Source organism: Apodemus sylvaticus, chromosome 2, assembly GCF_947179515.1.
Source record: "Apodemus sylvaticus chromosome 2, mApoSyl1.1, whole genome shotgun sequence".
NCBI lineage: Eukaryota > Metazoa > Chordata > Mammalia > Rodentia > Muridae > Apodemus > Apodemus sylvaticus.
The window spans coordinates 31,674,005-31,746,093 of record NC_067473.1 but is presented as its reverse complement, the minus strand read 5'-3'; the positions used below and the strand labels follow the sequence as shown (position 1 = coordinate 31,746,093).

Here is a 72,089-nt window from a genome sequence, read left to right as displayed (position 1 = left end):
TGGGTCGAACTACTCTTGAGAATCTAAAGAGACAGTAACACGAATACCCTGTGATGTCAACATGCCAGACCATGTGTGAAGTTAATCTTTAGTTCTTTAAAAAGAAAATGATTTAGCATCCTGTCACATAATACAGAGTCTGGGGAAAAGCTGTGTCAGTTCAAAAGAAGCTCCTACTTCAAAAAAAAAAAAAAATCTTATTAAAAATTGATGATCTCACTGGCACTAACAGTGGTGCTTGGGTAAAAGTCACTTCTAACGTTGTCTGCAGACTCCTCTTGACCTCTTTGGTATTAGTAGAAGCAGGAAGTTTAAGTAATTCAGCACCAAAATCTTAAATGCAGGGAAAAAAAGGGGGAGGGGTAAACTGATGAGTGATATTTTTCTTTTAAAAAATTTCTAAACAGCGATCTGGAAGAACCAGAGAACAAATTTAGAAGACTCTTTGAAAGCCTGGTGTTTACAGACTGTGAAGTTGGTAAGAATCCAAGGAAATCAATTTCTGTTGCTTACCATAGAGTGGAATTTATATATTAGAGCACTAATTTGCATTACCGCAAGGGAATTGGCTATGGAAGAAGTCATTTGTGATTGCACGTTGAAATATAAGATCACAAAGCAGGTTTTGATAGTGTCCTGCTCCCAACTTTATACAGTTTGCTTTGTTTTGAACCCTCAGACTCAGGTGAAACTCCTGTGCCGTGGCTCTCACTGATTCTCCCAGCATCTGGGAGGCATCTTTCCATGGGGCAGGTTTATGGTAGGATTTGTCTTCGCAGGCTGATTGGGTCTAAGCATGAAAACACACATGGGCTCAAGGACTAACCTGGTAAAGATGGTGATTTCCACTGTTTATCTTATAAATTGATGGTCTCATGTCTAACTTATGCTCACTTTAGAAGGGTGATTTCACTCAGGCTTGCGACTGACTCTCCCTCTTTTACTTTTTAATTAACTTGTGTGTGTATGTGTGTGTGTGTGTGTGTGTGTGTGTGTGTGTGTGTGTAGCGGAGGTGAGAGGGCCAGTGAGCTAGGCATGGCTTTGTCAGCTTCAGTGTGACACAGGCTTTATGACATTTAAATGGTCAGATTACTGGGAGATTTTTTTTTCTAACAGGGAACATAAATCCAGACTGCAGAGCACATTTCTCTGAAATAGCAAATGTTTTCCTTGTTGGCTTCCCAGGGTGAGGTCAGATTGTCAGCAGGAATGAGGGGAGGGATGAGAGGACATCTTCGCTGCCCTTAGTGGGCAATTAGCTCACTATCTGAAGATGTGGTACCTGGCCTGTTTCTGTAGCCAGACAGATGAGCGGCTACTCAACTATCTGATACTCTAGGAACAGATGGTGAAGAAAGCTGGGTGCCAACCTGGTGCAGAGCGCTTGGTGCCTCTCATAAGGGGTCTCTGGACTCTCCTCCACTCTTTCTGGAATCTTCTGGAAAAAATGGTTTTCCCCCAGGGGCAAGCAAGATACAGGATTAAGTCGCCAGTTGAAGACAGCATGTCACCCATGTGGCTGGTACCAGAAGGACAACCTGGGAGCTAGATGAGACAGCAACCTCTGTCTGGGTACAGATGACATTGGCACTTTCTCAGGTCAACACTGTTAGTGGCATTTTTGGTAGGAATATTGGAACGATTTTCATGGAATGCCCCAGTATACGACATAGCCATGTGTACTGCCTGTACAAAAATATCTGACAACTATTGTCCTGAGTATGAAAACAGTGTGGTATTACAGAAGAAACAGGCAGGGAACAGCAGAATGCAGTTCATATATGCTCTTAAAATATAAAGTTATATATGATACTAGTGTTTTAAAATAAATTTTGAAAAACTGACTAACAAAATCTTTTGAAAGAAATAAGTAGCCATTTTCTAAAATCTTTCCCTAAATTTCCTAAGTTTAGAGGAGAGGAAGAAAAATATAAACATACAAAATCACATACCCATGAGTAATGGAAGGAAACATGAGAATTGTTTTTCTGAGAATTCAATTCATAAGTACACTGAATTTATACAATTTCTCTCCATTCCCCTTCCCCCTCCACTGCCCTAGGATTCACGACCTCCTCTTTTCTAATTACTGTTACATATGTATACAACCTACTGAGTCCATTTTGTGTTGGCTGTTTTAAGGGCTGAGTACTTGGGATTGACAAACTTGTCGTCCCTGGAAAAGACTGGTTCTCCCTCTCTTAGTATCCACTGACTACCCATCATAGGAGTGGGTCCTTGTGAAGTTTCTCCATTCTTGTTAGTACTCTGACTGATATGATCAGTGATCAGCTATTATTTAGGTGGCCATATTGTGAGATTCAACTTCTCTGTAGTGTCTAGAAGTGATACTGTCTAGACACTATCTTGTAGCAGGCTTCCTGATCTTTTAGTTCTTATGATCTTTCAGTCCCCAACCCCAACCATGCTCCCTGAGCCTTAGGTATAGGGGATGTATTATAGATATACAAATTGGGCTTAGGTAACTTACACTCAGTTATTCTCCACATTCTGACTAGTTGTGGATCTTCATAGTAGCCTTCTTCTCCTATAAAAAGAAGCTTTTTTGATGCAAGGTGAGGGCTACACTTACCCAGGGGTATGTGTATAATATAGTCACACATTTTACTGCTCTAGAAAAAGGGTAGTAGTTTCTCCTCTAGGGTCCATGAGTTCTCCAGTCATGTGTAGGATTTCTATCCATTCCCCTTCCCTTCCACTACCCTAGGATTTATAACCTCTTCTCCTTTAATTACTATTGCATATGTATACAACCTACTGAGCCCATTTTGGGTTGGCCTGTACACAAAGTTTTTAGAGCAGAACACTTGGAATTGGCAAACGTATCTAGGTTTACAGTACCAGGTACGAACTGTACTAAGTTCCATTAGACAGATGTTGGTTCCCCTCAAGAAATAAGCACCATTATCACACCATTAGGTGCATCTTGCCTAGAAGGTCATTGTTGTAGTACACAGGCTTAAAAGCTGGTTAGGACTGCTGGTAGTTTTATTTTTGGCAGCTTGGAACTCACCTTCTGGTACTGTGGGAGTTAGACCTCAGGAAGGAGGGTCCCAGGTCAGCACCAGCTTGGCCCCTCCAGATCTTGTGTCTAGACTGTATGGTGGCATCAGCTATAGGGTCTCGCCTTTCCTTTCTCTGGTCTATATGATGGTATGGTGTGTGGAAGCTCAAATCTAAATTTTCTGAAATAGAAAACCTGTTTGAGGGGTCACTGCCATCATAAAGAAGCTGTGTGAGCTAGACAATTTTGTTGCTAGATTTGTTCAAAATTTGTGCGCTAGATAAATCTGGAAGAGAATAAAGTAGGGATTATATATTAGCCTCAAAACTTTCCTAAGAGTGACAGGGTCTCACCATTCATGTCTATGCATATATATTTCATATTATATATATGTATTTCATATTATTTATCATGCAAAATGGAACATAAGACATCCATACCTTGCCCACACAGGGCACAACAACCCCCCCCTACATAATTTACAAGCCAATCACATAATTTTTTTTCAAGTCCTGACAAAGGAAGTCTGTAGAAGAGAGCAGAGCAGTGTGCTGAATGGAACTTCTGAAGAAGAAGGGATTCTGACAAGACACATGTCTAAGAGTCAGCAAAAGGAGGTTCCTAGGCTGAAGAGAGTGAGCCAGGAAGGGCAGCCACTTCACGTCATGTTCTTTGTCATTCCCAAGGGCCTGGGAGTCAGATGCCTCAAACTGAACCTTTAATGGCCACTTTCCAGACCTTTCGCAATAAGCACTATTTATTTTCAACTGCTGTAAAAACTTACTACAAACTCAGAGACCTAAAACAACAAAAATTTATTTGCTCATAGTTCTGGAATTTGAAAACATGAAATTAATGTGTTGGCATGGTCGCATTGTCTCCAAAAGCCCTCGATGGAATCCCATCTCTTCTGGCATCTAGTGGCTCCTAGCATTCTTGGCTTGTGGGAGCTTATCGTCACTCTGGACTCTGTAGGCATATGGCCTTCTCTGTTCCTCTCAGTGTGAAGACGACTGTCCTTCTCTCCTCTCTTGAAGGACATCAAAATTATCTCATTTTGTGAGCTTTAGTTAAATACCCCAGCAAATAGATGCAACTAGAAAATATCCTGAGTGAGGAAATTCAGACCCAAAAGGATGCATGCATGCATGGTATATACTCACTTATAAGTGGATATTAGCCATAAAGGACAGGATAACCACACTATCGTCAACAAACCTAATGAAGCCAAATAACAAGGAAGGTCAAGGAAGGATGATTGAATCTTTCTTAGAAGGGGAAATAAAATAGATATAAGAAGTAAATGAGGGAGGGAACTGTGGGGGGAGGAAATGGGGGGAAGATCTGGGTGAAAGAGTTCTGAGAGGAGAGGGGGGGGGATGAAACTTCAATGTAAACTGAATAAATAATTTTTAAAAAATGTCTATAGCTATTCTGTAGGGTAGGCAGGCCATGCCACCAAACAGGCATAAGAGCCAGTGAGGAGTCTTCCCTCTGCCATTTGCACCAGGGAGCCGTGCAGCTCCATAGCCTTCAGCGCACAGCTCACCAGGAGAGAGTGATCTCCCGCAGCATTTTCACTTTTGAGCACAGAGGTGAGAGCTCCTACTTCCCTCTGGAGGGGAACAACTGGAAGCACACAGGCCATACAGCTGGGACAGAGGACTTCAGGTTGCCATTTGCACCAGGGAGCCAGGCGGCTCCACAGCCTTCTGTGCACAGACCCTGCCAGAAGAGAGTTTGTTTCCCAGGAGTACAGACACGGGCTTACAGGCCCACAGGAAGTACAAGCTCCAGCCAGAGACAGCAAGACCAACTAGCACCAGAGATAACCAGATGGCCAAAGGCAAGCACAAGAACCCTATCAACAGAAACCAAGGCTACGTGGTAACATTAGAACCTAGTTCTCCCATCATAGCAAGTTCTGGATACCCCAACACACTGGAAAAGCAAGAGTTAGATTTAAACTCTCATGATGCTGATAGAGGACATCAAGAAGGCATTAAATAATTCCCTTAAAGAAATACAGGAGAACATGGGTCAACAGGCAGAAGCCCTTAAAGAGGAAACACAAAAATCCCTGAAAGAATTAGAGGAAAACACACAAAATCAAGTGAAGGAACTGAACAAAGCCATCCAGGATCTAAAAATGGAAGTAGAAACAATAAATCACAAAGTGAGACATCTCTGGAGATAGAAAACCTTGGAAAGAATTCAGGAGTCATAGATACAAGCATCAACAACAGAATACAAGGGAGAGAAGAAAGAACCTCAGGTGCTGAAGATACCATAGAAAACATTAACTCAACAGTCAAAGAAAATGCAAAATGCATAAAGCTGGTAACTCAAGGCATACAAGAACTCCAGGACACAATGAATAGACCAAACCTAAGGATTACAGGTGTAGAAGTGAGTGAAGATTTCCAACTTAAAGGGCCAATAAATATCTTCAACAAAATTATAGAAGAAAACTTCCCTAACCTAAAGAAAGAGATGCCCATGAACATACAAGAAGCCTACAGAACTCCAAACAGATTGGACCAGACCAGAAAGTCCTTCTGGCACATAATAATCAAAACACCAAATGCACTAAACAAAGAGAGAATATTAAAAGCAGTAAGGGAAAAGGGCAAGTAACTTATAAAGGCAGACCTAACAGAATCACACTAGACTTCTCACTAGAGACGATGAAAGCTAGAAGATCCTGGGCAGATCTCATACAGACCCTAAGAGAACACAAATGCCAGCCCAGACTACTGTACCCAGCAAAACTCTCAATCACCATAGATGGAGAAACCAAGATATTCCATGATAAACCCAAATTTATACAATATCTTCTTACAAATCCAGCCCTACAAGGGATAACTGCTGGAAAATGCCAACACAAGGAGAGAAACGACACCCTAGAAAAAGCAAGAAAGTAATCTTCTTCCAACAAACCTAAAAGAAGGTAATCACACAAACATAAAAATAACATAAAAAATAACAGGAAGCAACAATCACTCTTCCTTAGTATCTCTTAACATCAATGGACTCAATTCCCCAATAATAAAACATAGACTAACAGAAATATTTTTCATGTAAGTCTTCTATTTTATCAGAAAATGTTTGTAATTCCCCTTTCAATTAATTTAGTAATGTTTTTATGTGCATTATTTTTCATGATAATCTTTAATTTTAACATGTTTATATATATTTCTTCTAGTTTATCAGAAATGTTTTCCACGTAAATCTCTGATTTTATCACAAAATGTTTTTAATTCTACCTTCAATTAATTTAGAAAGGTTTTTTTATGCCTACCTTTTATCTATATAATTTTTCATGTAATAGTCAATTTTAACGTGTTTTTCTATATATTTCTTCAAATTTATCAGGAATATTTTCTATGTGAATCTTCAATTTTATCAGAAAATGTTTATAATTCCACTTTCAATCAACTTAGGAAAACTTTTATGCCTACCATTATTATATCTATATAAAATTTCCCATGATAATCTTCAATTTTAAAATGTTTTTCTACATTTTTTACAATTTTATCAAAATATTGTTCACATAAATCTTCAATTCTATCATAAAATGTTTCTACTTCATTTTTCAATTAATTTAGCAATCTTTTTTATGTCTATCACTTTACTCTTCAATTTTCCATGAAAATTGTCCATTTTAACGTGTTTTTCTATATATCTCTTCTATTTTATCAGAAATATTTTCCATGTAAATCTTCAATTTTATCATAAAATGTTTTTAATTCCTTTTTCAATAAAAGAACATGCTTTTCAAAAAAAAATCTCTGTGGCTGCTCTTTACTACAGATACAACACCCATGACTGAGGGCCAGGAGTTCCTTTCTCCCCTTAAATCTTTACTATCAAAATAAAATTTAAAACAAACAAACAAACAAAAAACCCCCAAAACTTTAAAACATGACAATTAACCCCCTTCTAATTCTAATAGCATCCATGTGTGCGGGAGGGGCACACACGTGTCTGTATGTGCATTTTCACATGTCTGAGTTCTGTAGTCAAGTTATACTTTCCTTTTTAAATTTGTTATCTGTTGTTCCATGTTCTGTGTTATCTTCATGTTTGCCTTTTAATAGTTAATAGGCTTATATTTTTAGTTGTTTTCATAATTTTAGGACCATTTATTTAGCATATTCTCTTCCTCGTTCTTGAGAGATATACTTCACAAAATTTCTAACTTCTTAAAGCTCAAAGCAATTAGGGCCGCCTTCTCTATCTTTCATTTTTTCATTTTTTTTAAAAGTCAAGATTTATAATCGTGTTGTGCTATCTTAATTTTGTACGGAAATACTGGGACAATCAGCACACACCCTTTCAGCATTTGTCCTCTCCTCTTGTTTTAAAAGGGCATCATCAACCAGTTTTCATAGCTGTGTTTCTTGACTCTTCTTGCTTGCCTTCAGTTTGGCTTTCCTGGATGTTGCTATGGAGAACTCGAAAGGCAGTCTGCTATTCCTCTGTCTACTCCTTCCTTCCACAGATGTGACTTGGATCTGTTACTGTTAGATCCCAGATCACACTCTAGGTCAATCTGTAGGATCTCAAGAACTCTATCTTAAATATATGTATAATAGTAGTGTTACCTATATATTTAGACTACTGTTCTACTGCTATGTATGCATAATAGATTCTGAAACTAGTTTTAGATAGTAAAATTCTATTGCTTGAATTTTAATTCTTGAACCTCAATATCTAATTTTTTTTAAATAGTTGACCTCAACATTTACTAAATAGATTTACTGGCCCATTTGGTGGGGGGGGGGGGGGGATGCTGCCAGGGAATATGTAAAAGGTAACACAATTTACTTTTGGGATGGTGGCTAATTTCTTGATTTACACTTGTCTGTGTTTTGAGAAAACTGACACAAAGGAAAGGGACACATTTAAAATATTTTAAAAGAAAGCATTTCTTAGACAGACTTCACCTCTCAGTCTTAATAGCTTGGATGGGCTGATGGATTTATGTTGGAGAGGAAGAATTCCCCTCTCTGGGCATCCAGATTCAGGGTGGTTCGTAAGCTAATGCTTTCTTTGCAGTGCTAGGTTATGGTATAGAAGACACTGAGTGCCTCAGAGGGAGAGTTTTCATAGAGGGAGAGTCAGACACAGTTACCACTGGGTATGGGGTGCTGCTCAAGGGCCTTCCTTATACTCTGTTTTAATGTTTTCCATGCAGCATCTGGTTCTTTCAGTTCTGCCTTCTTAAGTGCTTTCCAGTTAGACTTCTTCCTTTCCAATTTGCATCACTTTGACCTCCTTATGTTGTTGAATTGCCCGAGCTAGTACCTCAAGTACAATATTGAAAAGATAAGGAGAGAGGGGGCAGCCCTGTCTAGTCCCTGATTTTAGTGGGATTGCTTCAAGTTTCTCTCCATTTAGTTTGATGTTGGCTACCGGTTTGCTGTATATTGCTTTTACTATGTTTAGGTATGGGCCTTGAATTCCTGTTCTTTCCAAGACTTTAAGCATGAAAGGGTGTTGAATTTTGTCAAATGCTTTTTCAGCATCCAATGAAATGACCATGTGGTTTTTTTCTTTGAGTTTGTTTATGTAGTGGATTGCATCATTATTTGCAGTTGACATGATAGTCTACCTAAGTGACCCAAAAAAACTCCACTAGAGAACTCCTACAGCTGATAAACAACTTCAGCAAAGTGGCAGGTTATAAAACCAACACAAGCAAATCAGTGGCCTTCCTATACTCAAAGGATAAGCAGGCTGAGAAAGAAATTAGGGAAATGACCCCCTTCACAATAGCCACAAACAGTATAAAGTATCTTGGGGTGACTCTTACCAAACATGTGAAAGATCTGTATGACAAGAACTTCAAGACTCTGAAGAAGGAAATGGAAGAAGACCTCAAAAAATGGGGAAAACCTCCCATGCTCATGGATCGGCAGAATCAATATAGTTAAAATGGCCATTTTGCCAAAAGCAATATACAGATTCAATGCAATACCCATCAAAATCCTAACTCAATTCTTCACAGAGTTAGAAAGAGCAATTAACAAATTCATCTGGAATAACAAAAAACCCAGGATAGCTAAAACTATTCTCAGCAACGAAAGAAATTCTGGGGGAATCAGTATCCCTGACCTCAAGCAATACGACAGAGCAATAGTGAATCACGGTATGCACTCACTAATAAGTGGTTATTAACCTAGAAAACTGGAATACCCAAAACATAATCCACACATCAAATGAGATACAAGAAGAAAGGAGGAGTGGCCCCTGGTTCTGGAAAGACTCAGTGAAACAGTATTCGGCAAAACCAGAACGGGGAAGTGGGAAGGGGTGGGAGGGAGGACAGGGGAAGAGAAGGGACTATCGGGGAGTGGGGGGGCTAGAAAAGGGGAAATCATTTGAAATGTAAATAAATTATATCGAATAAAAAAAAAAGCAAGTATAAAACAAAACAAAACAAAACAAACAAACAAAAAGAAAACTGCATGGTATTGGTACAGTGACAGGCAGGAGGATCAATGGAACAGGATTGAAGATCCTGAAATGAACCCACACACCTATGGCCACTTGATCCTTGACAAAAGGGCTGAAAACATCCAATGGAAAAAAGATAGCCTTTTCAACAAATGGTGCTGGTTCAACTGGAGGTCAGCATGCAGAAGAATGCGAATTGATCCATCCTTGTCTCCTTGTACTAAGCTCAAATCCAAATGGATCAAGGACCTCCACATAAAGCCAGACACTCTGAAGCTAATAGAAAAGAAACTGGGGAAGACCCTTGAGGACATCGGTACAGGGAGAAAATTTCTGAACAGAACACCAATAGCGTATGCTCTAAGATCAAGAATTGACAAATGGGACCTCATAAAATTACAAAGTTTCTGTACGGCAAAGGACACCATCAAAATGACAAATCGGCAACCAACAAATTGGGAAAAGATCTTCACCAATCCTACATCAGATAAAGGGCTAATATCCAATATATATAAAGAACTCAAGAAGTTAGACTCCAGAAAACCAAACAACCCTATTAAAAAATGGGGGTACAGAGTTAAACAGGGAATTCTCACCTGAAGAACTTCGGATGGCAGAGAAGCATCTTAAAAAATGTTCAACTTCATTAGTCATTAGGGAAATGCAAATCAAAACAACCCTGAGATTTCACCTTACACCAGTCAGAATGGCTAAGATTAAAAATTCAGGAGACAGCAGGTGTTGGAGAGGGTGTGGAGAAAAAGGAAGACTTCTCCACTGCTGGTGGGGTTGTAAATTGGTACAACCACTCTGGAAATCAGTCTGGCGGTTCCTCCGAAAACTGGGCACCTCACTTCCAGAAGATCCTGCTATACCACTCCTGGGCATATACCCAGAGGATTCCCCACCATGTAATAAGGATACATGCTCTACTATGTTCATAGCAGCCCTATTTATAATTGCCAGATGCTGGAAAGAACCCAGGTATCCCTCAACAGAAGAGTGGATGCAAAAAATGTGGTATATCTGCACAATGGAGTACTATTCAGCCATTAGAAACAATGAATTCATGAAATTCTTAGGCAAATGGATGTAGCTAGAAAACATCATACTAAGTGAGGTAACCCAGACTCAAAAGGTGACTCATGGTATGCACTCACTAATAAGTGGTTATTAACCTAGAAAACTGGAATACCCCAAACATAATCCATACATCAAATGAGGTACAAGAAGAAAGGAGGAGTGGCCCCTTGTTCTGGAAAGACTCAGTGAAGCAGTATAGGGCAAAACCAGAACGGGGAAGTGGGAAGGGGTGGGTGGGAGGACAGGGGGAGAGAAGGGGGTTTATGGGACTTTCGGGGAGTGGGGGCTAGAAAAGGGGAAATCATTTGAAATGTAAATAAAAAATATATCGAATAAAAAATAATAAAATAAAAACAAATAAAAAAAACATGATCGTTGAATAAAGCTACAAAGGTAAGGAGAGGCAAGCATGTAGTAATATCTCAAAAGAGTTCTAGTTAATGTTTAGCAGCAACTTTGCAGTCTGCTGAAAAAAAAAAAGTGCTTTCCAGTTAGCAAAGAAAATACTAGGTTCTGGTCTCTGAGATTCTTTACTATGTCTCATTTCCAACTGAGGAAATACAATAGAGAAAACTACTGCTGCCAAAAAGCTCTTGTCTTTCAATGAATTTTAAAGATGCTCTGCTATCATTGGATGAATAACCCAAATGAGTTGTTGCCCAATCACTAACCTCATTGCACTCTTAGGTCACTCAAACTTGTTGGCTTCTGTTCAATTGTTTGCGATATTCGTACAAACTTTCCCTTCTGCATTCTGTGGTCTTTTAGAAAACACCTTATTTTAGACATGGCAGGGTGTAAAATCTGGGCTAAAGAGATCACCACAGGAGGAGTTAGGAAGAGTTACAAACTATTAGATAATCTGTGAGAGACAAAACTGAAGCTATGACTAAATTTCACACAACTGAGAGTGAATTTATTTTTATTTTTAAAGGACTTAGAATATAATTAAGCATGTACCAATTCTCTGTTGGGTGAAGTAGGGCACTTTTCTGCCCTGGGTACTAACAAGGCACTGGGTGTCCCTACCAGTGTACCAAGACCAGCAGATACTCTCAGTGAACTCTTGTTCACCAGGACATATACTATACTAGACTGTGATTCTAGTTTAGGCAAGAATTTTGATGCAGCATTTTATTAGTAAAATAGTTTAGATCCTATATGTTGACTTTCCAAGTGCTAATGTACCAACGTCATATCAAAACATATATAAAGCATAAATGTACACATACATAAAGTACAATGAAACAAAAAATGGACAAAAATATTCTCACCAACCACTAGACTATAGCAGCACTATGGAACATGGATGACAAGGAAGAAACTTCTGACTGTATTGATCTTGGATGGCTGTATGGAAGAGATCAGGTTCATTAAGTAAAGCCCAGACAATAAAAGTGGACACAGTCATTGCATAGAACTTACCAGGCAAAAATAAGACAAACATGCTCAACTGGCCAAGAGTTATCTTTCCTCATTGCTTCTTTTTAAACCTTACAGTATACAGTAGCAATAACTGACCTATTTTATTGACATGTTGAAATGTTGATCCTGCTATGTGTCATTCATATAGACTTGGATAAATTACTTCATCTATAAACAGGTTATGGCCACTGCCAAGATTATGATTAAAAATTCACTCAACAGAATAATATAAAGTAGCCAGCACATTCACTGTGTTGATGTATATAGTCATAGTGTATTTAGCTATCTTTAAGTTATTTTCATTTTATACCTCATAAAAAGTGAGATCTCTGAGACCACCCCCCCCCCCCAAATCATTTACCTATTAAACAACTCAGTTCTTTTTTAAGTAGGCACTCAAATACTTGTTAAAATATTTGACTGGAAGCTGTTAAATATTTGGTTAGTAAGTATCAATACGTAATAAGGGGATATTGATGGGACCAGGTTGTGGAGGATCACAGATCTTAAACTACACTGTGCTTCAAGACGTGGTAATGGAACTAGGCCTGGTGCCACAAGCTTATAATTCTAACTCCTTGGGAGACTGGGACATGAGAGCACAAATTCAAACCCTGTCTAGACTACATAGTGAATGTGTGTGTGTGTGTGTTGTGTCTGTGTGTGTGCCAGAAGTCATCTCTGAGGTCAATTATTCTAAGAACATACTTTCACCTCATTGAGAAAGCGGTTTATATTCAGCATGAAAAAGGCAAGAGTTTTAATGAGAAATGAAATCATTAAAACAACTATACCCATACTTATGGTGGTTTGAAAGAGAATGGCTCTGAAAGCTTGTATGTTTGAATGTTTCATCCCAGTTGATGGAAATGTTAGTGAAGGATTAGGAGGGTGTGGCCTTGTTAGACGTGTGTCACTGGGAGTGGGTTCTGAGATTTCAAAAGACTCCTGCAAGATTACTAGAGTTCTGCTTCTGTTGTGCTAGGAAATGTTTGTGAGCCCTCAAAAGACTACCGAGAAGCCGAATACAATGGAATCACATTAGGGTCTCTTTATTCAGGCTTGAGTTGGGCTCCCCATCAACCCTGACACAAGCAGAAAGGTGGAGCCCTGAGCCTAGATTTAGGCAAACATTTATAGAAACAAGAAAGCGGGATCTAGCCTGGTACACATCTGTTTGTGGGGTCATTATGGCCTTTAACATAATTGGCTGGTGCTGGGAACTAAACCATAAACTTAATTTTTGCCTTTCTCCTGATTGGTGGCTGTTAGGAAGTGAAGTGTCAGGGGTGGGCTTGTATCCTGGAGGTGCAGATTTGTTGGGGAAACTGGTGTTAGACGCAGGTCTTGTTGGCAGATAGCTGGAAACCGATAGGTACCTGCAGTTAGTTAGCTTGAGTTCAGCCTTAGGTCAGGTTCTCTGAGATGGAGTCTGACTCCAAAAGATTTGGTCTCTCACTTCATGGTGGTAGATTAAGATGTGAGTTTTCTGCTGTTCCTGTTACCATGCCTTTGCTCTCTGCCGTTATGGACTCTAACCAGCTGTATGTAGACGTTTGAATGAGAATGGCCCCATTGGTTCCCAGTTGGTGGAACTGTTTGGGAGGAACTAGGTATGGTTTTGTTGGAAGTTGATGTGTCACAAGGGTGGGCTCTGAGGTTTCAAAGATGTATGACGTTCCCAGTGTTCTGTCTCCTACATTTGGATTAAGATGTGAGGACTCAGCTGTTCCTGCCACCTTGTCTTTGTTCCATCATGGCCTCTCTCTAAAACCAGAAGCCCACTTGCCAAGTTTTATGAGTTAACTTGTTCATTTGTATCAACTACCTAGGTAGAATATTGAGTCAATTTTGATTTATATCCTAAATATACCAGATCAATCTAATATTACCAGACTTGAGCACCAGATGAACTATAAATGCCAATTATCCCAGCCTATCATCGTATTTCAGTGAGCTCATACCCAAGCCCAAAGCATGCTTAAGCAAATATGGCAGCCTGTTTTTATATACCAAGAACAAAGAACTTCAAAGACATAACTTCAGAAATTCACAACATGTCCATCTTTCAGGTCAAGGTTACCTTCTCACAATTCTTTGAGGCACCACTCAGAAAACTGCTGTTTTATTTTCCTAATATCACTTCCCTTGTTAAATGTTCATTCTGATGAATTTCCTGGCTCTAGAATGACACACTGGATGACAGTGAGCCTATATGTCCTGCTTGCAACTGTATTTCTAGCTGATTCTTGGCACAATTATTTATTGAATAAACAGATTCCTCAGTTTATAGGAAAGGTAAAAATAAGACAGCAGTCTTTCTTCTCCCCTTTTCGGTCTCTCATTATCCTGCCCCTCTCTCCACTACCCTTCTCTGTAGGACTGTAGTGAGTAGATATTCTAATTTTAAACATGCATCATTCTAAGTCACATGTGGGATATTTTGTTGCCTTATATAACATATACTCTAGAACAATTATGAAAGCTTATAAAAAAAGAAAAGGCTTTGATAGAAAAATCCCCCAAACCATCCCCTTATGACAGTTAAAAAACAGGCAGACAAAGCAATTTTTGAACATGGTAATTTATTTTATGCAGTTGTTTGAATCAATTGTTTAAAAATTCTCAAAAGGCACTTTAAAAAACATTTAAAAATACATTTTTCTGACTTAATGGTGATCACTTAAAATAAGCAAGTCACCAGACATTTTTAAACCCTTCATTGACACTATTACTTTAAATAATTTTTAAATTCCAAAACACAAACATTCACTGTATAATACAACACACTGCTTAGCAGTAAGATTAGTTTCCCTCTAATAATACACTTCATGTAGATCATTAATTTATAGAGCCCTGCAAGTTACTCAAACTTAATTAATGTAACTGAAAACCCAAAAGAGGTAAGGGAGTTGAAATGAAGTGCATTCAACTCTGATGCTGCTTTTACAGTTGCTTCTCTAAAGAGAATCTGTACAAAGTTCTCATTTCCACTGGTGTTAAGATTTTGATACAGTTCTGATATATAACTGTAAGTCATCTTTAATCAATAGAGGTTACATTAGTGTAACATATACCACAGCTTGTCTCCCATATTCCTCATGATTTTTTCTATAAGTTGTAATACAAAACAATAGAAATAAAGGCACTGTTTGCCTTTTGCTTTTAAGAGGAGGGTAAATAACTTTGCTGTCTTAATTACAGATGTAGAATTCTTTTAGGTTGTACAAGTTCAATTAGGGCAAGTAGCCTGAAAGCTAGCAGACTATTGTTGGATTGAGTCTCATGGGAAACCTGTGCTAGGTATAAAACCATCATAAATGATAAACATTCTGATCACCCAAATCAACTGCAAGAAGACAGCACTCCAAGTAGCTAGAAGTTAAGCGTAAAGGAACTATCAAAAACAGAATGAAACTGAAAGTGCAAGAACAAAGCTAGGTAGGATCTGACAAACCAAGTGGGGATGTCTTTCAAGTATAACAGGGCCTTAATCTAGCAATACAGCTTGACAGGCTAAGAGTGTAAAAAAAGAACAAAACAAAACAAACCTCAAGAAACAACTATGAAAACAACAAGTTAGCAAACACTGTAATGCTCAAACCCAATTACCACATTCAAGACATAGAATGAAGTAGTCAGTGATTTATTTTTGAATCCTTTTATAGTAACAAAACTGATCCTCTGAAATTTAGATATGTTCAAACAGTCAAAACTCTGGGGCAAAAACCTGCTTTGTATTTATGAACTACCCACTAGAAAAGCAAACATATTAATAGATAACATGACTTTATTAAAAGTCTTGACTTGAAACCACTCTACAATCAATTATTCATATGACAGAGATCTTTATCTAAGATAGTGAATTAATCATTTCACCATAAAATTTTGTTTAATGTGCTCTACCAATTATTTGGGAGAAATTTTTTGCTTCATTAGATCATAGGATAGGTACATAGGGTTTAAAAGTGGCAAAACTTAGACTGATAGTATAAATTAGCAGAAAATACTTGGCATATTATAAGTAGCATTTTTCTATTTCTATTGCAAATTTCAGTAACTAGTGGACATTTTCATGATATTCATTTACATATGTTTTAGTGAAATCATATGTACATATTAGTACTCACTGAACCTTTTCTACTAGTGTGAAATGACTAAATTTGTAGAATTATAGATTTTTAAGGTCCTGGTAATAGCCATTATAGAGAAGTAAAGAATTTTGCCCAACCCAATGATGCACAGACTCTTTAAATTTTACAGGATTTTATTTTTAATATAGTATGATTCTGGACTACACTGATTTAAAACATGTTTCAGAGTCTTTGAAAAATGCCTCTCTCCTGGGCAGAAATCCTGAGTGTGTTCCAAAGACTATTTGCACCAAAATCATGTAGGTAAACAGGCAATGGTTCTCAAATAGAATTAGTAAAATTACTTTTTCAAACCAAACTGTCTTGGAGTTTCTGACTTAGGTCCAGGTTGGGGTGAGCTCTCAGCAGTGCTTTACTAATTCTCATTAGAAGGTATCTGCTAAGAATGCATACTCCAGGACCCCATGCTAAACCTCAAACCTTGAGATCCATCTCAATAAACTTATAGCTGGAGTATGAGAATCACAATTTAACAATCAACATACCCATTTAGCTGTTTGACCAATTTTGACTTTTACTGGCCAATAGTTCCAGAAGTTACGTACTATTCATACATGTGTGTGTGTGTGTGTGTGTGTGTGTGTAATTCCACATATTCATATGACTAAGCCTAAGGCTAACATAATACAAACAACACACAGGTTTTGATTATAGATCCCAGCCTTCTTACTTACTAGCTTTGTGACAGTGGAAACATTACTTGAATTCTTTGAGCCTCAGCCTCCTCACCTATGATATGGGACTAACACCCAATTTATGAGGATTAACACAAATGTAGAGTAAGAGCAATATCTGGCATACACTAGGCATTAGATAAATACCACATATTCTGTATTATAAGAAATGTGCAAGACATTTCCTTTAGATCTGATTTGATAATTTCATTCATCTTAATTAAATTATTTACCCTCCAAGGTAACAGAATAAGACCTTATACTTAAAATCATGCCCTTTTCTGAGCCAGACAGTGTTCTAATAAGCTTATGTATATTCATTTCTATAATCCTCATTAAAGTCCTGTGAGGTAGGTAGTATCATTATCCCTAATGTATAGATGAGGAAATGGAGGCCCAGAGAAATTAAGTAAGTTGTTCAAGGTTACGTAGTGATGGAGGAGGACTAAAAGCTGGGCTGTCTGACTTTGCAGCCCAGGTTCATTGCAGCCTTCATTTCCTATGAAGACATGTTAAGGATTTTGTATGATTAGGATTAATCATTTACTCTGCTAGTAAAGAAGAGTAGCACATATGGAATACAGACAAATTCATATCCAAATCATGGTAAAGAGCTGTACAAAAAGAGACTAAAAGCCTAGGATATTGGTAGATGGCACCACCATAAGAAGCTAAACCAAATGAAATTTGTAAACTTGACTTTGTATTTTTATTACAGGGACAGAGTGACCCATAACTAGTGAATGAAATAAATATCCTGTAACGTATATCATCTGTAAAGGTTATGGTTTTGGCACAATAAGTATAAATTATATTTATTATTGGGCCAAGCTATAGATTCAGTGGTATACTATTCAGGCGAAATTAACATAATGAAATGTAAATCTTTAACAATTAGAAATAATTTTATGGGAAATCTGTCAAATCTGCTCTACATTCAGTATTGATGATGGCAAAACCAAGTTAGGGTTCTATCCTTTCAGAAGCTCTTAAGCAGCCAGTGACGTTAGAGTGATAAAGATTGCTTCTGGTGGTGGTCGTCTGACTGGGACTCTGCTCTGTTGGAATTACTGCTGGCAAGGCTTGCTTCCAAATAAGAAGTCAGCAGGAAATATGTTGTTATTCAAAAAGTATATGATATTTTAGCTTGTTTAAGTATCCTTTACTTGTTTGTGTTTTAGATTAATTCTGGCCAAAAACTGAGTTCAAAAATATTTGCCACTGTTACCTGCCACATCAGACAAAAACATTATTTTTAAAAGTGCTTTAAACAAGTTATGAAAGGCACAAACAAGTCTCATCTCCACAGGATGAAAATAAAAGGAACAATTATGTAGTTGGGAAAGACTTCTAAATAATCAATAATTCCTGAGAGTGGTAGTAATACAAGAAAAGCTTGTCCAAACAGCATTAAATTTAATTGTTACCTACAATTACAAATGGGTGAATCTGGGAACAAAATATTTCAAAATGTATGTTTTACAGAATGCTGTCAATGCTTTGAGTAAATAAGCATTAATAGTGAAAACAGTATTCAGGGTCAAACATTTCAAAAGGAGACAATGGGACTTGGTATAAGATTGATTATATATAGAAGTATTTAATGTAGTGAAGGCCCATAAAATTGGAAATGTGGTTAATTAGCGCACTTTGGAGTAAGTGCCATTCTTCTTAAATTCTTCTGAGGAAACACTGCCAATTATAAATAATATAATCACAGAGAAGTTTTCACTCGGCAATTGGAAGGCTGGTTTGTAGCATATACATATTAGCTGGAAAACAATACTGAGCAACAGTATTTCTTTCTTTTTTTAAGGCAGATCTGTTCAGCATTGTGTTCTAACCTGCGTGGTGCAGAAGGTGATAACAAACTAATCACTCCAACTTAATGATAACAACATACACTGTCAGGAACAGTCAGAAACAGAGTCTTTCTAGCTCTTCTGTCACCATTTAAAAACACAAATTCTTCATATATATTTATTTATAATTATATATTACTGTATCAAAACACATTTTAGCAAACTTCACAGCTCTTTAAATGCTTCAGTTTATAGTCATCTGTTTGAAGGATTTCTATATGGAATGTTCACTTCAGATGAGTTCCTCACTGGGATTTCAGTGTTCCGTCAGAAAGGCAGGAGTCCTTCAGTGCAATGTAGACCATTCAACCTCAGTCCACTCATGGTCTGCTTTCAAGGGTTGCCTAATTTGATTTTTGTATCTTCCTTTTTGTTTACTTGATTAATTTCTTTTAGTATATTCTCAGGTAAGGCAGGTTGATATCTATATAAATAGCCATATGGACGAAGATGATAAACGAGGTATTCTAATTCATACATAGTTGTAGAATCAACATAGTGAAAAGAAACTGCAATATCAGAACAGCAACCAGGACCCTAAAAACCAACAGAAGGGGACATTGTTAATAAGTGGCACAGATCCCACATGTCACAAAGTCACACTAGTTTTAAAATCCTGAAGCATCAAAACTTGTGGAGAAGGCTTACCTATCTAACCCATCAGACGGTGTAAGAAGCCAACAGTTCTTTCAGTCCCTAAGTATCGAAAACCAAACCTGGAACTGTCAAAGCAACTGCAACTGAAGCTATATTTTCTTATAGCTTTATTATTATATATATATTTATATATATATATATATATTTATATATATATTATAGCTTAATCATTTAAACATTTTGATTTCTTCAAATTAAAGGGGAAGTTATTATAAAGAATAAGGCTCTACTTGCTTGACATTTTTGGTAGATGCCTAAAATATTTCTTAAATGTATTTTATAAATAAAATACGTTCACTAAACAAGAACTATAGCTGCTGGAAAGAAAACAAAGCAGTTCTTTGTGGGTCACTATAAATTACTTGAAAATCTTAAGGTTCAAGTCAAAAGAAAATCACCAGATATAAACAAATCTGACTGTTAAAACTGTTGTAACAATCAGATGCAAAGTTACACTTAAAAGTTCTGAAGGGGCTGGGATACAGCATATTAGCATGCATGAGGCCTTAGGTTCAGTACTGAAAAGAAACTATCTCATATACGCCAGTTAAGTAAGAAGATTAAAAGCCCAAGTAAGATAGTACCAAATATCCTGAATATGTAGGGGAATATTTAAGATGAGACATAACCGTCTGGCTATGTAAAGGTAGCTCAGCATTAAGAGCACTTGTTTCATAGCAGCCCTATTTATAATAGCCAGAAGCTGGAAAGAACCTAGGTGTCCTTCAACGGAGGAATGGATACAAAAAATGTGGTATATTTACACAATGGAGTACTATTCAGCCATTAGAAACAATGAATTCATGAAATTCTTAGACAAATGGATGGAGCTGGAGAACATCATACTAAGTGAGGTAAAAGATCAGTCATGGTATGCACTCACTGATAAGTGGATATTAGCCTAGAAACTTTAAATACCCAAGACATAATCCACAAATTAAATGATGTCCAAAAAGAATGGAGGAGTGGGCCCCGGTTCTGGAAAGTCTCAGTGCAAGAGTATAGGGGAATTCCAGAACAGGGAAGTGGGAAGGGGTGGATGGAGGAACAGGGGGAGGGAAGAGGGCTTATGGGACTTGCGGGGAGTGGGGACCCAGAAAAGGGGAAATCATTTGAAATGTAAATAAAAAATATATCAATAAAAAATAATAAAATAAAATAAAATATTTTCATATATATATATATATATGAAACTATATATATATAAATAAATAGCACTTGTTTTTCTGGCAGAGGACCCAGGATTTAGTTCCAAGCCCTACATACGTGGTGGCTCACAACCACCTGTAACTTCAGTACACAGACTCAACACCCTCTTCTGATCTTCTCGAGGCACCAGGCATACACACAGGCAAAACACTCACATACACAAAATGAAATAATAAAAAACAATGAAGATTAACATACAATGATTTGAGGGAGACTGTAAAAATTCACCAAGGACTCTAAAAAACAATGTTGGTCAAATCCAAAAAGAACCACCACGCAGAATTAAAATCCCGGATCCTGACCTTCCTATAGGTGATGCTCCAGGCATACAATGAGCTTGTACTTTAAAGAGTCTAAGAATTGATACTACAACAATTTAGAAAAATCTCCATCTAAACTATGCATTGTTTCAGACTAAAATTAATGCAAAAATATCTGAATTGAAGAATAAATTAGATTTAATCATTCTGAGCTAAACAATTCTGATCATTCTCTTTTATACCCTAACTTGCTAGCTAAACAATTTTGTAACCAGGTGTAGTGGCATAGCCTGGACTCATGGTACTCAGAAATTAGACAATCATTGGAGGTTCAAGGGCAGCCTCTTATCTCACAAAGAACAACAACAATCAAAACCAAACAACTACACCAAAGATTTGAAAACAAGACCAAGATCTATATTCTCAGTGATGATTACAGAGAAAAATATGTAGACTTAGAAACTTTGAAGACAATAATTCATACTACAAAGAAAAGAATTATTGAATGATAAATGAATAATGGAATTTTGGTTTCATGCTGGGTGCTTTGGAACCTTCTGATAAAGAATGGGCAATTTTAAAAGATTTTTGCAACTTCAATACTTTCATTTTTAGAATCTTCAACCTATTGGAATACATTTTTATAAGGACAATAAAATTTTGCCATCCATTTAAAAGCCACTATGATTCAAGTAGAAGACACTATATCTACTTTATTCATATAAGGCATATTGCTAAATACACCCTTTTTGTAAAGCACTCATAAAAAGAAGAAATACTGTTTATAAACTGGTAAGCATATTTTTGCTACTGTTGTACAGTCTGGAATATCTTATGCTCTTTATAAAATATTTGTATCTGGGTCTATGCATTACATGATTTATAATGAATTTGAATATATTTTTATATGGAAAGGGGTTCAGAACTTAAGAAAAAACATCAAAATCTTATTATTATAGACAGAAAATGTTCTACACCATTTGGTACCACTGACTTGGAGTGGTACCCTGAGGTGTATTATTAGTATGTTAGGACCAGAAAAAGAACTAGTAACTTGCCTAAAAGCATTACTAATCAATAGCAGAGTTATCTGAAAAGCTATGTTTTATAATCCTTTGAGTAATTCACTATAGTGGTACTCATAATAGGCATAGAGATTTTCTCCAATCAGCAGCAAAATGAATTAATTATAGCATTTTCATATATTATCACTTAGAACTCAGGTGAATGAAGCAGAGAAATCTATGTTAATAAAATTTAATGTGTAAAATTAGAAATTTGTAAGATGTCTAAGGTATAATTTGATCTTAAAAATCTATGAAACAATGCTGACTTATTTATGCACATATGTAGGAAAATATAAAAGCTTGCCATGGTAATGAATAACATTTAATTCCTGGTAGTAGTGGTTAGAGGAAAAAAATAAGAGAATTAGATATAAGGGCATACGGGCCTTGAATGTCAACCAAACTTTTATTCTGAAAATATTTGAGGCAAATGTGGCAATAGTTTCATTCTTGGAAAAGTTAAATATATACTTTTGAGACAGTTCATAGGTAATGCAACTCACTCAGTTATAATTTAATGTTTATTAAGATACAAATGTTTATTAAGAGACAATCTTGTCATTAAATACTGTCCTGGGCTATACTACACTGTAATTACAAGAAAATGAGAGACAGATCACACTCATTTTACAAATGAGGAAACAGGCTCAAAGATAAGCCAGATATTGTATATTAAGATCATCCAACTACAAAATGGAAGAACAGAATTTGAATCTAGTCTTTGTGAACCGTATTTTTTCTCTGAATAGTACAAAACTCATTGTCTAGATCTTCATATAGCTCTCTAGCCTTATCGAAAGTTTTGTTCAATGTCACCTCCTTAATCACCAAAACCGAGGTAGTCTACCTTTCTACCTTAAGTCACACTGTTTCCTTGGTTTTCTTTAGAACAATGGTTCTTCCTAATGTCCCACTCTTGAATACAGTTAAGCTATGGTGTGGTTCTCCCTGCCCTCGTGCATCATTGGCTGATACAGTCCACATGGGCAAAGGGAGCAGAGATGACAATGACGAAGGGTGAATGAGGGGAGGGGAGTTGGGAGTCCTGTGAGTATGTATGGTGAGTAAACACACCAAGACCAGCTGCGGGGAATCATATCAATTTTGCTTTGGGTGATTCAAGGTTTATAAAGTTTTAGGGGATGGTGGATAGAAACATCCAGAATAGGCAGGCTGAAGGCTTAGGGTACTAAAAGCCCTTATTACCGGGGGGAAGCATTTCAGGAATCTTAGGTGCTACCTGAGCAGGTTTCTATCAGGAGACAATAAGTTGATTCTATAATCTACCTGAGGCTACATGGTATTCCTTAGGTAGAGGAATGTGTTGGGGCTTAGAATTCCCCAGACAATCAGAGAAGGCAAAGTCCAACTACTGAAGGGTGTCTTCCATTACGCACCAAGCCTCAATGTTAGACTTCACTCTTAATTAGCAGACTTTTACCACGTGGTGATCCCTAAGCCTAAAATTATTTCGGTTGCTAATTTGTAACTAATTTTGCTAGTTATGAATCATAATGTAAATACTTTTGCAGTTAGAGGTTTGCCAAGAGTCATGACCTACAGGTTTAGAGCACTTGTCATTCTCTAAAGTCACTTCTTTATAAGTATGCCTATTTATCCTGTGCCTCCTTATGTAGAATATAAGAAAACTGTAAAACGACTGTATTAACTTTTATATGCCAATGACAGTATCCTAGTGGCTGGCCTGCAGAGGTATCAATAGATAACTAAATGACTGGCTGGGCCTCTGTTCTCATCTGCTTTGTTATACTGTTAGTATATACATAAAAAAAAAAAAAAAAAAAAAGCTCTGGTTATTGGTACTAATGAAACATGTACATATTAACTGGTCTTCTTTTTTTTTTTTTTTAATTTTCAGGTAAACAAAAGTCAGTCCCTGATATTTATATAATAATAATAACTTCTAGACTTACCTCTATAGGAGGATAATAATTGTAATTCCAGTACCAAAATGTTTTTGGCAGATAACCTTTGATTAAGTGGTGTTCTGGCACAAATGGGTGGAAGGTTTCTTTCCCCATGGTATCTCTGGAATCTCCAGCTTCTACATTTATAATTTCCATGCACCTGCCCAGGGCTAAGTCTTCGATGGAGGAACTATGCGTACATTTTTCTGTTTTAAATGCATTCACAAATCTTCTCAAGGCTTCCTTGCTTAGGACATATCCCGCTCCGCCACTCATGTATCCCTGCTTCACATAGGGCTTAAATCTTCTCCCAAAGTAAATGGGGTTTTCAGGGTTATACTTTGATAGAAGCCACCTCAGGTTGTCCACGATGACATACGTGTCATCATCTGCTTTCATAAACCAGTCAGCATCTTCTAAATAATGGTCATGTACATACTGAAAAGCTTTAATTGTTTTCCAATATAGTTGCTCTCTGCCTTCTTTGGTTTTCAATCCCACAGTAGGGAAGTCTTGATTTTCTTCTGAACTCATAAATAACACTTTATTACAACGCTGGGCCCATGTAGCTTTGACATGTTTGGCCTTTTTCTCTAGATTTTGAGGGCTTGTCATAACCCAACAAAGAATTTTAACTTTCTGATAGAGGTTCTCAGCAATGTCTGTGTTCTCATCTATCAAAAAAAAAAAATTTTAAAAGTTACCTTTACACAGATGTAAAACCCAAATAAATCACACCAAAGAAACTTCATAAATAATTTCCAAGACTCTATTTCATTATTAATAACTTTGAGAAATGGGCACAAGTTAATATGACTTGACACTCTTAATTTCCTATCAAATTATCCTTGGATCTTTGAAACATCACCAGTTCCTAAGTGCTTATTATCTGAATAGATTGAAAGTGTCAACAGCATCTGGGAAATCCCTTAGCAGTGAGGTGTATAGCAGGCCCCACCTCAGACCTACCAATTCAGACTCACATACTACCTCACATTGTCTCTCCTTGCTACTTAATACTACAATGAAAGTAGTATTTCCAAATATCCCTGGGAATTTCTCTAAATTCTAAATAAATATGTTTCTAAAAGACAGAAGAATAAAAAGGAAAACCATGCTGCTAAAGTCAGTTCATTATTTTTAAAGCCCATGAGACAACTGCTATGAATTTGTACAAATATCCTAAGGTGTTCTTGAAGACTTTCACAATAACAACAGTTTCGGTTCAAAGCAAAGGAGTTAATGTAGAGTTGAGAGTGCTTGGGCAATATTATACACCTCATTCCAAAATGCAAACCCAGTAGTTAGAAACAGTACAGAGCAGTGGGTAGAGCTGGATTCCTGAGATCATAGAGAACAGTGTTTCTGTAAGCTCCCAGTTTGTAAAGAAATAGAAGGCTCATGTCAGAATATATAGGAGCATACCAACCAGGTTTGATGAAAATGACTGATTACTAAACACAATAGTAAGCTTAGGACCTGAAACCTGGTCCAAAAGCTCCTCACCTGGGTATAAACAATTCTCAAGCTATCGGGCCCACGATGTAAACACCAATGATTTAGAGGAAGGGTACAACTAGAAGATCTAGACCAGTGCTTTTTAAAAACATACTTTTCTTCTTTGAAAGTTGTATACATTTATATAATGTATATTACTCATCCCTATCCATCCCTATGCTCTTCCAATTCCCCCTAGTGTTATACCTCTTTAGTCCCAACTTCATAACTTCATGCCCTCTTTATTTTCCCCAAAAGCAGGACTTCATTGTGCATCCCTGTTTGTCCTGGAATTCAGAGATCGGCCTACCTCAGTCTTCTGTGCGCTGGGGTTTAATGTATGTGCCACCACTGACTGGCTCCTCTTGTGTTTTTATTTTCATTAATAACTCAAGTCCAATTAGCACTGCTCATATGTCATTAATGTGTGGGCATATACCAAGGCTTTTTTTTTTAATTTAAAATTATATGTGGTGAAGGAGCAGTCTTTATTTTCAATTGCTAGAGGCCTACCTATACTTCTATAAATTATTAGAAAGCACTCGGCTTTGGAATATATACAAGCCCTGATCTCTACTTTCATATCTATAGAAAATTACTTTGCAAATTAGTGTTTTACTCCTGATTCCAACTTTCTTAATTACAGAACAATATAATCTACAAGCAACACTTGATAAGAAAGCTCAAGATAATCCTAAGGTACAACAATTTTAAATGTAATGGTCAACTTAGTTGTTGAAGCCTTGGTCCTGTAAAAGATTAACAGTGAGGTACAGTTACCTAGTTAACTGACTGAAAGAGAACAGAAGAAAAGGGGAGGAAGGGCATGAAAGAATTTTCTTCTTTTGAAATCATTCCAGAAGAAGAGCTGCAATCTGTAGTTAGGAAGCATCCACTGCTCATGGAACGAAATAATCAATCTTAGTCACAGACACATCACACTCTGGATGAACAGCAAAAAATGGTACAGTACATGGAAGACAAGACAGCTGTATCCCCACAGCTGGGGTCTGATCGATCCTCTCACTTTATGCACATATATTTGAAAAATATTTGTTATCTTTAAGGACCACAGGATGGGTAATGCTAAAAATTACCCATCCCACTCTCTAAATGTATAAACTGGACTCCTTTTTCTTCTACCCACTCTCAGAACACTGTTTTCCTCATTTACTTATTTTATCTAGCTTTATTAGTTACTTTGTACTAGCTGTAGAAAAACAAGACACATTTCTTACTAGATAAAATCCAGTTTAGCAGGTACAAGTACACCAGGGATTGTGGTACAGTAAGAAGTGCATTTCTTACCAGAATAAAATCCAGTTTAGCAGTACAAGTAAACCAGGGATTGTTGCACAGTAAGAAGTGCTGGGACAGAAGGATTTTAAAATAGATATATTTATTTCAAGTGTGTGGATGTGTGCCCTGCATATGTCTGTAAACCACAAGGCATGCAGTGCTCAGAGGCTAAATGATTGCTCTGCAATTGGGGTACCTGTTATAAGCTATGATGCAGGTGCTAAAAATCAAACCCAGCTCCTCTGAAAAATAAGCACTGAGCCATCTCTCCATCCAACCTGACAGATGAATGTTGAAAGGGTTCTGTATGCTGAGGGAAAAGGAAGTGTGGGGACTACTAAATGAGAGGCCCAAGAGCTTGGGCAGAACAGAAAAGGGAGAAATAAAGCCACTAGAAAGATGATGTAGGACATGGGTCTTCAGGAAAAGGCAGGGGCAAATGTAATAGAATGTAGGTATGTTGCAGGCAGCTGCAAGTCTGACTTAGGGAAAACATTTAAGAGCAAGAGATCTTGGAGGATGGCAATGTAGAATTGTTAAAATTCAGTAGCATTTGGGATATAAAAAGAAAATGTCCCCAGTTCCATAGTTCCCAGCTTACATAGATGGTTGCTGGATAGAAATGAGAAAATGAGGAAAATAATGTTCTGGGAATGGGAAGAAAAAGGAGTGTAATTTTTACATTTTGAGAGTAGGGTAATTTTTAGCATGATCCACATGTGGTTCATGAAAGTAACAAATATTTATCAAATATATGTGCATTGGTGAGGTCCAGCACAGCTTCCCAGTAAGGCATATGTTTGGAGCTGTGTAGTAGAGCAAGGATTGGATAAGTGAACTGCTCTGTAAGAACACAAAGCGCCGCTGAACCACTGTGCATGAACAGTCATGCAACATGACAATTTGCTAAACTACCAATGTGTGTGTTAATTGATAACACACAATCAGATTTTGATACCCTAACCCTCAATCTCTGTATAAGAGGTAAGAAAGAAACAATTTACTACTAGGAAGATAAAGGAATTAACTCTTAATTGGAGGGAATTTTTCCATCTTGCAATTTCAATTATTTCTAGACTATATGTATTCTGTTTTGCCAAATCAGTTTGGAGAGATGTTTGTATTGTATTAATAAGTGTATTCTCTCAGTGCTTGGAAATGGATGAAGATAAACTCAGTAAGGAAAAGGAAGAAGTCAAAGTTTCAAGAATTGGTGACTCCACACAGCCAAAGGTAAAGGATAGAAGTGTAGAGAACACAACATTCACGGGATATAGGAAGGCTCGAGGCACCGAAGGAAGCCGGCCTCAGTGATAAGAACAGGGGAGAACACTGTAACGTGCACTTACTTTTGTTACCTCTGTACCTCTTTGACTCTCAAAACAAATAATGATCAATCACTGACAAAAATGCAAATGAAAACTTAAATATACATTTTAATGTTTTTCTATGGTAACAGGATTAAACAAAAACTAAACAGTTTATATAAATCATAACAAAACTGACCCTAAAGAAAAGGTTCTTCAAGTTCGTCTTTCTCTGTGTCATGGTTTATGAACCATTTCCATTTAAAACTAATTTTAAATTATTAGCTTCTTAAACAAATCATGGGGTTTTCTCCTAAGGCAAATTAAAAAAAAAAAACTTCATATCTAACACATAGGGGTCATTTTAGTCTATTGGTATAGAGAGCAACAAGATTTCCCAACATACTCAACAACTAACTACTTCTTACTAACACAGACCGTACCTTTATGTTGGCTAGAGTCTGCATTGAAGTTCATTTGTCCTTTGAGGTGATGGTGCCCAGTATCATCTGAATGTCTTGCATGAGGATCGTTATGAAGCATGTTAGGCTGAATGTCAGCCTGTTCTTTCAACAAAATACTGAATAGTTGAGAACATAAAAAAAACCCTATTGCTGATCCACAGAGGAAGGTTAAAAAATTCAGCCAAGATTTAGAGGCCATTTCCCGGGAATGTATTTCTGTAAAAAAGAAAAATAGTAATAATTGTAAAATAACTAATAATAAAACAAATAATCTTATAAGTACCTGGTTCATTACTAAGTGATGAACATTATCAAGGAAATATTCTGAGGCTTAATTTCCACTGGAAGTTGATCCCTTCTGTAAGACAATATGTCTAACAGTACTAACTTCTCCTCACTTACAACTTTACCTCTTTATGTATTTTAACAGCTGTTTGTGGACAATTACAAGCAAGTAGAAGACGGACTCGCTATTATTGGCCCAGAGTCTGGGACCCTCCTCTCACCAGGATCTGACAGAACCAAGTTTGTTTGCCAGGATAATTTCCATTCTTGGCTGTCAACTCTAGCACTTTCACTTCTATATCAATCATCACTTACTCTATTCTTCAATACGGAGTGAGCAAACTCTGAGAAGAACTAGAAATAAAGTGCTTCAGGCTTTGAGCCACAGACTGTCTCTGGCCTAGAAAATGTAAAAGCTGCATCTCTCTCTGAGTTGGAGAGCCTGGACACCAGCGCCAGCAGCACCTGAGAAGCTGGTGGGGCCTGAGGAAAGAGAGAGGCCTGAAGAGGATCTGTGCTGTGAGGGAAGACTACAGAACACCTGGCTGTGTTGAAGAAACACCATGAAGATGAGCTCAAGCAGAAAAGGAGCTGGTGCATTTGCACAAACTGAGCAGCATAAGGAGATGAAAAACCTAAAGCATGAGGGTGACAACGTGCATGCAGCCCCTAAAGAATGGCCTGTATCACTGCCTATCTCAGTAGAAACATAATTAACACTTGGTCAGGTGCTACAAATGGGTAATAACATATAAATACATACACACATACATAGGTATATATATATATGTATATATATGTCACCTAGCTAGGGATGGGTAGGGAATGGGCAGAGTCAGTGAAGTTCTGGGATATAGGTTCTGTTTTTGCAAATGTAGTTTTATTTAAGAACGTCCATGTCCATTTTTGTGTATGATGACTGTGGCTGGTTCCAAATCAGAGCAGAGTAACTACAACAGAAGTAACATGCCCAACAAAGCTTCATCTAGCTCTTTAACAGAAGTCTGCCAGCTCCTAGTCCAAATCCCTGTTTTGTAGCACTGCTGGACGCAGACTCAGGATGCTCAAGGCTCTCACTGCTAACATACTGCTCACAAAGCCCCAGTGCATGTCTATCATCAGATTCAGTATGGTGCCTGGAACAGTGGGGGATCAAAGAATACTTGCTGACTACTTCACAACCAAGTTACTCTCTTTTTAAAAGTTTGTTAACAGCCAACTATATGGCAGTTATAAACCGTATGAGGTGGCCTTAAGTATACACTTTCTCATTCCCTAAGAAAAGTTCCAAAAATGTTAATGAGCACCTGCCATATGCTGGTTCACTTTCCAGTCTCATAATTTTACAAACAAGAAAACAGAAAGCTTAAAAAGTCAAGCTGGGGAAATAGTTCATTATGAAGGTCAAAGCACAGACACTAGCACTCATGTAACTTGTTACATACAAGCACCTTTCCATTTCCTAGAAAAGATTTAGCAATCTGTGGATTTAGTTATTCTGGAGGAGTTCTAGAACCAATTCACAACCAACAAGCTGGCAATTTTGACCACAAGCACCTCTAATTCTGACTGAGGGATCTGATGGCCTTTCCTGGCCTTCATCCATACATAATTTACATATGCGCGAGCGCGCGCGCACACACACACACACACACACACACACACACACACACGTCCTTAAAAGTCAACAGGTAATACAGACTTTCCCTTGACACTATTTCCAACACAATATAGTATAACTACATTATGCAGTATAAGTAATATAAGATAGAAAGGTATTTGCATATAACATCTTCCCATGTTATATAAACAGTTAGCACAATTACAAAGCAGAGATTTGCCTCCCATCTATCTGCTTAAGAAACGTCAATGTTTTGTTTTGCTTTAAAAAAACCAAAAAACAAAATTCACCCATAATGCATTTTCATAGTATAGCTAACTATACTCTGTGGATTAGTGATATGGGCCTCAGTCAGCACCTCAGGCACATTTGTTATCTGTAGGGACATTTTGCTTTTCTGGGGCCAAAAATTCAATACAGTTGTAACCAGATGCCTGAGGTTGGCAAAAAAATACTGAGTCCAGACAATGCTAAGATTGGTAATTACGGGGAAACACAAATGTGAACAAATGGTGGGAAATGCTAATAGTTTCTGCTCATATCACAAAACAGTGGGAATTCACAAGAGTATTTTCCCTTGTATTAAAGAAAATGTGATTAAAAGTTTCCCCCCAATTTTCAGAATCAAAAGAATTTTAGAAGGTTATAAGGCTACCAATGAGTCTTCTAGATCGCCAGCGCCCCCATCATTGTCTTTGTATGGGTTAAGTCTACTTATAAACAGCATCAATAACATGGCACTTTCCAGTGAGACCTGCCCAGGAGGCAAATTTGGGATATTTTCTACAGACAAAATGTACATCACATGGGCAAGATCAAGCATTCCTTCCTCCCCAGACTTCCACATGATTTCTTCAACCTGTGATTCCAAGTGCTTATCCAACTCTGAATCTCTTTTCATGGCTTCATCTGAGACCTTGGAACATATAAGCATGTAAGAGTAAAGAATTGCAAGAAAAGTTCCAATTTTTCAGTTTACTAAGTTAGAAGCCTTTTGTTAGTTCTGTGGCTTGGAATTTCATTTAAACAATTTACCACAGGATGGATGGATGGATATATATATATATATATATATATATATATATATATATATATTATTGTTATTTATTTTTTTCCAATTTACTTGTATTACCAAATTGGGTTCTCCAATAATGTTCACATTGTAACATTGCCTTGCTTCAAGATACAGTGTCTGGCAATAATAAAAACCCTTAAAAATTTCCTACATCCTTCAGTTCTCACTAGATCTCGTGAAGCCAAATGAATTTATGGATATTTATAATTTGCTCTGTCATCTTATTGGCTTCGAATTACTCTAATTGATGAGATTTACCTTTATAATATAAACTGATTTACCTTTATAATATAAACTGTACCTATATAATATAAATATATAAGATAATAATATGATCTTTTTATTTTACATGTGGGTTTCTATAGTTTTACTTTTTCAGCTTTTAAGATACAAGTTTTATGTAATTTGGTATAATTTTTAACTTTGTCATTTTAAAAGCTCAAAATATCACATCAAAATGCTATAACTACATTTTTAAAGTATCTACTTTAGATATAAGGAAATACAGAGATATTTTCATGGGTTTAGTAACCTCTCATTTTATAATACTGGGCACAGTACAGAGTGGCTGTCACATAGGTACTTACTTAGTTCTATTTTTACAATAGCTTTGAATTTTTTAAGTTTTGTATGTATTGAATTTAGTGCTGAACATGAAGAGTAAAATATTTATCAAAAAGAAGTTACTGGAGTTTGGAGAAGTAATGAATGTGTACATTTGTACATAATTTACATGTTGTGGATGCTTTGTGAACATTTTCCCATATGTTTTCCTTGTCTTTTAGCCTGTTGTAATTGTAGTTAAACATGAGTCATTATCTGGTCCTCTGTGAAATGGAATTCATGGTATTGTTTGTATCATTTTCCCAAGGCTGTTTCTGGGGAGCTACACATTTGAATACAGACAGCTTTCCTGATCACTTGATTTCTTTTGTACCTGAGTTTTGCTCTAAAAGGAATTACTGCCACAATATATTTTATTTATTCGTGTAAGTTAAAGTGCTTCACATGATGGTGTTAAAAGCTACTTGTCCCTTTACTGGGGTTTAGGGGTTGTTAAAAGATGGGGAATGAAGAATGCAAATGGGTTGTTGTTCACCTGTACCCTCTGATCTGACCTGTACTGATAGTATGGTATTTCCAGGATGGTATTCTGATATTTCATAAAATGTGGTAAACATAACCAACTTGTTACCTGAATAAAGAATTGATTTTAAAACAATAACAACAACAAAAGAAACGTCAATGTTTTATCCATTACATTTCTTGTTTTCAAACAATCACCATTAATAGAAAGGATAACATGCATACAGGGAGTCACGAAGAAGAGCCTAAAAGATTATTGGCAAAAGCCAATAATTACCACTATCAAAACTACAAAACTGAAAAGGCTCCACCACTGTATTATGGACTGTTTCACTGGATTCAATACATTAGTCATCAATGTAAATGAGAAGAGATGGACAAAGTATAACAGGCTGTGTGAAGACGGCAGTAAAGTAGTGAGGCAGTGATAACAAGTGAGGGGAAGAAGACAGCAGTCAGGATCCGAGAGCCAGGCACTTGGCACCGCTCTACCCTGGACAGTTAAGGTTGTTCTTCACTCTCAATGGCAAATTGGCTCCAGGATTCCTCCAGAATAAGCAAACCCACAGATGCTAAATCTTCTATAGAAAATAGAAAGGTGCCTGCATATAACAAGTCTCCTATACACATTCAGTATATTTAAAGAACCCATAATATTGAATAGAAATGATTTTTTTATAGTTTTTATACTGTATTGCTTAGAAAAAAGGATAAGGAAAACAATTGTATATATTTACTATACACATGCACTTCTCCAATAGCTATCGTTGGCTCAATTTATGAATATGGAATGCACGGATATAGAAAGCTGACGATATTGATCTAGAAAATAGACAGTGAGGTAGCAACAGCACTAAGCAAAACTCACAGTTGGCATCTTTCTGGGAGAAACGCAGAAAAACACTGGGTGTTTCATAATGTCTCCACTTTTAAAACACTTTGAGATGCTGTCCGCTGCTGTCATCCACACTTACTCTTCTCAGAGCCGAGTAGGAGCATATGAAGGCTCCTCCCTGTTGTAACCCATTCCTATTTCAAGGACTCCTGCCTTTATGACTATTTGTGAACTCCTATTGTCTTTCCTGTTCCTACAATAAAGCAGTCATCTTGTGAAGATAAAATGTATCACCAAAGCCCAGTTGGATTTCTGGTAAGTACATGTCTACCTTCAAATTCTTCAGTCATACTGCATGGACTAGACTGGAAGAAGACATCACTCAGCCATCTTATACATTAATTATGGACAACATGCTTGCTTAGATGGAAGAGAGTTATCTATTTCAAGTGCTTTCTAAGTCCTATATATCATGAAAATTACGTGAGGAACATTTCAAAAATGCAGATCTTAAGGCTTGTAACTGTGACCTCAGAGGCAAAAATGGACTCAGAAAATTAAAAATCATTTGGATTTTAAAGAAAGGGCTTTGTATTGTTGTTGTGAAGAAAAAAATTCAACCAAGGAAGATTTGTATAAAGGAGGAAACAACCCAAAGCTCACTACTCAAAAATAATCACTATTAACATTTGGTAAGAATGAACATTTGGTAAGATCTATAACTATGAATAGCAGGAGATAAAAGATAACTATGACAAAAATGTCAGAAGTATTATATAATAACTTCATATAGAGGAAAGGCAAAATGGCCCAGTGAGTAAAGTAGCTGCTGCCAAGCCTGGCAACCAGTGTTCCAGTCAGAGACCTGCATAACGGGAGAGGGGAACCGACTCCTGCAAGTTGTCCTCTGACTCCCACATCTAGGGCCTGGTGCACATGAGTGTGTGAACGCGCATACGAGCAAGCGCAAAAATGTGCCAAGAGCTTTCTATGGATAAACTGATGAACTTATTTGCATTTTGCAGATGAATGCAAACAGATCATAGCATTGTACGCCACACTAGCAAATTGAATTAAGAATTCTGACTTAACTGCTCTGTTACAGTTTTAAAGAATTGAGATCACACTGGTCACACAATTTCAAAGATTTAACATTGTGAATTCTATTTCTTTGAAGTTATAAGAAAAAAGAAAACAAAATTAATCTAAAGAAGTTAAATGTTTAGAATGATATTTATCTAAATAAATGATCCTTTTGAAGATAGAGAAAATTATCAAAAATATAGTTTTGTTTTCTGTATTTGAATTATAGGTAGCATGTTTTTGCTGTGATAAATATGGAAATCCATATGTACACTATGTTCACACTCAACTTCATTAGTTTTATTTGGTGTCTGAACTGTAATTGTTCCATTGCTTGGATCTATATGGAAGTGGACTCCATGTTCATCAGCAGTCATTTTATCAGAGCTTTTCTCACTCCTGTCACATGTCATCAGCTGGAACTCAGCAACTACTTGTGCCAGTGCCAACTGGTACTACACCTGGAATTCCTGCAGGCTCAAGAATGCCTGCTATTGATTTCATAGAGAAAGTACAACTTGATACAGTATACTTTTCTACTCCAAATTTTGTAGATATTATAATTATACCATGGTCGTCTCATATGGGTACTATGCAAGTATTTACCCCTTGTAGAAGTTAGTTTTGCTTTTTGTAGACACAGGTGTATCTTATACTACTCTGTCTTCCTGATAAATTGAAGGCTGTGACAGTTCTATACTGAACAAGTCTATTCTTTCAAAAGCACCTGCTCACTTTTTAATCACTGTCACAGTTTGGCAATGTGCCCAATTCTGGGGCACTAAAATTGTAGGAGCAGTGCTAGGAACCTAGCTGCAGGTCTTATGCATGCCAGGCAAGACTTTCACTTATTCTGAGACAATTTTACTAAGTAGTTTAGGCTGGCCTGGAACTCCTTCTATATCCTGAACTTGAAATCCAGCTGTCTTGCATTCCAAACAGATAGGGTTACAGGCCTGACTCATTGTTATTACATATTATGGTGATCTGTAATCAGTGACCTTTGCTTTCAGTATTAGCATTGTTTTGGAACACCATGAAACACAATGAGATGTATGAGGCCATGAACTCAATAAAGGTTCTTCGTGTTCTGACTGATTCACTAACTTCTTGTTCTCCATTTCCGCCCTTTCCTGGGATCCAACAATCCTGAAATTAAGTCAAACAATAATCTTATAATGGATCCAAGGGTTCAAGTGAAACAAACTCTTGCAGACACTTACCAGTTTAAGTTAAAAGTTGGAAATAAGTATACTTAGTAAGAAAGGCATGTTAAACCAGGATTCTTATACAACTAGCTAAGTAGTAAAAACAAAGGAGAAGTTCTTGAAACAAACTGATATTCCTACTGCTGTGCATACCTGACTGACAAGAGAACATATGTCTTATTGCTGCTATGAAATGGTGGACTGGATAGAAGATTCACTGTAGTATTTACTAAACCAAAGCCTAACTCAGAGCAAGGCCCTATTAATTCTATAAAGGCCAGAGGTGAGTAAGGTACACAAGGAAAATATATAGCTAGCAGAGCTTGGTTCATAAGGTCTAGAGATAGAGCGTGAAATGAAGCAGGAAATGCTGATGGAGAAACTATAGGAACTTACCCAGATGATCCAGCTATGGACAATGCTGGAGGTGGCTAAGTAACAGAATTGTCAGTGTAAATGAAACAGCCTTATGTTAGAAAAAGATGTCACATGAGACTTTCATAGATGGAGAGGAGAGGGAAATCCTGGCTTCTAAGCTTCACAAAGCCTGATTATCTTGTTAGGGGCGCATGCAGCTAATGGCCCTAAGATGAAGCTGATGGCATTTAACATTCCCCAAATTATTTCCCCCAAATTATCTTTAAAATTATACCAAATGTACTCTCCCTGTGCTATGCAACTGAAATAAGAAAACCTGGTTGGCAGTATTCCTTAAGCATGTCTTACTGAAACCTGCTTCTTGGGAAACAAAGCCTTCTTTTGTAAAATGCTACCATTTAGTGCCATGGTGCCAAGCTAGCTCCCCAGAACCTGGTGGGGATACACAGCAAGCTTCATGCTGTTGTCACACCTAACACAGCATCCATCCTGAAGCCTGTGGATCAATGAGGAGCTCCAAATCTTATTTAAGAAATATAGCTTTTAAAACAATGTATCTGCTTTAGACAGTGATTTTTTCCAGATGAGTCTTGCCAAAGGAAACTTAAAGCCACTTGGAAAGGATCAAAGATTCAACATCCTCAATGTAAGATTTGTGAAAGGCGTCTTATAAAAAGCTGATTTGAACACTCTGGTAATTCCAAGGAATTCAGAACCAGTGGAGCAGCATCTGAAGATAGATTAGGAATAGCAAGAGAACTAGAAGTGTGGACTGTAGTTGCTTAAATTTCATGTTAGAACCAGTAATGCAATCTGAATATGTGACTAAGTGACTAGAATTTCATCATAAAACTTTAATGACTGAGGAGTAATTCTTACAGAAGGGCAGAGAGTTTCTAGTGATGGAAACCAATCCAGATGAAGACACAGCAAACACTATTCAAATAACAACATAGAATTCAGAACGAATCAATATGGCTAATAATGTATGAGGCCAGGAGCCATGGGACTTGGGGTAGAGCAGGCTCAGAGCAAGATTGGGGTTGAGGTGTGTCCAAACCCCAGAAATCTATCCTAAGATTGGCAGGATTAGGATGGCTCCCTACCCTGCTTTGGGCCTGCATGTCCCAGGTCACATAGTCCTGTGCCCCCACATTTGCCCATGAGAGGTCATGCAGCCCGGTAGCCCAGTAGCCTCTACCGAACCCCCAGATTAAGTAGCCTTTGCTCCCCCCATTAAAAGTGCTGTCTCACTGGAGCTGCCTCCCAAGAGTCTCCTTTCAAGGTGCTCACCACCTCCTGAGGTCTCTTCAGCTCCCAGCCATTCCCACCCTGCTTTCCTTCTCAGGATCCCCAGATTGCCATCACAGGCTGATCAAGCCCTTATGGGTGGGAAGGGGAGCCAGCAGAATAGATGGCAAAGTTTTGAGAGGGCTTAGTATAATTTTGGGATAGTCCAATAAGCACCAATTGCTACAGCTTCCGTATGACAGTGATCTTTCACTAAAGTGTCAACCGATAAGGCAATCTTCATTGTTATTTGCTTTCAGAATATATCACTCCTTCCCTAAACCTCAGCACCCCACCCATCAATGAGCAGTCAAGGGGTCCTCCTTCCACCAAGAGTATGACTCATGAGGGCTCAGGAGGCTATTGCTATTTTCTAGCAATAAAGTATTTTTAAATTTTTATCATGGCATATACTTTTAAAAGAGAATGTTATTGCACAATGGTACTATGTAAATGTAGTATACATTTGGTTCCTAGGGATCCAAAAAAAGTTTTGATTCATGTTATGTTGCGATCGTTGTTTTATTGCATTGGTCTGGAACAAAACTAACAATCTCGCTGATGTATGCTTATTAATGTATCTCTTCTGCTATGCTTTGTTCTCTGTCACACCAGCAAATCACTAATATTCTCTCACCAAGACTTCAATGACAATTCTTACAGTGAGACTGAGTCCTTATCCAGGTCTCAGGCTTTCAGAATTCCTCTGCAGTTCATAACAAAGACCTTCGGACCTTATTTTCTTTTGTTCCTTCAAGTATCTTGCAAAAGTTTTGCCTCAGTATTTGAACTTTTGCTCCAGGTTACTATATTCATGTGTTACATTTACATATTCACAATATACTTCTCTCTCCATATAAAATATCTGAATCTTTAAAATAAACTTTTATACATAATTATTTATTCTAGAAAATTATATAGAAAATTCTTCTAAAAGTTTGATATCAATATTTATTAATGGGAAAGAACCAAAAATATATAGTACAAAAAGTACAGTTCAACCTCCAAAATATTATAGTACCAAAGAGAATGCAGAACACACACTAGTTATTTTAAGTTATGCCTCCTAGAAGAAAAACTCAAGAAGAGGTATATGGATGAAAGTAGTTTATTGAAAAGAATGGCAAATTTTAAATTAAAAAGATATGACTTTATCTTGCTGAGGTGTCCCAAAATACTAGGTCAAGAGGATATGAGAGATCAGGTTTTAAACATATCTACCTTCCAAATAAACTTTTAAGAAAAATCAAAAAAGAAAAACAAAACATTCTTCTCCAAATGGGCATTATCCAGTGTGCCCATTCTGCAGTTTATCTGAGCGAGGCTCTCTTTCTTGAGAGTTCCTTTCTGCTTGCTTGCTTGCTTGAATGGGTTTGCGTAGGGCAGGCTGGCCTCAAGCTTGCTACCTCAGTAGCTGAGGCTCACTCCTGACACTCCCATCTCCACTCCCAAGTGCTGAGGTGCCTGGAGCAACCCTACCCCAAGACTTTCTTCTTTCTCACCCATCTCCCTTTATTTCTTTTCTTTTCTTTTTTTTTAATTTTCTTTAAATTATCCAATCACTTTCTTACAAGATAGTGATTTTATGCCAGCTCAAAACTTCTGGCAAACAACTGATGTGATTCTTCCACTGATGTAGGATTTTTGTCTTTAAAACTTGTTTGAAATGTCTATGACCTAAGATCACATTTCAGTCTGTGTCAGTTTAGTTAATATTGAAATAACCCAAATAAACTCTCTTTCTTAACCATTTTTGTACCCTAATTTCTCTTAAGAGTCAACCAAAATATTCTCTGGAAAAAACTTATAAGGAAGGAAGCTAAGAATCACATGGAGGGCCATTTAATCATTCCTCCAGGCAGCACTTGATCAGAATCAACTTCAGGAAGACTTCTAGAGCACTTACTAGGGAATTCAGCAGCACACACAGCGAGGGCAGCTACACTCCACACGAAACAGGAGGAAATGAATGTTGGCACTGAGCACTGGGTGCTTAAGACCACTGCAAAGTAAGACCTTAGCAGGCCTTTGACTAAAGTTACCACTCATCATCTGCTACCATGATTCTGGGGTAGTCAAAGGTTAAAACCTAACCAGTTTGGATTTGTACTTGGATTTGTATTTGGAATTCCCACAGGGAATGACACATTAAATCATCTTACAATTGGGGCTCATTGGTGATTAGGCCTAAAATATGTCAAGAGATTACAGTTAGTTTTTAGCACCACTGTAGGTTATGAAGACAGCTAAGGATTAGCTGACATTTTACGGAAAGCACTACATAACTAATGAACCTAAGAATCACCACAAGTCCACAGTTCACCTTGGGAACAAGCCAGTAAGCAGCATCCCTCCAGGATCACTGCATCAGCTCCTGCCTCCAGGTTCTTGGCTTGTTCAACCACAAACCGTGATATAAAAGAGTAAATGAAATAGACCCTTTCCTTCCCAAATTGCTTTTGTTCATGCTTTATCACAGCAATAGAAACTCTAAGACAGGTGTTCAACTTCTGATGGAGTTATAGTCCAATAAACCCACTGTAAGCTGAAACTATTTGAGTAAGGAGAATATTTAATATTCTGATAAACACATCAAAAAATATGAAAAACACATTGAACTATTTAGAATCCAGATGCAGGGATGGCTCAGTGGGTAAAAGTGCACAAGCCAGATCATTGAAGAACTCCCAAAGGAAGGGAGAGCTGACTCCTGAAAACTGTCTTCTGGATCGCTACGCATATACTACAATAACTACAGACCCATTCTCACATACCACATACCATAATAGTTTTCTTAAATTTCTGTATTGTCATTAAACAAAATCCTGGTGCTCACTGACTCACCATGAGGTTATGTTCTGATAAGCCCATCACAAAGACAGAAAGCTAGAGACCAGTTGTTCTACCATAGAAACACAGTCACTCATGAATTTCTCCTGTCTAGAGTAAAGACTTCCAGAAGCATACACCAGTGCAACTGTACAAGAAAATAACAGGTATATGTATTTAAGACGGTGTCAAAACCACCATGGTAATTGATAATTTGACCAACTGTGAAGAGCTGGAAACACTTAAAAGAAATCATTTAAAGGTGGCCATTTGTGAAGTGAATCATATTTTTATATATAGAAAATAAGTAATTATATAGAAAATAATTGTAACAGAAACCAAAAAAGCTGTAGGTAACAAAGAATAATTATCACTTTAAATATATAGACTCTACATAAAGAAAAATATAATCCCACTAAAGGATCAAAACTAAAAATTCAATAAGTGGAAAAGCACAACACAATTTGACATACGAGCAATCAACAATAGCTTCTGGGGAAAAGGTGCACTAATGTTAGGAATACATTTTCCCACTCAGACATTACACAGGTAGAATCTGATGTTAACTATTTAGAATGCTGAAAAACTATCAAAGGCTCCAAATTTCCTGGGAAAGACTTGGAAAGTAAGGTAAATGTAGGTGATTTCAGTTAATTTCACCTCTTAGAATAACTACCTACCTTTCCCTTTACTAGGTTGTTACTAGGCAGCTGTTGCAGAGCATGTGTTGTTTAAAGGTCCTGGGAACAAAGGTGGGCAGTAAGAAACCTGTCTTCTGAATCTCAGAAATGGCTGACTGCTGCATCTGACCAGAGAACTAGACTCAGAAGGGCAATCCCTGCTGATATACCCTCACCTACTGGTAAGCCCCTCCCTCTCTGGCTGAAGTGACTTCCAGGAGATCTGAAAGGCTGATATCTTCTCCACCTCTTTTTATTTTTTCTCCTCCACTTCTGTTTGGAAACTAGACATTAAGAACTGTAACATCCAAAAGCCACTGCATGCAAAAGGGCAATTACAAAGCCAGTGCATATGACCAGATGAAGCGTAACCTCAGAAACACCTTGGTTATACTTATCCTGGATACAGAGACAGACTAGAGCAATCCACAACAAGAATGACCAAACAAAACAAACAAACAACTTCTCCAAAGAAATCCAACAACAACAAACAAAAAACAAAACACCAAACACCAGGGAATGGGACAATCTGATTTCATGATCACATTATTAAATGGAAACATCTGGGGTTTTTTGTTTGTTTGTTTGCTTTAAAAAAAAACCACACACACACATGGAACAAAAACGAGAAAACGATTCATTCCAAGCAACAAGGAAGCAAAACCTAACTATCTCTAAGACAGACCTGGCAGTAATCTATTAAAGACTTTGAAGAAATAGAAAACCTAAAAAAGAAACAAAACAGAAAATCTAAAGCATAATGGCATTATTAACTAAATTTATAAATCTACTAGAAAGAATAAACCCGAATTTGAGCAGGCAGGAGAAAGAGAGAAACACCAAGCCTGAAGACAGAACAACTGTCTGAGGACAGAACTGAGTCTGAGGAATGGAACAAAAAGAGATGGATGTGAGAGTGCACGAGGTCTGCGCAGGGCACAGTGAAGGAGCCCAGCAAAGAGCCTGGGGTGCAGAGGCAGGAGGGGAGATAGCCAAAGCACCAGGAGCAATTCCCAGATTCAATACAAGATTGCAATATTAGCACCCAAGAGGCTGACTAGACTCCAGGGAGGATATACTCAAGACTTATACCAAAATATGTTTCAATCAAACTGTAGGCCCAAGAGACAATTCTGAAACCACAAAAATGTGATTCATGGTGTACAAATGACTGTCAGTATGATTATTATATTTCTCATCAGAACCTTTGGAGGACAGAAGGTAGTAGGCTGGTATATTTAAAGTGCTAAAAAGAAAAAAGTGTCAACCACGAATCCTACATCTGACATTTTTTTTTCCTTTAAAAGCAAAAGGGAACTTAAGACATTTTGTGTAAACCCTCCCAAAGCAGTTCATTACTACAGACTCACTTTGCAAGAAATGCAGAATATTATAAAAGTACAGTGGACAATGAAAGTAAATAAAAATTAAGCACACAAGTAAACAGAATACCTTTATAGTATAATACCTTTATAGTATAGTAAACAGAATACTATTATAACTGTTTTTTTAATTTTTTTTATCTCTACACTTTGTTTCCATATAATTTAAGAGACAGGCATTAGTATAGTTTTGACACACAATGTATAATGATGTAATTGTGTGGTATCAACAAGAGTTACAGAAAAAAGACGTTTTGTAGGCTACTGAGGTGAAATGGGTATGAACTCATGCTAGAGTACTGAAGCTTAAGGATATCAAGTAGAATTCTCCTGATAACCAAAGAATACAGCTAAACAACATACTCAAAGGGAAATGAGATGGTAACCAGGAAAAGGGGGCTAGGAAACTAGGACAGGAGTCCTTCCTGGTAACTACTTCAAATGAAAATAGATTAAACTCTAATCAAGAGGCAGAGATAGGCAGAATGAATAAACATGATCAACTATGTTGTAACTGTGAGACTAACTTTAGACCCAAAGACAAATAGTTTGAAAGTAAAAGTATAGAAAAGAGACACTGCATGCTGACAATAACCAAGAGAAGAGCAATATAAAACAATTATATGTCTCTAATAATTGATCACTAAAACAAAGCAAAAATTAAGTATAGATATGTTTCATGTTCGTGGACTGTAAGACTTCACACTGTAAAGATAGTATTGATCTACAGTCAATATCCTTAACAAAATAATCTACAGATTCAATAAAATTTTTAGTAAAATCCCAACAATGTTTTATAAATTGATATGGAACCTCAAGAGGTCTTAGTCAAAATAGTATTGAATTTAGCAGCCAAAACACACACACACACACACACACACACACACACAACACATAAAGCTTTTAGCATCAAAATACTCTATCAACAGTTTAAAAAAAAAACCCAAGTGACAAAATACAAAATACAATCATAATCATATATATAATTTGGATTAATGGGACTAATGTTATGTGAAGAAGTCCTAAAAAAGCAACTAAAATAAAATCAATCCAACTCAAAATGGACATATGAATAGTTCTCCAGAAGACACACAATAGTCAATAAGCAAGTAAAACAATTCCTCATATGTCTATTAGTTAAATGCCAGTTCATAACTCATAATGATGGCTACTACCAACAATCAGAAAGTAACAGGTGTTGGCAAGAACATAAAGAAACTGAAATCTGTGTACATGCCAGTAGAAATATAAAACAGTACTGATGCCATAGACAGCAGTTCAGTACAGCAGGTCCTCAAAAATTAAAACTACTAATCACTGGGTGTGGTGGTGCTCAACATTAATCCCAGCACTTGAGAGAAGCAGGCACCAATCTGCCAGCTCAAGGTCAGTCTGGTCCACATACTGAGCTCCAGGCCAGCAGTTATACAGTGAGAGAGACTCTATCTTGAAAAGGGGGTCAGGGGATTATTATTACATGATACACTAATTCCACTTTGAGTGACATACCCTAAGGACTTGAAAACAGAGTCTCAAAGAGGTATTTTCCCTACACTGGTTTTCACAGCAGTATTAAAATGGAGTAAGGGTTCGGGCACATTATCTATTGACAGGTAAATGAATTAGTAAATAGCAAAGGATTTATTGACAATCTTAAAAAAAAATGAAGAGAATTCCAATCTGCTACAGATAAAAGGACATTTTGTTAAGTGAAAGTGAAGAAAGAAGATCACAGAAGATAACATATTGGTTTCTACTCAGTATTGGTAGAATTTTGGTTGAGGGGTTGTAGGGAGGTAGAGTGGGACTTGTTTAAGTGGTAGTGAGTTTCAGCTTCACAGGATGCAGGGCTCGAGTAAGACATGGATGATGGGCACATCATAATATAAATGCAACCTCCACTGAACTGAACTGTACAGTTAAAAATGGGTAGAATTAGCATTTTAGGGGTATTTTATCACAGATACACACACACACACACACACACACACCCCAACTGACAGTTTTCTACAGATCAATCTGTGTGTATAATGTGACCCCACCCCAAACACAGAGTTTTAAAACACTGTCCTGGAACCTGTAATGTAGACCAACCTGGCCTAGAAAAATGAGTGCAAAGGTTTTTTGTTTTTTTGTTTGTTTGTTTTCTGAGACAGGGTTTCTCTGTATAGCCCTGGCTGTCCTGGAACTCACTCTGTAGACAGCTGGCCTCGAACTCAGAAATCCGCCTGCCTCTGCCTCCCAGAGTGCTGGGATTACAGGTGTGCGCCACCACCGCCTGGTGAGTGCAAAGATTTTATGGGATCACATCACTACGTACCCCTGGCTGTCCTGGTCCTGAACTGTCTCATAAGTGCTGAAATTAAAGGCCTATGCCACCATGCCTGACCAGGGAATGGGCAATTCTTGAATGGGGAATGGGTGGAGGTTAAAATACAATGCATATTAAAATGTTTACATCAAAGCACACAAATAATCTCAGCACTTGGGAGGCGAACACAAAGGGGTAGGACTTGAAGGCCAGTCTAAGGTCAGCCTGGGCTACCTTATCTCAAATACACATACACATACTTTCTCTTTTTCATAACCAAACCAAAAAAGAAAACAAGCAAATCAGAGGTGAATTGAAATGATTTAACAATTTAATGTTGAGACTGACAGGTCAATCAGTGTGTTTAAAAGTATGTCAATTAATAACAGATTAGCTGAGCAACTCTACAGACTGCTAGAAACGACATCGTTTCAAATGCCATCAGTGAGACTGGTCTTCCACTTCTTGCATGGACTGATCATTATGAATCCAAAGCAACTTCAGTTTTAAAGGAGTGTCAGATAAGGGTATCCAGACATAACATTCCACAATTATCTTATTTCTGTGGTCTCCAAACACCAGGCCAGGTGTTTAACCTTTTGACACCCAGGCTCAGTAGTTTTAAAACTATTCACTATTGCAACAGCAGAATTTGGCGTCAACACCAGCCTTCTCCTTCTTCAGTGAAATCTATTTCCCCAGCTATACAGTCTTCTTCATTGCAGCAGCAAACAAACCACCCTACTCTTGTCAAACCCCAGACAGACAATGAGGTAGTTTTTCATCAGACTGAAATGGTTTGTGGAAAAAAAAATGCATGTGGAAAGTTAATAAGTAATCCCTATAGCAATTGACATCAAGGAAGGGATAGCTTATTCAAGGCATAGTATGAAAATAATTAATCCTTTGGAAAACACAAAAGCAACCAGCTGGGTCCTTTACTAATAATTAACATTACAAGTTCTAAGATTTCAATATTTAAAAAACAGGGTAGAAGAAAACATCTTTTTGCATATTTTTATGGAGAACTGAGAGCTTCCTATAACTCAGAAGCTGGGTCTACAGAAAACAGTTTCTTCAGTGGGCAAGTCCTGAAGGCAAAGCACCTGCAAAGGAGTGTTTCTTTATAGCATGCTTTAAAATGTGTGTGACATAAAGACACAAATGATTAACAACACACAAAAGTGAACACAAAAGACTCAGAGGAATACAAACACTGCAGTCTAGGCTATTCAATTTCACCAACAATTAAGGAAAGGCATATGAAATGAAGAGAGTCTGTTTCTAAACTGGCATACTGGCAGGATTTCTGGTTTGTCAACATACAGTATTTATTAACTGGCACCAGACAATCTACTTTTACTGTCTTTTCAAAGAACATTTGGCAATTGTCTTAGAAGCTTAACTGAATATGCCCTGAACAATTTTTTCATGATCAGAAATTTAACTTATGAGTAAATTCACAGACACCTTCCAAGATGTTCACGACAGCCAGTGGATTGTCTTACACTGTTCTTATACACTGCAGCTGGTAAGAACAATAACCTACATGTGTTGATGAAGAAAATATCTGCACTTGTGGCTAACATTTTTAATTGCTAATAGGTTGTTCTGTAGAAGTAGAGTATGAAAACAAAACAAACCAAAGAGAATGAAAGGGGACACACCCTCAGGACGGCGGGAGGAAAATGCACAAAAGAGCACTAGGTTTCATTACTCAGTCTCCCCAAGGGCTGTATGGAAGGAGCCTGGCCCTCCTCCTACCAGCCTTCAGAGTGCAGGCAGCATGTCGCCTCACCCCTGGAACCCCCTTACTCGGAAGGCAGAGGTACAAGGTTCAAAGCTATCCAGCCTACAGGAGTCTGGTCTCAGAAAAAAAAAAAAAAAGAAAAGAAAAGAAAAAACAAAACAAAAACCCCAAAAAATAATGCCTGTCACTCCTGGTCCCTTGATGCCACCCCACAGCAACACTGAATCATAGAGGGTTCTACTACTCACCCTTCTATCACTACCACTTAGTTACACACACACACACACACACACACACAAATTTCTGTATATGTAAAACAAAAAAGGTTTTTACTTCTCCTACAAAAATTAAAGATATTTATCTAGAGAGTAAAAAAAAAAAATAGGAATTCCCCTCCCCATTACACCTGTTGACCCTTCTCATAACTCTCTAAGATTCAAAATCACATGGACTCAAATACAGGCAACTCAAACTCAACAAGCCCCAAAGCAAGTCGATACCTTACTTAAATACCTTACCTTAAATACAGGCAGTTATCTAAGTTACCAGCAGTGTGTTCTTTCACTAAGATTCATCTGATTATTGAAACTAGTAATTAGGAAAAAACCAAAAATGGTGTGTATGTAGGGGTTGTTAAGGGTCAAACCCAGGGCCTTATACACACTAAGCAGATGCGCTACCAGAAATGCCCCCAAACATTCCTAACGTTCAGCCTGCTCTCACCCAAACCCAAGTTCTAATCCATCCTCCTCCCCATCTACTCTGGTTCGCCAACTGTAAGCTCTGTAAACTCCAGAGATGTTGAACCTGTCTCCCTCCCTCCCTCTTCAACTCATTTCTACTTTACCAGAATGATCTCTAGCATGAAAAAATGGCCCTGAATCCTTACAGAATTCTACAGCCGATGTGTGAAACGAAGCATCCTTAACAAGACATACAAGGCCTCTCCTGGATGGCTCTGTCTCCATTCCAATCTTACCTTTCACTAATCCAGTCAATCCTCCTGACTATCTATCAATAGATTCTTAAACAGCCCAGTTTAGTCAGCTCCGTATTTCTCCCATGCCATCTAACTAAAATACCCTCCTTCCTCCACTTCCTATGTTCTCACCTCAGCAAGTGCTTTTAAGTCGCATTTTCTTAATCTTGGTACAAGTGGCAGTGTGAGCTAGCTAGCTGCTCTGTTGTGGGGGTTGTCCTATTAACTCTTAGGACATTGAGAAGCTTCGAAGCCTGTATTTACTAGATGACAGTAACAGTTCTTCTAATAGTGGCACTCAAAGTTCTATCTGGACAAGGATCAAAGTACTCTTGCAGGAGTAAATCAGCTTTAGTCAAGAACCACTCCACTAGTATGGGGCAAGGGCTCAGTGAGGACCTGAGTTCAATCCCTCAGAAGCCACCTTAAGGAAAGCAAAGTGCAGTGGGGAAAAAGGGCCCCAAGGGGCCTGCCTCCCAGGGGCCTGCCAACCAGCTTACTTCCAGGTTCAGCTCAAAATACTTGGTGAAGAGTGACTGAGGAAGACACCTGATGTTGACCCACAATGGCAAAGGCACACCCTGTCCTAACCTGTTCTATTGTGACGTAGTTTCTCATATCTATTACGTCAAAGAATATACAAAGACTGCTTACAACCTTGATTATCTTTAAGGAAAACAAGGAGGTTACTAAGGGAAAGCTGACTTTTTGCACTGCCTGTGCACCTTGTGTAGTTAGCTTGTGTCTCCACTGCTTCCACCATGGTGGTGTGAGCTGTCTTACAATTCCTGCAAGAGCCTTCCAGCCAGCACTCCTCTTCCTCCCACCCTTCTTTCTTCTATTTTTGCTAATATGCCAGAGTCATCCATCCCATCATCTGAAATCAGACCTTGTCACCCATCTTCTCAGACGCCTCTACCACCTGCCTAGCCTCAGTTTAAAAGGTCAAAACCTTAAAATGGCCTTTATCCAACACAGCCTAACACTGTTGTCCCACTGTGTTTTAACTTTGGACTCTGCTCCTCTGACACACCGGGGTCTTGCTGTTTTCTGCTGCAAGCACACTGCTCTCAGGCAGGCCTGTTTCACTCCAAGGCGATGATTTCTGCTCTTCACTTCACAGGGTCTTCCCTGGGCATCCTGCTCTGGCCTCCAGCTGGCACCAGCATCCTTTTCCCCTTCACTTGTTTACTGCCTGAAAGCAAAGCATCTGATACCTTTGCTTGTCGCTTGTCACAAGTTTCCAAGTCAAGAGAACTTTGGAAACTTGCATTTCTAGCAAGCTCCCTGGCTGCAGAGCTACACAGGGACAGTGCCTTGTGCTAACGGGCTTAGAGTAACAGTACATTCTAGAACCTCCGTAGCACAGCTTTGCCAACATCTCAAATGGCCCTTGGCCGGTAGCCTCAGGAAACTAACACAGCAAACAAGAATGCAAGTGACCACACGGAGCTCTACTGATTCCACAGTTAAAATGTACTTTAGCAGACAGCTTTCATTGTAAAACGATCAGGTTTCCACAGTCAGAATCTCTCAAGCTTGCCTCCCCAGACCCTTGCTGTGCTTTACACTGCAGATGTAAGATAATTTGTTTGAAGTTTCTTCTTGGTGTCTCCCACCTTCTAATGGGACTCCCGGATTCATTAAGAGCCATTTCCTGTTTCACACCTAACCCATAACAGTTGCAGCTGCAAATCTTACATCCCCCCCCCCACTCCGACTCTCAACACCAGGTGGGGGAGTGACATTTCAATTGCTTAGAAAACTCTAACATTTTCTTAATATTAAAGTTATATTCACAATTATATGCTGGTATTAGTTTTTAAGAGTACAATGGAGGGAGAGGGAGTTTAAGTGGGAAGGAACGACAAAGCATTTGGAAAATGCTGAGCCCCGAGTAAAAACATACAGGAAAACATAAATTTCAAGCAAATCTAAGACACTGAATAGTTCTCCAGTAACGCTGACTTTTAAGTGAGTCATACTTGCCTTCCTAAATCACTGCTTTACTTAACATATGGCAAAAAGAGTTAACTGTTTGGTAACTTCAAACTTCATATTCATTTAAACTACAAATATATATATACTACAGCCGACAGAAATGCTATACAATGCTTAGGGTACACAATATCATGTGCATAAGGCTCACTTGACATTTATCTGAAAAGGGACTGGAAAACTGTACCGTTTACATACCTTCTAAAAACTCAAGTTTCCACTTCCAAACTTACACCAGAATCAAACAACTTGTAATGTGACAGCATTTTTTTCTTGGCATCCAGGCAGAGCTAGCTATCTGCGGTCTATGCTCAACTTCCAGTAAATTACCATATTTCTGTCCCTTAATTACTCAGTCTGACGCATTGAAGTTCTAACTTTGTAATTCAGAATAAGTTTTTAGTCTGTATGTACTAAAAGGCAATACCGTAAATACCGAAAATCTAGATAGGATTTTTTTTTCCAGAATGCGAAGCATCTTAGAACAGTCTAAGCCCCACGCCTCTCGTAAGAAGAGTGTGGACAGAGCTCAAAAGAATTAATCCCCAATCCTTACTCTTAAATTAGTTAATTTAGAAGAGTATCTAAAGTCAAAGCAGTTTAACTAGTCAGCATCTAGGAAACTCATCACACTTTGTTACCAAAGTGGGGGGAGGAGAAATTTTTTTAAAAAAAATCCTGCGCGTGGCAAGCCCCCAACCCACCTGGCTAGTTCACTCAGTCAACGAAGGGCAGGGAAAGTTCCAACCGTAACCAACCAGCTCCAGACACGGCTGACGGTCCAACGGCGGCAGGCACTCTGGACCGAGCGGCCGGAAGGTGCCCGCACCTGAGTGCAGACTGCTGGCGGTCGCTGGGCGCGCGGAGGCCGGGGCGGGGCGGGGCGGCGGGCAGGACCGCTAGGCGCTGGCCCGCCCCGGGCGCCTCGGGCCGGACACGCTGGGCTGGGGAGAGCGCGAGGCGGCCGCTCGCCCGCCGCCCGCGACACCTGTTTGGCCGCGCCTGGCGGGCGTTCCGTTCCCTCAGCCGCCCCGCCGCCGGCAGCCGAGCCCCGGGACCCGCAGCCCTCGGGCGCCTCCTCCCGCCGTACCTGACATCAGCCGGAGGCTCCCTCTCGCCACTCCCAGAGCCCGGGAGGCCAACGACCCCCAACCCACGACCTTCGCTGCCCTGGCCCGCCTCAGCACGGGCAGGGGCCGCTAGCCAGGGCCGCCCGCGGCCGCCCAGATCATCTCCCGGCGGCTGCGGCCGAGGCGGGCCCGGCGCGCGCTCCCGCCGCTCGCTCCCGCCGCTCGCTCCGCCCCTCCCCGCCGCGCGGCCTGGGCCACGGCCCGCCTACAGCGCAGACGCCACCCAGGGGTCTCGGAGAGCTGACGTCGCGGCTGCAGCGGCAGCAGCAGCGGCGGCCCCGGGGAAGGGCGGGGCCTTGGCGGAGTGGGCGGGAACACGGCGACGTGCGGATGCGGGGATTGGCCGCCGCGCGTTTGCCCCGCCCTCCTGCGAAGTGGGCTGGGAAGTCCGGGCTTCCCCGAGCCGAGGGTTTCAGCCCCCTTCTGGTGAGGTTGAGCATTCTAATTCTCTCAGGAAAGCGAAAAGCAATATTAGTAGGGACTACCTTATAAACTGTTGTCTGTGGAACAAACCTTAACGTCACACAATCTTAGCCTTTTCATTTTTTTTTCTCTAGTCCTCTCACAGCATTTCTCTATCCTTAATAAAAAGGCTTTTGGTATAGAGTGCTGTGTAACAGATGTGTGCCTCAGAAGAATAAAAAACTCAGCTAGTGATAACTAAGCCTCTTGGAGGAATGCACTTGGCACTTTACTTCTGTTCTGCAATGGGCAAATACTTAAGAGCTTTGCAAACTTGTCTGCCCTGCTTTGGCAAAGGTCCTGTGTACCAGGAAGCTATCTTAGCGGCAACGGAAGTGGGTTGCCACCTACTGAGGCAGCAGGGAGTGGAAGTAAGATATAGAAACAACTTGTCTAAACTAGGCAGTTCTGAGCACACCACAGCACAGCTATTAAGAGCGAGGGTTTTACAATGAGACACTTAAGCTTTATCTGAATCCACTTTCTGCCTCTGATATTATAGATGCTAAGTTATAAAGAGTAGGTATATCTTGGTTATAATTCTAGACATGCATGTGGTGATATTTTTGTTTATCAAGTCGTAAACCAGACGGATATCATGGCAGGAAACAGAAAGAATATTGAAGAGCTAGCCAAACTCGATTTTATAGGAGTCACTGAATAGCCCATTCATTCATTAATCCATTAGTCACAAGAATGAATTGAGCCATTCTGTAAGGGGCGAGTCCTAATCAACAGGTTTACTTAGCTTCACCTCTAATACATGATAATAGAGATCAAAGAATCTTGGGAAAGAAAAGCCACATTCCAACCATAGGAGGCTGGGATCTAGGAGCTGACCCATTCCTTGTGTAAGTTTAGGAAGCTACTGAACATACACACACACACACACACACACACACCAAAGGCAGTTTAAAACTTGAAACAAAGTTAATTTTTTTTTATTTTAATTCAAAGATCTCCTTTTCAGATGAGAAAATTGAGGAAAGAATGAGAAACTGATAGAACCAGACCAGAAAAGAAGGGCAGAAAAGAAGAGCCCTTTCTCTGGTCCATGGTCCTCCTACTTCTCTCCCAGACACCCTTAGCGCCGCCATCTTTCTCTTTTCCTCAGCTTCTGCTCAGCCTCAACACGCCACAGAAGCCATTTTGCCACGCATAAATGTAAATGAAAACTGCCTAGAAGACCAAGTGTTCTAAATATAAAGCCAACCTCAGGATTCTGAGTCCCAAATTCTCTTAAGAGTTATAATTACTGAAGAACAACATCATTTTAGCAAAGATAAGAAACACCCCCAAAGGGTAAGTTCTAAGTTTAGGCATAGTCATATTTAGCAAAATTACAGGCACAAAGGAATGGAAATAGAAACAATATTGGTCAAATGACCACTCCCTCCTCTAGTTTTTTTTTTTTTTTAAGAGCCACCATTTTATGAAAACAATACATGCACATGCAAACAGATTCAAAGCGTGCAAACCAATTCAAACAAAAAAGCAGATAAGTTGTGCAAATATAAGATGAAAAATATCATAATCAAAAAATTCTTATTTTCTTTTTGACATCTCTCTAAAACTGAAACAAAAAATACCCCAGAAGAACACATACTAGTTCACAAATTACTTGATACATATTCTTTTCTCATGAAAGGATATACCCCAAGTCCTTGCTGATAGAAACAATTCTTTGATGACCTTACCTTTGTACAACCATACAGTTATCTCCTTGGAAGTAGGACTGACACTCAGGTCAACTAATTTTTCAGTACCATTGATTAGAAAAGATGATTACTTTTGAAAATATACTTCATATTTGGGGCTCCAAGCTAACTGGATTATGCTATTTAAAACATAGATAAATCCCAGCTTAGTATTGTCTGTCTGGTATTTAAAGTCTCAAAAAAGTTTTTCAATGCGTGTCGAAGCTCCTTGGAATAAGAAGACAGATACTATTAGTTGTCTGAATAATATCCTTTTTACCTTTCTAGCACAGCCATGATTATTTGCAGGATGCCAAAGTATCTAGCTAAATTTGTTTCCTTCTCAGACTCTTGTAAGTTCTGGCCTTCCTTGTGTTCCTTGGTGAGCGTAAGAAAAGTCCTATGGAAGAAATGTCCTTTAAGCACTCTGACCTACATGTGTCCTTTCTCTCAAACAGGAATGCAGTGATGGTAACTTTGATGATCAATTTGATTGGATTAAGGAACACTTGATTCTTCCTTCCCGCCTTCTCTCCTCCCCCTCCACTCCCCCTTTCACAACCTGGGGAAGAGTCTCCCTTTCAGCCCCTTTCAGCCCCTGCTGCCCGAGGGTTTCCTGTAGTCGCTCCTTGCTGTGAAAGGGAGCTGTAGAGGAAAGTATCATGATTAAAGACCTCAGTGACTGAAGGCAAGAGAAAGACAGCCCTGGAAATGGTCCACGCAGCTGGAACAGATGGACAGTGCGTGACATTTGTACTGCACAAGGAGGACCATACCCTAGTGAACTGTCCGCGAAACTTAAACACAAAGAACCCGGAAGTGGAATTTTACAGTTACTCTGCGAACCCACCCTCAGAGAGCAAGATTAACTTGTGAATTCCAATTCCGACATGACACCAGTGCATTTCCAACTGTTGAGCCATTTCAGAAAGGCCTAACTGAGCTCGTGAATATCTAACAGTGTAGGCTTGTCAAGTTTGAGGTTCTCATAAAAATCAAACGGCAAGTCAACAAACGAACCCACATTCTAGTCTCACATGTAGGGTACAGGCAGGACGAACCCTCATGATGGCGCGGACCCCACACCTAGAATTTGTGATTGCAGCATGCCCTGCCCTGTAGAAAAAGCTGTTGGAATCTCTGCAAGTATATTCCCCTAATAAATTCTGTTTTTGTTTTTGTTCTTGATTTTATTTTAAGTAACAGCTACAAGATTACTGGAACATACTCCTGGGTGCATCTTTGAAGTCATTTCCGTAGGCGATGAGATCCTGAAGGTTCTGATCCCTTCATGGATTCATAATATCATGGCACTATGGTGAGGTAGGGGGAAGGTACGCACCTTTTAAGGAAGTGGGATACTGGAGGGTGTCTTTGAAGTATAGAAGTCTCCCTGACCCTTTCTCCCTTTCTCTGTGCTGCACTCTTCATAGTTCAAAAAGAAGGAAGAAGAGGAGGAGGAGGAGAAGAGGAAGAGGAAGAGGAGGAGGAAGAAGAAGAAGAAGAAGAAGAAGAAGAAGAAGAAGAAGAAGAAGAAGAAGAAGAAGAAGAAGAAGAAGAAGAAGAAAAGAAGAAGATGATTCTCTAATGTGCAGTCCTGTTGTAAAGCACACAAGCACCCGAGGCCAGGCAACTACAGACCAAACCCTCTAAAGCCATAAGCCAAAGTAATATTTCCTCCTTTAGATTATTTCTATCATGTATTATGTCATAGTGACAAAAAAAGAAAGAAAGAAAGAAAGAAAGAAAGAAAGAAAGAAAGAAAGAAAGAAAGAAAGAAAGAAAGAAGGTATTTTAGACAATGCAAAGATAGAGCAACCATCGTTCCAATGTAAAAAAGTTACCACCACCGGCACTATTATTGCTGCTGGAAGTGGAAGATTCACAGGTTCACTTTTGCTTTGCAGAGCCACCTTGCCAGGTCTGGCCTACCTCCTTGTGGAAAGACAAGTCTCCCCTGTAAAAAGTTTTGTTAATTGGGTCTGTGTCATAAATATTGAATGCAGTTTCTACTTGATATAATAAGATAGGTCATCGTTCATTCATCACTGTAAAGAGACTTTTTGCGTAGAGATGCAAGATGAAATTAAGAGTCACACAAGGTAGATAAACAACACTACAGTGTTCTCTACAGGCTTACTTTTATTTTACCCCAATATTAAACATATTAACCTGGCCAGATATGGTGGTCTCACACACTTAATCCCAGCACTTAGGAGGCAAAGGCAGATGGATCTCTGTGACTTCAAGGCCAACGTGACCTACATAGAAAGCTCCAGGCTAGCCAGGGCTTCATAGTAAGACCTTCTATCAAAAAATTTAGTATGTAAGTAAGTAAACAAAAAAAATAGATTAACAAATGATTTTGTAATACTTAAGTTAACTTACATCCACTCATCAGGAAACTGTAAGATACATCCTCAAATTCTATAATGCAGCTTCCACAGGTGTGGCTTAATCCCTTTTCCCTTACATTGGACTGTACTTACTGACTTGTAGTCATGAACAGAAGAAGGAGGATGCAGTATTGTGGTGTGTCTGCTCAGAGCTCTGAGTTTAAACAATGAAGGCAGTTTTCTTCCTGTTTCTTCTTCTTAAGTCTCTTGCTGGGGAAAAAGACTGTCACAGGATAGTTACAAAACTTCTGAGGCAACTTTCTGAGAGGCCTCCTCAGTAAGTAATTAAGTTATTAAGAATAATAGTCAACAGCCTTACAAATGATCTTAAAAGCAGATCCACCAGCCCAAGTAAACCCTCAAATGACTGGACATATGTCATTTAATGTTCCTAGACAACATCTGAACTATGAATCACCCAATTAAACTGCTCCCGAATTTCTACCTCACAATAACTGGGATAATCCATGCTTAAATAATTGTTTTACACCACTAAGCTGGAATGACTTATGCAGTAGGGACACAAGAGCTGGGTATAATAGAGTCTACTACAATCCTGGCGTGTAAGCGAGTGTTTAATCATTTGTTTTTTGAATGGCTAAGCCATGGAATGATGTAGAGTATATCTACTGTACTGTAATGCATTCTATACAATACTGGTACTGTCTTTGACCCCTAACATCTAGGTTCTATAATGTTTGCAAAATAACATCCTAGAAATCAACTGAGAATCTCAATGAGATCTGGTATTCACAGTCTTGAATATGGCATGGCAAATAGAATATATAGTCCTTGAAACTTACATGCTATTATCTGAGTAATCTAATCCTCCTATTTGTTCATGTCCCTTAGTTGGGGACAATAATCTGAGTCTGCATAGGCTGGATATACAGGCAAGCAAACAAACACATAAGATAAAATAAAATAAAATAGTAAAACAAATTCTTTTTATAACTTTAGATTGATTAAGTTTACTTTTTAAAAAGTAAATAATCATTAAATATTATGTGTATGAATAACATGGAGATTTTCCCTGAAGAGGAAACATCTTACTCACTGATTCATATATATTTGTACAATCATCCATAACAAGCAGGTTGGATTTAATTGGGTGGCAGGATGATAGTTTATTATGTGGCAGACTTCACTTTATTAGCCTGTTGAAAATTTATTGTGCTTTAAAAAGAATACCTAATTATGACTGGCAGCTTTTTCTTTTCAAGAATTAATTTGTAACTAGGTCCTGTGTCTGCCCTTCTTTGCCGTACAGTGGTGTGTAAATATTCCTAGTCATAAACAAACATTTAAACAGTCTGAAGAGTTCTTTCTGGAACAAAACTGTACCCAATAAAAGAAAAGAGGCCTATGCTGATGCAGTTGAGATGGAGTTGACTGTCCTCAGTGCTGTGGCATTGTGACAATATACCAGGGACCTGAAAACAACACCCACACACATACCAATAGCTCAGATTTCCCCAGGAATCCCATGCTGGGATCAGAAAATCTAAAGCCCTGGTGCCAGAGGAGGAACCTCCCTCCCAGAAAGAGATTTCACGCTATCCTGTTCTGAGAGCATCTCACCAATCAGTGGATGCAGGTGTCCCAGCTTCTGTTTCATGCTTCTGTGAAATTGTAACTGCTGTAGCGAACAGAGGAGAGACTCTTAAGAATGTTTCTTTTCCTGGTTCTGGACCAAACTATAAATAAACCTGTTTTCCTTCTCAAAGTTTTACTCTCTGTTTTTTTTTTTTTTTTTTTTTTTTTTGGATACAAAGTGTTAAGGTGGTGGGTTTTCAGCCCCAAGTACCTGGCATCAGCATGAGGAAGAAGTAACAGCCTCAGAATGAGTAAGCTAAAACCTTCAGATATGATATAAGTTCTTCTTTTTCGGTGGGTTAATTCTGCAGTCTCCCTGGCTTTGTTCTACAGGTGAATCCTGTTATCAACAGGAAATAGGTTTCAAGACCTTCAGTGCTCAGCAGAAACGACACACAGTACCAAGTCTTGTGAATACTATGTTTCTCCCACAAACAAATAGCCATGATAAATTTTAATTTATAAAATAGGTGGAGTAAGAGATTAATGATAACTAATATAATAGAATAATTATAATAGCATACTTTTGAAAGTTAGTCTTCCTCCCACAGTCTTATGGCACCTTAGAAACTTCAGCATGCAAGTCTCTGCTCTTACTAAAAGCTTTCGCCTCTCGTTGAAATGAAATGCTTCTGGCTTTTTATTTATTTTTATTTTTTATTTTTATTTTTTTTTTTGCTGCTGGCATAGAGTTAGCATCATTTCCCTTGCATTTTGAGGCTACCATCAAATACAAAGAGGATTCCTTCAAGATGAGCAGAGTGTATGGTGGTGCTCTGACAGACAAGATAGCTGTAAAGTGGATAGTGGGCAAGTGGTTTACACACTGTTGATGTGCTAGACAAAAATGGAGCAGGGTGGGATGAGATTCCATCATACTAATTAGGATGATGTACAAGTAAAACATTTTAAAAGCTTATTTCTAGGAATTTGCACTAATAACTTGGGGCCATATTTGAGAAGAGTTGAGGAGGCCCCCCACTACCACCATGAAATGGAGTAAAAGAAGACTATTTTATTTTATTCTTGTTTCTTGCCTTGTGCCTTTTAGCGATCTTGTTTAAGAGTTCATCTGCCTCAACTGAACATTGGATTGTCTGTGGCTGTGGTTGATCTCCACCTAGGAAGCAGCATTTTAAGAAAGAGGCAGAACTTCAGTACCCCTTTGCCATATCAAAAACAGAAATAAAAGAAGAACTTGAGGTGCAGGGGCAGAATCCTTCCACCAGAGCATCCCCTCCCCCCTGGAAAATTCTAAATGGTCCTTATTCATAACAGCTAAGTCTTCAGAAAGTCTACCAAGACATTGAGAAAGGAAGGATGGGGCACCCACTTTCTGTTTCTGACTGACATGGGAGGGGCTAATGTGGAGAACAGAGCAATGGAAGAGATAGACCAGGAACATCTAGAAGATTCTTTCAGCCTCACAGGAATTGAACTGAGCTTGACTCGCATACTAGCTTGAAAGCAAGGTCTGCCACGTGTGCACCAGGAACTGTGTTGCCTCAGTCTGCTGCTCCTCAGGTCAGGCTCCCTGACACTACGCCATATTGTCTAACTTCCTGCAATAAAGAACCACAGTAATCCTTAGCTGTTTTCATTGGCAGCTCACCAAAAGCAGAATACATTTGTTGTAAATGGAATTTTGTCACGTTATATAGGTTCATTTGTGTGTGCATTAGTGTGGTAGCATCCATGTGTCATGTCATATCTGTAGGACAACTTGCAAGAGTCGTTTCTCTCATTTCGTTGTGCATCAGGCTTAGCAGGGAGCACCTTTATCTACAAAGCCATTTAGCCAGCCCTGAAGTATGTATCTTTTGGGATTTCTCTGCCTCCACTGAGAAGTACCCCGTTCCTCAGTTTTTCTTCTCTTAGTTTTTTTCCTACAAGTTGGGTCCCATGATCATGTCTGCCGAGAAGACTTTCTATTTGCATTTCCCTAGTAAGCATATATTTTAAAATGTGTTCTTTCTTGTCAAATTAATTTGAATAGATATTTTTTCCATTCTTCCACATGGATTTTGCCAGGCACAGTAAGTCACACCTATAGTCACAGTACTCAGAAGGCTAAAGCAGGGGGGTTCAGAGAGTTGGGAGCCAGCCTGGGATCCGTATGAAGGTCCTATCTCAAGAAATACAAATAAGTTAAACAACAACAACAAAAAACTAAACGAATTTTTTATTAAAATGAAAATATATGTAATCATATACCTGGTCACTTTATTTAGAGAGATGTGAGTAGTTCTTTATAATATATGTGAGTCATGAAATGGAAAGCATTGGCTTAAGGAACAACACAGGCTTAGGAAAAGCCTGAAGCTTAAAGGCACGCAAGCAGCATAGGAGGTCCAGGTCCTTGTCCTACTGTAAAAACATCAGAAAGCTGGGAACAGTTAAGCCAGGTTTGTGAAAGCCCTAGCAAACCGTCCACACTTCACAGCAGCCAGCTAGCCCCCCACCCTCCACATGACTCAAGGAAAAGGCAGTTGAAAGCCCTAAGGGCGTTTTCTGGTGATTCCACTGTCCTCGCTTGAGTTCTCCTCCATAGGCTGACTCATTGACAGTGAGTCAGATACAAAGAGGCAACAGTCTTAAAACCGTGGCAACTCTGTCTCTGCTGGGACAATGTTCCAGAAGGCAGAAAACAGACTTCATTCTCAAGTTAAGAGTTCATATTGTCCATACTTGCCCTCCACTGTGATGGACTGAAACCTCTGAAACCAAGAGTCAAAATAACTTCCAACTCCTTAAGGTGTTATGGCTGATAGAACTTGTCATAGGTAACACAAAAATAACTGACATGCTTGCTGTGTTTGCGTTTAGCTCTTATTCATTTTACGCAGTGTCTAGTTCACTGTATGTCCCTACTAGTGACATACAAGTATTCCAACTTCTCCACATCCTTGCTAAATTTGTTATTTTGTATATTTTCCCCTTATACTTCTGTAGTGTAAAATAGTACTTCCCTTTTGCCTTTGATTTATATTAAATCAATGACTAAAGACACTGAATATCTTTCCTATCTTATTGAATGTCATTCTTCTTTGGAGAATGGTCTACTGTATTCCCTTGCCCACTGACTGCTCAGGCTGTTCATGTTTTAACTCTTGGGTCCAGTTTATCAATGCTTTGTTGAGGATTTTCCCTTAATATCCTATAAAGGATACTTGTATTTATAATCTCTTTTATAGGTTCTATTATAAGGATTATGTTAGGTCGAATCTATTGTAAGGATTATATTAGGTTGAGTCTTTGCTGTTGTTCATTCCATAGGTTTGGAGAGTTGTATAGCGACACATACTCGACTTATAGTATCGTAAAGGATAGATTCCCTGCCCTGTCCCATATCTCCTCTGTGCTACCTATTCATATCACCTTCCTTTCAGACTCCCAGCAACCTTTGGTTTTTCTAGAAAATCATCTGGTTGAAATCATACAGCACATAGTCTTTTGTGATTTATTTTTGTTACTTAATAACATGCATGTAAGATTCCATTATATCTTTTAGTATCTTGGCAACTTATGTCTTTTTACTGTTGAATAGTATTTGTACTACTTATTGATATCATTACTCTGACCAAGTGCCTAACAGAAACAACCTAAGAAAGGAAAGGTTTATTTGGACTCAAGGTCCCAGAGAAATTTCAGTTCACTGTGATAGAGCAGGGTGGCAGAATCCATTTGTGGGGATGGGACTCCTCACATGGTGGTAGTAGGGACTTCTCACATGGTTGTAGAACATCAAACAGAAAAAATAGGCCAAAACCAGAACGGGCATAACTGTCAAAGGCCTACTCCTTGTGGTTTACTTCTATTAGTAGGTCCCATCTCCTAATGAGCACACATACTCACATACTCCCAAATAATGAGCATTAAATTAATTAATTGTATTAATTAATCCCTTAAAAGTGAAAGTAGGGACAAGATGAGCTATCTGTACATGAATATTTACACTAATAGTGTTCATAAAAACACAAAGGTGGAAATGACCTAAGTGCCCAGCAAATGATAGGTAAATAGACAAAATGTGGTGTGCTAGGCATTTGGTTGCTGTGGTGAAATAGTGACCTGACACAGAAAGCTTAAGGGGTGAATGGTTTCTTTTGGATCATGGTTACAGAGATTTCATTTCGCAGTAGACTGGATCTATTTTACTGGGTCTGAGGCAAGGCAGTACACCATGACAGGAAAAGCAACGTAGAACAGGACTCTTTACCTCTAGGCAGCCAGGAATTCAGGGACAAAATATAGCACTCAATAATACTACCCCACGACCTTAAAAGCAGACTTCTAATGGGCCACAGAGATGATAATAGTGACTGACAAGTGCTCAGCCCTGTCACCCTTCCAAAGCTCGGGAAACTCTGGAGAAGAAAGTTCAGAAGAATGCAGAGCCAGAGCTTGGGAAGGAGTGCTGCAAACTGCTGTCTTCTAGTCATGATGTAGCTGTGGTACCCACACACTCCACAGTTGTAATTACCTGCACAAGGCCTGCTCAAGACTGCACCCGTCACTGCTCTACCTACCATAGATGGGCAAGGAGCTCACAAGACCCATATCCCTTCTGAGGGGCTCTAGGCAGTAAATGGGAGGGGCAGTCAAAATCTTTAGTGGTATAGCCACTAGTACAATGCCCTTATTTAAATCCCCCACTCCTGTTTCTGTAGGCAATACCAGTTAAAAGAGGCAATAGTCCCCCACAACCATGTACAACCATTAAAGTAGAAGAGGTTGTTGAAGAAAAAGAAGGTTGTTTGGACTGGAAGGGAGATATGAGATGATATATGTGCATGTGTATATGTATGTAAATACATGTGTGTGCGAAATTGTGAGAGAATTTATATATATATATATATATATATATATATATATATATATATATATGAATATTCTCCAGTAATCTGTTCCTTTAGCTAGTCCTCACCTTCTAAAGCAGTGGTTCTCAGTCTTTCTAATGCTGTGACCCTTTATGTAATCCTCATGATATGCTGACCCTTGGCCATATTATTTCATTATTTTTCATGGCTCCTTTATACCTGTAATTTTGCTACTGTTATAAATTGTAATGTAAACATCTGTGTTTTCTGATGGTTGGAGGTGACCCCAGAGAAAAGGTCATGCCCCCACAGGAGGGTCACAACCCACACCTTGAGAACCACTATGCTAAAGTTTTTGGTTCCTTTTAAAATAGCCCCACCAGCTAGGAGCCATGCTCTAGAAGCACGTGCCTGTGAAGAAAAGTAATACAGAAGATGCTGATCTTCCAAATGTACTTCCTGTTTGGATCCTGTCAGTGACTTGAAGGAGGACTGCAAGCCTGCATAATTCTATGAAATGGCATCTTGAATGAATAGAATATGAGGCTAATAATCCATCAGTCTTAACAGACCTCTTTAGGGAATGAGAAAATGAGACTAGTATTTTCTATAATCTTAATCTTAAATTTTTATCTATAATTTAAGATTAAATGTATGTGTAACATGCAGTTAAAAAAATATATATTTTTTTGCTGTTTTGATGTTGAGACATCTGGCTATGTAGTTGGTATTACAGGTATGTGCCACAATGCCAGGCTGCACTATAGCATTCTTTTTAAAAAATTATATGTATTATTGGTTATTTTATTTATTTATATTTCAAATGTTTTCCTACTTCCTGGTTTCCCCTCCACAAACACTCTAGCCCTCCCCCCTGGTTCTGTGAGGGAGCTCTCCACCCAACCACCATACTCCTGCTTCACCGCTCTAACATTCCTCTACACTGGGGCATTGAGTCTCCACAGGACCAAGGACCTCCCCTCTCATTGATGCCAGATAAGGGAGTTCTCTGCTACATCAGCAGCTGGGGCCATGGGGCCCCTCATGTATACTCTTTGGTTGGTGGTTTAGGCCCTGGGAGCTCTGGGGGAGCTCTGGTTGGTTGATATTGTTGGTCTTCTTATGGGGTTGCAAACCCCTTCAGTCACTTCAGTCCTTTTTCTAAGTCCTCCATTGTGGTCCTCGTGTTCTGGCCGATGGTTGGTTGGCTGCAGGCATCCACATCTGTATTGGTCAGGCTGTGAAGAGCCTCTCAGAGAACAGTCATACCAGGCTTCTGTCAGCAAGCACATCTTGGCATCTGCAATAGTGTCTGGGTTGGTGTCTGCAAACGGGATGGATCCCCAGGTGGGGAAGTCTCTGGATGACATAATTAACAACTGATTTACCCACTAATCAGGTGTCACACACACAGAGGGCAATTAATCTCAACAGGTGCCATTCTTCTCAATGTCAAATTATAGGCGGGGCTCTGGCAAAAATGTTTAAACATGGGACTCATTGCTCTTTCAAGGAACTCTGACAGCTGCACCTGGCATATCATCTCACGAGTATACCCCTACCTCTCAGAAAACCTATTGCAATGACTAATCAACACAGATAGGTAAAAACAATCTCCCAACTCCTAAACAATGGTACATTTGAATTTTAAAATATTTTGAAGGTCAGCAAGATTTGTCATAAGATATAAGGGTGCAGGCCTGCCTACCTGAGTTCAATTCCTGGGATCTACAGTGGAAGAAAAGAACCAGCTGTCAAAAACTGTCCTCTAACCTCTACACATGTGCATTCACACATATATCATTCATTCATTCATTCATTCATACATACATATATACATACATATTAACATACAAAATAATAAATCAAATTTAAAAAATATTTATTTGATACATGGTCAGTTAAATCCATAGATATAGAACCCACAGATATAGGACGGTTGCTACATACAAATATAGCATATACATATGTGTATGCATTTATATGTGTATATAACATGAGGTATCTATAGTATTAGATACACAGTTTTTACCACACTTGTATTACGTAGGAATTATTGCACTCAAGTATAGAAATCGAGATGCAGATAGAGTGAACAGCTCAATCCACCTGCTATTAAGCAGTAAATCAGTAAAGTTAAAGAGCTGCAGATATATCCCAGGAATAGAGCTCTCTCATTGCTCTTCGAGAGGACCTCACTTTGGTTCCTAGCACCCACGTCAGGCTTATATACCTCCTATAGATTGCTCACATGTGGCAAATACACACACACAAACACACACACACAGACACACACACACACATACCTGTATTTATAATTTTTATAATTACAAAAAAAACTTTAAGCTTAGAGCTATGTCTAATGCACCTGAGAGGACGATTTCTTATTTGCCTTCATGCAACACAAATTGTGGCATACACTCATGGAATGTTGGGATGCTGACTTAATTAAACTAATCAGAGCCAAGTACAGGGCTGTGCAGTAAGTCACTGGAGGTCAGAGATGGCTCCTCTAGCCTCACTCCAGCCACACATTTACATTTTCAATTTTCTGACTTTAGAGAAAGGATGTCATTTGGACATTCTAAAGAGTGGGTAAAGCGCTAGAATTTTTCAGAGAAATAGAACTTCACTTCATTCTTTCGCAGGGAGAGAGTAAGTGGCTTGAATATTCCAATTTTCATTGGAAAGGAGTATGCCATGGAGTTAATTCAATAGTAACACATGGAAACCATTTCCAATTTATCAAGTCTTCTGAACATTGAAAGAGGCATTCTGGCTGGGGCTCCCAGAATACAGAAAGCAAGATGAATCGTGCCTAAGGGGTGCACGCTGAGCATTAAGACAGTTCTCAAATGAACTGATTTTAAAGGAAGAAGAATCTCACTGATTGAAGAAATTGCTTAAAGTGCACGTGTCCATAGTCTAAGTAAGGGTAGCTAATGAAGAAAGACAAAATCTGACAAAGGTTGGGGAAGAAAAGGAAAGTAATATCAGAATATGGGAAACTTCAAGAAGGAGATTTATTATACGTAAAAGATAAAACAAAATAACAAAGAAGTCTTTCGATTAGAGAAGATGATAAACACTTAACTAAGAGAACTAGAAGCTGAATTACAAGGAGGCACATCTGGATTATAGAACAGTGCAGAATCAGAGACTGCCTGGACTGGATTGTATGTGTGTGTGTGTCTATGGTTTAGGTGGAGACAAAATCACAAATTGCCCCAAATATGTTCCTAAAAACACAGCGAATAACTAGAATAGCAAAAACCATAATCACCACTCCAGAAAACTGACTGAAAAAAAATATCCCCATGGCTGTCATAATGCCAGAGGTTTTTGCCCCACCCAGACCACAAACAACAGTCAAATCTATACAGGTGCACTATAGGGTTAGTATCTGAACAGAGACAGTGGAGAGGAAAGAACAGACTAGTGTGAACACTGCAGTATGGATATTGCCAACAAATAGTTAAATCAGAGAGGGGCATACTCTGAGGGTCTCAGCCACTATTGTGAGAATATTACTGGACAGGAAATGGCTCCAAGCCCTAATATACAGGTGAATGAAATTTAAAAGTTCTCAGCAAGACACTGAGTAACTACAGAGTGGCCAATAAATAGTGGGATAGTTTAAGTACTCAAAAGAACCCTCAGAAAAATCCAACTAAACCTCTTTATTGTGGAAATAGTATTGTTATTCTTTGTTATGAAAAATACCACGTGAAGACAGACATGAAAGGGAAGTAAGACAATTATTAAACACTGGGAAGCAGAGGTAGGAGGCCAAAGGAGGCAGATCTCTGAAAGTGAATATCACTACACAGGAAGTGCATCTACATCTGTATGTATGTATCGATCAGTCAACCTACCTACTACCTACTTTGTGTTAGTAATAGGTGAGACCGTTCAAGTGACCCCCCATTCCCTCATAAGGAAACCCTTCGTAAAAGTGCGGCACACCTGATGTTGTTTATGCACAGTAGAAAAGGTTTTTGTGATTGCTAATCTTCAGTGTCAAAGAGAAAATCACCGTGGACAAGTAAGCGGCATGTTAGCATTCGTGTGTCTCGGCTTCCCGGATGTGGATGTGAGACGAAGATCTGCATCACATCCCCGCTGTCGCATCTTGCCCCGCCCCTGTGCATGGCACCTTCACACTACGAGAGCAAGTAAACCCTTCCTAAGTTGCTCTTGTCTGGTATTTGATCCCAGTAACAAAAAGGGAACATATTCAATACAGATGTGGTAGAATAGCAAAGACATATTCCCCTTGCCCACCAAAAACAAAACAATGAAACTACAGATAATAAGTGTATGCGAGAAAGTAATTAATAAAATATATCAAGTGAAAACTAATGTAACAACGTGATCTAAAAAGGAAGCCAGCAATAGAAACAATCAAAGGACAGCGCATGTGGGAGGGAAACCTCAATCAGGGATTGCCACATTTCAGAACTGGATTGATTCCTTGTGTTATGGGCTTGTTTCAGTTTCCCTTATGCATACAAGATTTTCCTTTTGCTCCCAATTGAGATACCAAGGTGTTTCATGGACCCCTCTTCCCTGGGTTAAGAGGAACTTGAATTTTCTCTCAGCTTCTTGAATTCATCAAACGCTCTTTTCAACTTCTCGCCCTTTCATTTATTGTTTTCAAGTAGGCAGAGTAAAAACATTGAATCCTCGTTCCTTCTTCTTCTGAATCCTGGTCCTATATAAACCCACACTGCTTGCTTTTTCAATACCTTTACATTGTTTTTAAACAACCTACTCTTCAAGCAGCAGAGGAAAGTCTTTGGAAATTCATTTTAAAGAGAAGTATGAATAAATAAATCTCAAGAGGAGAAGTGATATAAACGATGGGAAGAGAAAGCCTGGGCTATGTGGAACTTACAGTGGGAGGACAAAATGGAAGCAAAGAACAAAGTGTGAAATGTTTCCCCCTTTCTCCCGATTGAAATCCCAAGGCAGAGTGCCTTGTGAAATAAAGTAGAGCAGGTCTATGGAAAGGTCACGCCTGACACTGGAAAGCGTGAATCCCGGATGTTCAGTGCGGAGACATACACAAGCAAAGCTGAACAACTAAATCCAAAAATAATAACAACAACAACAACAACAACAATAATAATAATAAAACCAACCAACCAACCAAAACCGCTATGTGTATTTAGACACTCATGACTGCCAGTATAAAAGTAAATAAATCATACTAACATCTGACTTCTTTTACTTATAAAACAGTGGGACAGTATACTTCTGAGGGTAAAGAAAATACGGAGCCATGGTTCTTATACACAAACTATTTAGAGTATAAATTGCACAAAAACCAAAGCTGTGGTGAACATGCACGTGCATGTGACCTGTAATTCCCCGAGAAAACTATCCTGCAGAGCTGCTTCTTTGAGAAGAGCATAGGAGAGGCGCCAACTGGACGGCAGACACAGAAGAGCCTGCTGATAGATAAAAGGTATTTGAACAAATACACAGACAAACAATTTATAAGTGGAAGGCAATTAATGGAGTTCAAGATATAGACAGAAAGGAAAAGGATCCAGGTACATTGTCACTGACCATAGAATTGAGAATGTGGTGAAAGAATGTTACTTTTTAGGGAAAAAAACCTTAGAGTTAATAAGAACACTGTTTCAGAGGGTTGTAGCTAAGATGTGCATATGATCTGTGTCTGAGGCAGGAAGTCGATGTAGAGTTTTTGGTGCTTGGTGAAGTTTGCTTTAAAAACTTATTCAATGACATTTAAGTATCATCCCCCCCATAAACAAAAAGTCCTGTTCCTTGTATCAAATACAACATAAAATCATTTTATTTACTTAAAATTCTCAGCAGCTTATATCTATTAGAGACACATTAGAAATAAGATCTATTACTTATAGCCCAATCATCTAGAAAAAACTAGTATCAATTATAAACATATCTTCCATAACTTTGAACAGCTATATATTCATGTTTAAAACAAAAGCTGAATTATCCAACACATAGTTTGGTAGTCTTTTTTTTTTTTTTACAACATATGTCATGCTCATCTTTCATTATCAGTAAGACACTGTACTATATCACAGAGACATCAAAGCAGATTTTATATCAATAGAAATGGAACTTTGTATGTGGCCGTGTATTTTATTGTCTTGTGGCTTCTGTGCCTTCGGTTCATTCAAAGCATTTTTAGGTAACCCTCTCTTATCTGTCTCTAACTGATCTTTGGATTTGGATGACATATTAGCGTGAGTTCAGACTTGCCAAAATGATCAGTTGCAGTCTCCCCAAGCTTCATAAAATCTGGATATAGAATTTTCCCCTTGAGTGGAAAAGAAAGAGAGGAAACGTGAGGGTGTGAGCAAGAAAGGATGAATGCTAAGGAACTAGTAGCCATGAGCAGGTAAGCAGGACATGAATGTATTGTATACGCCATGTTCCCTTGCAGGCCTGGCTTCTTATGGAGATGCGATAGTGGGGTCTGCCTCTGGAGAAGAAAGGTCTTTTGTTGACCACTAGTGATGGAGAACAACTAGGGAAGCCACTAGGAGCTGCCAGTCCCCTTATTTGGGGGCTGAGTTGGTAGAGCCTTCCTTTTCCCAGTCTACATTATATCAAGCATGTTAAAGGGCAATCTTTAATCACACACACACACACACACATACACAAACACTACTTCTATTTCACCCAATGAAAGTTTAGCTCTAAATGGCCACGTAGCTTAGCACAATGTCCCTTTAGTCATTCAACTGTATGTGGTTAATTTTTTTTCAATTCTTTGCATATGGTCTCCATGATTTGTTTCTTTTTGTAGGCTTAAAATTGGTTATTACATTTTCGCATCACTTCTGGGGCAAGAATCCAAACATCTAAAAGGTAATAAATCATTGCCCAGTAAATATAATGTTATTTGGTAAAAAAAAAAAAAAAAAAAAAGTCATGAAAGTAGAAATCTCCTAATTGATGAGAACATTGATATAGAAAATGAAGATCCACAGCAGAAATGTTGAATTTCTGGAGTCATATTGTTCCACAGCCATGACTTCCTTATTTATAAAATAAGAATATCAAGAGCCTTGACCTTGAAGGAGTATTGTGATCACATGATGTAACCCTCAGTGTCAGGCGCTTAGTGTAGATATCTCCATGTCTCAGGACCAGTGAGCTGCTATGCTGTCACTGCCGCTGGAGTTGTTATTGCTATTACTGTGATCCTAGAAGAAATATGTAGCGGTCACATTACTTACTCACAACTCTGCAGTGATTGTACAATGGGTCTCACCAGTGTCCCTCACAGATGGTGGCTTGCTCTTTTTTTCTAGACTATTCCTGTGTGGAAAAGATCCATTGTTCTTGAAGGATCTTTTTGAATAGGGAAGTGTTCAGCTAGGGCTCTCTCTGCTCTTGGAACACTGGTCAACACTTGGACTGCTTCTGTGTAGTTTGCTCTGACTTGGTGTCTGATAGGTGACTATCTTCATTGTCACTGTTGTTTCTCGATACTAGTTTTGTAATCTCCAACTAACACCGCACTGCTGTTGCACATCTGATCCAGGCTCTCAGAATCATGCTTATTTACATTTATGCTATGGAAGAAGATCATCAAGTAGAATAAACAAGGTTTGGAATTTAGGCGATTATGAGATCAAATCTTAGTACTTGTGGCTGGTTTTGTGACTAGGATCTCTTACACGACCTCTCTGTGGGGCACTCTTATTAGTAATGAGATGGATAAGGTAATGCCATCTTAGTAAGGTTGGAGGAAGATGAGAGAGGGCAATTGATATGCTTGGACTAAAATTCCTCCGCTTGATGGTTTTTACGTATAATTTATGTATTTAAATATACGTGTGTCTAAATTTGTACCTTTCCTTCTCTTTCTTTTACTATTCCAGTCTCAAGTTTGCATTAGAGATATACATGCCAATGATTTCAAATTAACTTTCCAGGTATCTTTGAATGCAGAGCTTTTCTAGCTTAGGTAGGTAAGACTCTGATAACTCATTTTTTTTTTTTGAAACTACTCCTTAGGCAATTGCTTTCCTTAGAATAATTTGTTTCTGTGTGTTTGACCTTGGCTTTACTTTCTGATTTTATTACTTAACATAACCATTAGCTTGTTTGATTACCTTTAATTAAGTTGAATTGGCACCTGAACATGGAAATACTCTTGTTTCTTGGTTGGCCAAGTTTCTCCTTTGCTGATTGTGACAATTAAGTCTTCTAATTTTACCTTTTACAAATAAATGCAGCACTTCTGACTTGATAGGAATCTTAGAAGTGCCAATTATAAAATATTTCATTGGAATTAACAATATAATCATGATTATGTATATGTGTATGTATAGTGAGTTTTAAAATAGGAAATATTTTTCAGTTAGTAAGGAGCCCAATTGCCTTGAAGTTGTGAGAAACCACCATGCTTCACTTGTCACTACAAGTCTCCATCTGGTCTACCCACTCTTATAACAGAGCTGCATAGATTATGACTGATTAAACATGCTCTTCCTAATCACCCCGTGGGCTCTTGGTCAAAAGCCAAATCTCTTGTTTGATTTATATTTTTTGAATATAATATTTTAGACATATTACTTTGACTTCTAATACTCTTGCAATCTCTCCCAGTTAAAACAACAGTCTAAGAATAGCAAAGTCATTGGCCATTGAAGAAAAGCTGACAAATGACTCAAGGAGAGGAATTTTAGGGGTATATACATATGAGAGTAAAATACTCTCTCTGTCTTTATGGTTCTCTCTCTCTCTCTCTCTCTCTCTCTCACACACACACACACACACACACACACACAGAGAGAGAGAGAGAGAGAGAGAGAGAGAGAGAGAGAGAGAGAGTAAAATAAAGTCTTTGTCCTTTCTAAATTCTGGGCTCTTTCATCCTCCAGGAAGTACAAACTGGCTTTTCTGAATTCTGGGCCCTTTGCAAAGGTATTGAGTTCTGTTTTCATAGAAACAGGAAGCTTCTTGTGTTCCAAGGCCTAAATGAGAAAGGAACAAGGCTGGGGGCTTAGTGTGAGGCCCAGAAGTGTCAGGAGCAGTGCACAACTAAGAGAACTCCTGTGACTATGGCTTTCAACACCCAGGTCTAGGCCTCTGGGACCATGGTGGAGCAGGCTGTCCCACAAGGCAGGCTACCACACACTGCATGAGGGAACCTTAAGGAATCTTAAATTGACAGGGTATATGTTTTCCTTGGAGTCGGTGGTCTCTAGATGACATTCTAGTGGACTCAATAGCAAACACCCTGGAGACACATGCTCACCAGGAGCCACTGATTGCTTTGTGGTCACATGGCCTAGGTTTATTGAGTACCCAGCATACATGAAATGCTGAGTTTGTGGTTAGAGTCTTCAAGGGTGGAGACAAAAATCCTTTTCTTTCCAAAACTCCTGTTTCCATCTTGAAGCCAGAGGCAGTAATGTTTGTTGCTGACTCGATGTGGGTGTGAGCAGGGGATAGTAAAGGTGATTCCAAGGCTTTTCAGCCAAATAACTGAAAGGGTAACACTTTTATTTATTAGTGGATTGTGGAACTAAGGAAAAGAAACATGGTTTTTTTTTTTTTAGGATATGCTAAGTTGCAGTGTCTATTAGAGATGCCAGTTAAGATATCTGGTAGGTAGCTGAAGATTTGAAACAGAGGTTTGCAGTAGAAGAGTGTGCGATAAGTGTAGATAGAGGCTTCCCAATGAGTGACTAGATGACAGTCAAGCTACTTAAGGAAACAAAAGCATTGCCCTCATGACCCGACATGCCATCCATACTTCAGCACAGGGCGAGATATGTGTTACATGCCAGATAAGGCCAGGACTTCATGTGTAAGATGCTGTAGTTAGTCCGGATCTGCCTCCCAATCCGATACCCCCAAAATAAAACTCATACTCAAATTATACTTAAAAATACCTTGGCCATATAACTAGGCTCCACTCTGAGTAGATCCAGAAATCCATTTATTTTAACCCACGTTTTGCCATGTGGCTGATTACCTGCACTTGTCTCCCATACCTCTTTCTAGGCTCCTCCCCGCCTCCTTTCACAGAATTCTTTCATCCCCTGAGAACAAAATGCCAACCTCTATTTCCCCTGAGGAAAAAAAAATGTCCAACCTCTATTTCCTACCTAAGCCATAGACCATAGTCTTTTTAATTAGCAGGTGAAGCGTCCATACAATACACAAGAGGATCTCTCTACAGTAAGGCACCCGTTTGCTATCAATATTGCTTCAATTTAAATGTGTACTGAAGTTTGAACCCTCCCTATAAGAAACAGTCAGTGACAATCACACTGACATTTTTAATGTTTGTTGTGGCAAATCCAAATCCCCAAGGAACTAAGCAAAAAACATGTCGAGGATGATTGGAGTAGAGGATAAAAACTAAACTTCGCAGTCTTAATTGAGCGGATTGCGTGGCATGCCCTTGGTAGTGGTAGGGAATCTGTGAGCTTCTGCGAGGCCCTTCCCGCCCCCCCCCCCCCCCCCCCGCCCCTGTCAACTACGACCGGTGTGTGAACTGCTGCCCAGAATAGCAAGCAGTAGGTGGAACATTGGGCCCAGGAGAAGCAGTTCTGAGAGGACTTGCTCCAACAGCCAATCGCTAAGTCCAGAGAATGGGGAAGTGGTAGTCTCTGATGCTCACGGCTGATCCAGACTCTTGCCATTGCACAGCACTGTGTACTCCAGCAAAACTTCTGAAACCCAGACTGTGGTTGCTTGCTTTATGTGACCGTTAAGTTTAAGGCAAATGCTCACAGTTGGATGGTAGCGTAGCGTGCTGTGTTTGTGGTTAGCCTTTTACCTGGTCTTAGATCCCTCTTT

General features: G+C 38.7%; 1 protein-coding gene across 2 annotated transcripts; it reads right to left on the bottom strand.

Moving 5' to 3' along the window:
- Positions 1-14,562: 14,562 nt before the first annotated feature.
- On the bottom strand, positions 14,563-50,512 carry C1galt1 (core 1 synthase, glycoprotein-N-acetylgalactosamine 3-beta-galactosyltransferase 1). 2 transcript variants are annotated; one of them, XM_052173227.1, is made up of 4 exons: positions 49,869-50,512; positions 28,354-28,590; positions 23,814-24,481; positions 14,563-19,223 (listed from the first exon to the last, which is right to left on the bottom strand). In XM_052173227.1, exons 2-4 carry the CDS (start codon positions 28,571-28,573, stop codon positions 19,020-19,022), a joined length of 1,092 nt encoding a protein of 363 aa, XP_052029187.1. In that variant the 5' UTR covers positions 28,574-28,590; positions 49,869-50,512; the 3' UTR covers positions 14,563-19,019. The 2 variants fall into 2 exon arrangements, with proteins under 2 accessions (XP_052029187.1, XP_052029186.1); XM_052173226.1 differs by having other exon boundaries at positions 50,255-50,512.
- Between the last annotated feature and the right edge of the window lie 21,577 nt (positions 50,513-72,089).

Coding starts and splice junctions, on each gene's coding strand:
- C1galt1 (XM_052173226.1), bottom strand. Junction 24,482..28,353: donor AGACTCTAGCCAACATAAAG/GTACGGTCTGTG, acceptor TTTTTTTGATAG/ATGAGAACACAGACATTGCT. Junction 19,224..23,813: donor ATTATTATCCTCCTATAGAG/GTAAGTCTAGAA, acceptor GTTGGTTTTTAG/GGTCCTGGTTGCTGTTCTGA.